The sequence below is a fragment of the Ranitomeya imitator genome, chromosome 3 (genome assembly GCF_032444005.1).
Source record: "Ranitomeya imitator isolate aRanImi1 chromosome 3, aRanImi1.pri, whole genome shotgun sequence".
NCBI lineage: Eukaryota > Metazoa > Chordata > Amphibia > Anura > Dendrobatidae > Ranitomeya > Ranitomeya imitator.
Window position 1 is genome coordinate 325297225 of NC_091284.1, and position 72089 is coordinate 325369313.

At 46.6% G+C, this 72089-nt stretch overlaps 2 protein-coding genes across 2 annotated transcripts; one reads left to right on the forward strand and one right to left on the reverse strand.

Moving 5' to 3' along the window:
- The first annotated feature begins 21168 nt into the window (after positions 1-21168).
- On the forward strand, positions 21169-24199 carry LOC138672070 (uncharacterized). The gene is made up of 3 exons (XM_069760134.1): positions 21169-21599; positions 22381-22800; positions 23273-24199. The coding sequence occupies exons 2-3, from the start codon at positions 22381-22383 to the stop codon at positions 23798-23800; spliced, it is 948 nt and encodes a 315-aa protein (XP_069616235.1). The 5' UTR covers positions 21169-21599; the 3' UTR covers positions 23801-24199.
- Positions 24200-29003: 4804 nt separating this feature from the next.
- Positions 29004-30656, reverse strand: LOC138672071 (uncharacterized). Its single transcript, XM_069760136.1, has 2 exons — positions 30449-30656; positions 29004-29969 (listed from the first exon to the last, which is right to left on the reverse strand). The coding sequence occupies exons 1-2, from the start codon at positions 30620-30622 to the stop codon at positions 29169-29171; spliced, it is 975 nt and encodes a 324-aa protein (XP_069616237.1). The 5' UTR covers positions 30623-30656; the 3' UTR covers positions 29004-29168.
- Positions 30657-72089: the final 41433 nt, after the last annotated feature.

Consider the following 72089-nt stretch of genomic DNA (forward strand, 5'->3'; position numbering starts at 1 on the left):
ATCAATCTCTGGAACGTTGCGGGAGCTCCGTGAAGTCCAAACGGCATATAGACATACTGGAACAGACCTTCCGGTGTAGCAAATGCCGTCTTCTCTCTGGCCGCCTCGGCCAGAGGAATCTGCCAGTACCCCTTTGTTAAATCCAGGGTCGTAATGTATCGGGCTTTACCAAGCCGGTCGATCAACTCATCGACCCGGGGCATAGGGTACGCATCAAATTTAGAAACTGCATTCAGTTTCCTAAAGTCATTACAAAACCGGATGGAGCCATCCGGTTTAGGTATCAACACAATTGGACTGGACCAGGCGCTGTGTGACTCCTCAATGACTCCTAAGTCCAACATTGCCATCACTTCCCGGGAGACGGCTTCACGGCGGGCTTCCGGAATCCGGTAGGGCTTCACATGAACAGTGACGCCAGGCTCTGTGACAATCTCATGTTTCACCAACTTCGTCCGGCCAGGTTTTTCGGAGAAAAACTGTCGGTTCTGTAACAAAAATTGCTTAACCTCAGATTTTTGTCGTTCTGAGAGAGTCTCAGCAACCTGCACCTCTGGTACAGTAGGTGAACAAACCGGACGGGGCAGATCCGCCGTTAGGGCAGAGCGGTCTTTCCAGGATTTTATCAGATTCACATGATAAATCTGTTCCGGTTTTCTCTTACCCGGCTGGTACACTTTATAGTTCACTTCACCAACTCTTTCTCGGACCTCAAATGGGCCCTGCCATTTCGCCAGGAATTTACTATCCACCGTAGGGATTAGGACCAACACCCTATCGCCGGGTGCAAATGTACGGACCTTAGCGCCTCTATCATAACTTTGCCTCTGGGCTCCCTGGGCCTGTAACATATGGTCCCTAACAATGGGCATGACAGCGGCAATACGATCCTGCATTTGTGTTACATGGTCGATCACCGTTTTAAAGGGAGTGACTTGACCTTCCCAGGTTTCTTTTGCGACGTCCAGCAGTCCCCGGGGACGACGGGCGTACAACAGTTCGAAAGGCGAAAATCCTGTGGAAGACTGGGGAACTTCCCTAATGGCAAACAGCAAATAGGGTAACAAGTAATCCCAGTTCTTCCCATCTTTGTCTATCGCCTTCCGGAGCATCTGTTTTAAGGTTTTGTTGAAGCGCTCAACCAGGCCATCTGTTTGAGGGTGATAGACAGACGTACGCAACGGGTCTATTTGTAAGAGCCTGCAGAGCTCCTTCATTACCCTCGACATAAAGGGAGTCCCCTGGTCGGTAAGTATCTGTTTTGGAATTCCCACCCGACTAAACACTTGTACCAATTCCTTGGCGATCGTCTTGGTAGCTGTGTTACGCAAAGGGACGGCTTCCGGGTAACGAGTGGCATAGTCCACGATGACGAGGATATGTTGGTGCCCACGTGCGGATCGGGGAAGGGGCCCAACCAAATCCATCCCAATTCTCTCAAAAGGGACCCCGATGATAGGAAGGGGTACCAAAGGGCTACGGAACTGAGATTTAGGGGCCGCGATTTGGCACTCTGGACAGGACTCACAATAGTTACGCACATCACAATGTATTCCAGGCCACACAAAACAATGCAATATCCTTTCTGTGGTTTTCTGTACCCCCAGATGTCCCCCCATTATATGTACGTGGGCCAAATCCAGTACCTTCCGCCGATAAGGTTTGGGTACCACTAACCATTGCACTGTGTCTTCCCCTTTTTTTTCTACCTGGTAGAGCAAATCATTTTCAAGAACCATATACGGGTACACTAGCCTAGTGTCAGGTTCTACGGGTACCCCATCTATCATTTTTACATTTTTCCTAGCCGGAGTCAGGGTAGGATCTTTCATTTGCTCGCTGTGGAAGTCATCCACCTGGACTCCCAAATCTGGCAGGCAGGGTGCCGGATGGCTGTCTGCCTCCGCCTCTCGCTGAGGTTCCTCAGTTTCCTCTGTTTCCCCCGCCATGACGGAGAAGGGGTACTGAAGGTTAGATTCACTAACCTCCCCAGCAACATCTTCCTGTGGGGTCTCCTCTAGGGACTCGGGACCTCCAGATGGCATGGGAGAAGATTCACGGGTACAGCTACCGTGAAGGAGTAACTGATTCTCCCACAACTGCCAGAAATAGGGAAAATCCCTGCCCAGGATTACATCATGTAACAATGCGGGAACGAGTCCCACTTTGTGCTGCACTGACCCATAGGGAGTAGAAATCCATATGACCGCTGTTAAGTACGAGCGGGTGTCACCATGCACACACGTCACAGAAAACTTGTCAGACGGACCAGACGGAAGTGCCACCAGACTAGCTTTCACCAGAGTCACCACACTTCCAGAGTCTAGTAATGCCACAACATTTTTCCCATCAACAGATAATTCACACAGGTGTTTCACTGTATCATTTTGACCCGCATTCACACTCACTAGCTGTGTAACCAAAGACATGCGTTTTCTAGAGTCTATAACGTCGCACTGCATGGGTTCAGCGGTAACAGGACAGTTCGCAGAAACATGACCCTTCTCATGGCAGCGGAAACACCTAACAGGTCCCCTACTGAGACCACCGTCCAATACTCTTGGTCTCGGAGTGCGAGCAGTCCCGGACTCCTCCCCCACAGTTTTAAGCGATTTTCCTTCACCCGTGGTCCCTGGAACAGTCTTACCGATTCCACGAGGAGGAGGCACAGTCCGGGGTTTGGCGGTGTCGTCGGGAAGTCCTTCTGCCACGGAATAACGCTCGACCAACTCCACAAGTTGATCCGCTGTCGTGGGATTTCCTTGGCTTACCCACCTTTTCAGCGCTGGGGGTAGTACTCTCAGGTACTTGTCCAGGACAACCCGCTGGATTATTTCGGGTATTGTCAGTACCTCGGGTTGCAGCCATTTCTTTGTCAAGTAGATCAGGTCGAACATCTGAGACCGCGCTGGTTTATCTTGCTGGTATGTCCACTGATGTACCCTCTGTGCACGGACAGCCGTCGTCACACCCAGCCGGGCCAGGATCTCAGCTTTCAGCTTCTCAAAGTCCTGAGCGACCTCCGGGTCCAAATCATGGTAAGCTTTTGGGCCTCGCCGGAGAGAAACGGGGCAATCAAATCGGCCCATCGTGCCTTCGGCCACTTCTCTCTCAATGCCGTCCGCTCAAAAGTTGTCAGATATGCCTCGACGTCATCTTCTGCAGTCAGCTTTTGCCAGTATCGACTCACATGGATCCTTCTGGACTCTGCTTCCGGGTCAGCGTCAGGCATGCTCACCAGGCGCTGCGCCACCTGTTGGAGAAGTTGGCGGTCTGCAACCGTCATGTCCAGTAACTCCTTCAGCTGTGCGGCCATCAAGCGATTAGCTTCGTGCTGTGCGGCAGTGGCCTGCTGCTGTACGGCAGTGGACTGTACTAAGGCTTTCACCACGTCTTCCATGCTGTCGCCTGTGCCACGGTATGCCCGCGTTCTCCACCACAATGTGACAAAACACTCTGGGATCGCCTTTGCTGGGGTCAAAGGACACGTGGTTTGTGCATTGAATCTGAGGCATACAGCAGGTTTCTGAGCAGGCTGACCTCAGGTCAGATTTATTAACGTGAAAGCAACACAAAAAACAAAACATAAAAATAAACCCTAGCCTGTCCGGCACTAACTAAACAAATACGTTGCTATCTCAACAACTGGGGGGGCTTCTCCCACCCAGCTAACATCATACAGATCTTGAGCAGAGCTCTTCACTCACGTTTGTCTCACACAGGCAGGCAATCTGTGTGCCCCAGGCAGACACTGGAAACACCCAGCTGGTCATCTTTTATTCCTGCAATCATTAACCCATTAGCACCCTGAAGATACTGAGTGGCCTAATTCACATAGGACAAACACCTGGGCGAGATATACCTGCCTCCATCTACCACATCAGCATGAGTCTTACAATACGGTAATCGTCGCCATGGCAACCTTTATGACATCATCGTCGCTGTGCCCGTTGCTGATTGGTCGAGGCCGCCAGGCCAGGTGTTGCGCTCTATATGTATGAGAGGCTTCTGCTGGGCTGTATATATATGAGAGGCTTCTGCTGGGCTGTATATATAAGGGGCTTCTGCTGGGCTGTATATATATGAGGGGCTTCTGCTGGGCTGTATATATATGAGAGGCTTCTGCTGGGCTGTATATATAAGGGGCTTCTGCTGGGCTGTATATATATGAGGGGCTTCTGCTGGGCTGTATATATATGATAGGCTTCTGCTGGGCTGTATATATATGAGGGGCTTCTGCTGGGCTGTATATATCAGAGGCTGTTTACCTGTATATATCAGAGGCTGTTGCTGTGCTGGCTATATATGTATGAGAGGCTTCTGCTGGGCTGTATATGTATGAGAGGGTTCTGCTGGGCTGTGTATGTATGAGAGGCTTCTGCTGGGCTGTATATATATGAGGGGCTTCTGCTGGGCTATATATGTCATAGGTTTCTGCTGGGCTATATATGTCAGAGGCTTCTGCTTAGCTGTGTATATATATGAGAGGCTTCTGCTGGGCTGTATATGCATGAGAGGCTTCTGCTGGGCTGTATATGTATGAGAGGCTTCTGCTGGGCTGTATATATATGAGCGGCTTCTGCTGGGCTATATATGTCATAGGTTTCTGCTGGGCTCTATATGTCAGAGGCTTCTGCTGGGCTGTATATGTATGAGAGGCTTCTGCTGAGCTGTATATATATATGAGAGGCTTCTGCTGGGCTGTATATGCATGCGAGGCTTCTACTGGGCTGTATATGTATGAGAGGCTTCTGCTGGGCTGTATATATATGAGGGGCTTCTGCTGGGCTGTATATGTATGAGAGGCTTCTGCTTGGCTGTATATGTATGAGAGGCTTCTGCTGGGCTGTATATATATGAGGGGCTTCTGCTGGGCTGTATATGTATGAGAGGCTTCTGCTGGGCTGTATATGTATGAGAGGCTTCTGATGGGCCATATATATGAGAGGCTTCTGCTGTGCTGTATATATATGAGGGGCTTCTGCTGGGCTGTATATATATGAGGGGCTTCTGCTGGGCTGTATATATATGAGGGGCTTCTGCTGGGCTGTATATATCAGAGGCTGTTTACCTGTATATATCAGAGGCTGTTGCTGTGCTGGCTATATATGTATGAGAGGCTTCTGCTGGGCTGTATATGTATGAGAGGGTTCTGCTGGGCTGTGTATGTATGAGAGGCTTCTGTTGGGCTGCATATATATGAGGGGCTTCTGCTGGGCTATATATGTCATAGGTTTCTGCTGGGTTCTATATGTCAGAGGCTTCTGCTGAGCTGTGTACATACTGTATATGAGAGGCTTCTGCTGGGCTGTATAAGCATGAGAGGCTTCTACTGGGCTGTATATGTATGAAAGGCTTGTGTTGGGCTCTATATGTATGAGAGGCTTCTGCTGGGCTGTATATGTATGAGAGGCTTCTGCTGGGCTGTATATATATGAGCGGCTTCTGCTGGGCTATATATGTCATAGGTTTCTGCTGGGCTCTATATGTCAGAGGCTTCTGCTGGGCTGTATATGTATGAGAGGCTTCTGCTGAGCTGTATATATATATATATATATATATATATATATATGAGAGGCTTCTGCTGGGCTGTATATGCATGAGAGGCTTCTGCTGGGCTGTATATGTATGAGATGCTTCTGCTGGGCTGTATATATATGAGGGGCTTCTGCTGGGCTGTATATGTATGAGAGGCTTCTGCTTGGCTGTATATGTATGAGAGGCTTCTGCTGGGCTGTGTATATATGAGGGGCTTCTGCTGGGCTGTATATGTATGAGAGGCTTCTGCTGGGCTGTATATGTATGAGAGGCTTCTGATGGGCCATATATATATGAGAGGCTTCTGCTGGGCTGTATATGTATATGTATGAGAGGCTTCTGCTGGACTGTATATATATGAGGGGCTTCTGCTGGGCTGTATATGTACGAGAGGCTTTTGCTGGGCTGTATATATATGAGGGGCTTCTGCTGGGCTGTATATGTATGAGAGGCTTCTGCTGCACTCTATATGTATGAGAGGCTTCTGCTGGGCTGTATATGTATGAGAGGCTTCTGCTGGGCTGTATATATATGAGGGGCTTCTGCTGAGCTGTATATATATATATATACTAGATTGTGGCCCGATTCTAACGCATCGGGTATTCTAGAATATGCATGTCCCCGTAGTATATGGACAATGATGATTCCAGAATTCGCGGCAGATTGTGCCCGTCGCTGATTGGTCGAGGCAACCTTTATGACATAATCGTCGCCATGGCAACCATTATGACATCATCGTCGCTGTGCCCGTTGCTGATTGGTCGAGGCCGCCAGGCCAGGTGTTGCGCTCTATATGTATGAGAGACGCGGGATTTCTACGTCGATGCTGTGCCGGTCTCGACCAATCAGAGAGCCGGGATTTTCAGGACAGACAGACAGACAGACAGAAAGACAGACAGACAGACAGACGGAAAAACCCTTAGACAATTATATATATAGATATACTGTATGAGGGGCTGTTGCTGGGCTGTATATATCAGAGACTGTTGCTGTGCTGGCTGTATATAGAATAGAGGATGAGGTGCTGTATAAAGTATATGCACAGCAATATACTGTAAACAGGTCCACACTATATACATATAGTCAGGGCTGCCACTAGGAATTTCAGGGCCCCATACTGGCAAAATTTTCAGGGCCCCTTAAGACTCCGCCCAGGCTCCACCCCAGCCCCGCCTCCACCCCTCGAACTGTCAACAGCCCCACCGCTGTCTCTTGCCAAAACTCCACTTCTCACAAATCACACATTAACAGTTCCCATTACCAGATCAAACACATAGCCAGCAGCTTTTGTTTTGGCCAAAAGGTTTTTTTAAATTTGAGACGACAACAAGGTAGACTCTTTTGGCCGAGCCCTACTCTACTCTAATCTATTAAACATTTGTTAAAATATGCAATACAATTTAGGTGTATTTTTATTTATTTTTCAATTGACCAATAATACCACATACAAGGGACAAATACCACAACACCATGACCAGACACCATATTATCACCACATAGTGACCTATAATACTATCTACAAGGAACAAATACCGCCACACCATGTGCAGACCACATATTACCACCACAGTGACTGAACAATATCACATATAAGGGACAAATACCACCGCAGCATGTCCAGACCACATATTACCATCACATGGTGACCAACTACATACAAGGAACAAATACCAACACAACATGAACAGACCACATATTACCACCACACAGTGACCGAATAATAGCACATACAAGGAACAAATACCGCTACACCATGGCCGGACAACATATTACCACCACATTGTGACTGAATAGTACAATACTGATCATTAATAAAAAAAAAAATACTATCACCATAAGTGCCATTATACACAGGAGATCTGTACTTAGTATGCAGTGTGTGTACAGGTAATACAGTGGTCGCCGATGCCATTATACACAGGAGCTCTTCATATAGTGTCAGTGTACATGTAATACAGCGATCACTAGTGACATTATACACAGGAGCTCTGTATATAGTGTATAGTGTACATGTAATACAGCGATCACTAGTGACATTATACACAGGAGCTCTGTATATAGTGTATAGTGTACAGATAATATAGTGATCACTAGTGACATTATACACAGGAGCTCTGTATATAGGGTACAGTGTACATGTAATACAGCAATCACTAGTGACATTATACAAAGGAGCTCTGTATATAGTGTATAGTGTACAGATAGTATAGTGATCACCAGTGACATTATACACAGGAGCACTGTATACAGTATACAGTGTATGGTGTCAGTGTACAGGTAACATACTCACCAGTGACGTCTCTAGCTAAAGTCCTTCATCTTTGCGTTTCTTTTTAATCCAGCGCAGACCGCTATCACTTCTTTCTGCCAGGACTCGTCTCATCTGCATAAAATAACACAGTTATCTAGAGCACCGCTTCCAGAGCACATTCCCCATTTTTTCCCTTTCTTCTACACTACACATCTGACTACAGACGTTCACCCACCATTAATATATAATTGGTTATTATGCAACCCACCATTCCAAATATAAATTATAATCCGCCACTGTGCCCCCACTATCTGTATATAGCCACTTTCCTCATTTAATATATAAATTAATTAGCACCTGTATTCTTCCAATTTATTACCAGTTACTTTATCCTCAACGAACCCACTATGTACCTCCCGCTCTAACCCTTACCCCAATTCATTATAGTTACATGCCCCTTCTGCCTCAATTCATTGCCACGTCTTCTCTCTCTCCCACCCTCTATTCATTATCAATTGATCTTCCCCACCCTCAAAATTCATTATTTGCTCTCCCCACCTTCAATACATCATTTGCTCTTCCCACCCCCAAGTTCAATTCAATTGCTGTCCACGTCCCTCACACTCACTTCATGTGCAGTCCCCATCACCCCCACTTCATCATTTAGTCCCCTATCATCATTTAGTCCCCTATCCCCCCCGTCACTTCATCTGCAGTCCCCCTTACTTCATCATTTGCAGCCCCCTATCATTTCATCATGTGCAGAACCCCCTCAAACACACTTCATCATCTGCAGTCCCTATCACTCCCACATCATTACCTATCCCCATCCCCCCACATCATTTGCAATTCCCATCACCCCCACATCATTTGCAGTCCCCATCTCCCACATCATCATTTGCAGTCCCCATCACCCCCACATCATTTGCAGTCCCCATCACCCCCACATCATCATTTGCAGTCCCCCCACATCATTTGCAGTCCCCATCACCCCCCATCATCATCTGCAGTCCCCATCACCCCCACATCGTTTGCAGTCCCCCAACATCATTTGCAGTCCCCATCACCCCCACATCATCATTTGCAGTCTCCATCACCCCCACATCATTTGCAGTTCCCATCACCCCCACATCATTTGCAGTCCCCATCACCCCCACATCATTTGCAGTCCCCATCACCCCCACATCATCATTTGCAGTCCCCCAACATCATTTGCAGTCCCCATCACCCCCACATCATCATTTGCAGTCTCCATCACCCCCACATCATTTGCAGTCTCCATCACCCCCACATCATTTGCAGTTCCCATCACCCCCACATCATTTGCAGTCCCCATCACCCCCACATCATCATTTGCAGTCCCCCCACATAATTTGCAGTTGCCATCACCCCCACATCATCATTTGCAGTCCCCATCACCCCCACATCATCATTTGCAGTCCCCCAACATCATTTGCAGTCCCCATCACCCCCACATCATCATTTGCAGTCCCCCAACATCATTTGCAGTCCCCATCACCCCCACATCATCATTTGCAGTCTCCATCACCCCCACATCATTTGCAGTCCCCATCACCCCCACATCATTTGCAGTCCCCATCACCCCCACATCATCATTTGCAGTCCCCCAACATCATTTGCAGTCCCCATCACCCCCACATCATCATTTGCAGTCCCCCAACATCATTTGCAGTCCCCATCACCCCCACATCATCATTTGCAGTCTCCATCACCCCACATCATTTGCAGTCTCCATCACCCCCACATCATTTGCAGTTCCCATCACCCCCACATCATTTGCAGTCCCCATCACCCCCACATCATTTGCAGTCCCCCTCACCCCCACATCATCATTTGCAGTCCCCCAACATCATTTGCAGTCCCCATCACCCCCACATCATCATTTGCAGTCTCCATCACCCCCACATCATTTGCAGTCCCCATCACCCCCACATCATTTGCAGTCCCCATCACCCCCACATCATCATTTGCAGTCCCCCAACATCATTTGCAGTCCCCATCACCCCCACATCATCATTTGCAGTCCCCCAACATCATTTGCAGTCCCCATCACCCCCACATCATTTGCAGTTCCCATCACCCCCACATCATTTGCAGTTCCCATCACCCCCACATCATTTGCAGTCCCCATCACCCCACATCATCATTTGCAGTCCCCCAACATCATTTGCAGTCCCCATCCCCCACACATCATCATTTGCAGTCCCCATAACCCCCACATCATTTGCAGTCCCCATCACCCCCACATCATTTGCAGTCCCCCAACATCATTTGCAGTCCCCATCACCCCCACATCATTTGCAGTCCCCCAACATCATTTGCAGTCCCCATCACCCCCACATCATTTGCAGTCCCCATCACCCCCACATCATCATTTGCAGTCCCCATCATCCCCACATCATGTGCAGTTCCCATCACCCCCACATCATCATTTGCAGTCCCCCCACATCATTTGCAGTCCCCCCACATCATTTGCAGTCCCCATCACCCCCACATCATCATTTGCAGTCCCCTATCCCCCCTTCACTTCATCTGCAGTCCCCCTTACTTCATTTGCAGCCCCAATCATTTCATGTGTAGTACCCCCTCAAATACACTTTATCATTTGCAGCCCCCTATTATTTCATCATGTACAGTACTCCCTAAAACACACCCCATCATCTGCAGTATCACTCCCCCCACCTCACCTCACCTATTAAAAAAACAAAAATGTTTTTTATACTTACCTCAGTCGTTCCCGGGGCGTCTAGTGTTTCCAGCAGTGAAGCAGCAGCTAGAATGTATGGGCTGCTGAGAGGACCTGACAGGAGCCCCTACATTCTAGCACATTCACTACTGAGACGGCTAGAATGTATGGGCTGTAGTCAGGACCTGCAGGGAGCCCATACATTCTAGCCACAGCCGAGCAGGAGCTGTGCAGCCGACTAGGTGAGACGGCCGTGCACAGCTCCAAAAAGGCTCCCGGGCCCCAGCGCCGACGTGCACAGTATTTTACTGCATGATGGGGCCCGATCAGTAGAAGCACAACAGTGGGGCCCCGGATCTGCGGGCCCCTCTGTGTACTGCTGCTGACCGGGCCCCATACAGCAGTAATGGCTGTAATGCCCTGATGGCGGCCCTGCATATAGTATACACAAACACACTGTAATGCAGGATATAGTGTGGACCTGTATATACAGTATGGTACTATGTAGGACAGGAGCTGCAAAGAAAGATACACAGACAGACACACATACTGTAGATACACACAGACAGACACACAGACACAGACACGAACAGACAGAGATCATACTCACCCACCGCGACACTGTGAAGACTGACCCACTTCACCTCTGGATCTTCAGTGACTGAAGATCCAGAGTGAAGTCCTGCCGCACTCTGCGGAGGAGAATCCTCTTCTCGCTCCGACATCATGGCTCCACCTTCCTCCTCGAAGACAGCTGAACAAACTCTCATCTGATCTAATCCGAGGGAACGATCATATAGCTGAACAGGTAGCGCCTAGAAGCTTCTGTTGGGATTGGAGAAGGCTGCCGCATGCCATAAGCTAAGCATTAGGGACAGGGAGGGTACTAAGGAAGTCTAGCTAGGCTAGCCAGGTCAGTGGATGTTGACGCAGGTCAGGTGCCATGACTCTGCCGCTCTGCACCAGCCACTGAGATGTAGGACTGTAGCCAGGTCCCTACACTTTCAATAGTTTCTCTTTTGTTAAATATTCCTTATCATTAGAAATGTTTCACAGCAAAGAGACGTGTATTTTACATGTTTTGAGATATTTATCCCTATATTGGTGGGAGGCCCCCGCTTGGTGGGTGGCCCAGAGCCCGGGCCTGGGTCTAGCAAAGAACTCTTGCTCTTTTCTTGAGCATGATAATGCCTGACCTGTCATGCATATGTGTGAAATGCATGGGGTTGAAAATGGGAATAAACTTATATTCACTAGTTACCAAAGGAAGATTTAAACAGGACCTTAAAATTTATGTCTAGAACTAATTTTTCCAGTGAAATTGGCTTGGGTACTCAGCTGATCCAAGGATTTCAATGTAATGTGTTCCTCAAAATCGAAGTAGCAATCATTTGAAGAAGGACAAGAACTTATTTGATGAAAATCTAATATATCATCTAAAGACCTGCCGCCAGAAGGACTAGCCAACCATGTAACTATTGAGAGACATCTTGAAATACATGTCCCAATCTTTTTCTTCTGGGTGAGAATAGTTGACACCAAAGTTGTCTGACAGCAGCTTGCCTTATATTCCCAATTAGAAACACGTCTGCATGGCCATGCTGGGCGAGCAAATGTATGGAGGAGACGGCAGAGATAGCTATCCGGCCAACTGTTAGCTAAGTTTTATTAGCACCTTAAAGCTTGGAAAATTAGCTGTAGTTTGAGCTTATTCAGATGGCTGTTTGCACAAACATGTTCTGTCCATCAGTTTTCACTGATAGAAAACATATCCTTTACAATTTTTATGGCTGCTCAAGTCAATGGATCATTGGGTCCATGAAAAACTTGGACAGCACACAGATGCCGTGTTATTTTGATTGATGAAGGTTTCTCAAACTCTCCTGTTTTTGCTGCATAGGAGAAAAACTGATGAAATGCTCATGGTAAAAGCTAGTAGTAAGTAAAACTGGGAAAAGGAAGAGCGCACAATAGGGTTTTAACCCCTTAGTGACGGAGCCAAATTTTTGAAATGTGGTAATAACTCTGCAACGCTTCAACAAATCCCAGTGATTTTGAGATTGTTTTTTCGTGACACATTATACTTTATGGTAATGGTAAATTTAGGTCAATATGTTTTGTGTTTATTTATAAAAAAATATCAAAAATTTGAGAAAAAATGTAAAAAAATAGCAATTTTCAAAGTTTGAATGATTATCCCTTTAATCCAGATAGTCATACCACAGCAAACCATTAATAAATACCATTTCCCTCATGTCGGCTTTACATCAGCACCATTTGTAAAATGTTCTTTTATTTTGTTAGCATTTTAGGAGGTTTAAAAATGTACCAGCAATTTTTCATTTTTTCAAGGAAATTTACAACATTTATTTTTTTAGGGAACTATCCATGTTTGAATTGACTTTAGGGGTCTCATATATTGGGAAACCCCCAAATGTGATACCATTTTAAAAACAGCACCCCCTGACATATTGAAAACTGCTGTCAGGTAGTTTATTAACCCTTCGGGTGCTTCACAGGAATTAATGCAAAGTGGTATGACAGAAATGAAAATGTGTATTTTTACCACCTAAATGTCGGTAACTTCTGAACAGGTTACAGCAGCCGACAGACTCTAAGGCCACTATTTGGTCGTGAATTGCCATCGCAAACATCAGGACCACACAATCCTGATCTGAGGGCACCAATTTGGATAAAGAGGAAGACCCCACACTCTGTTAACCATTTATAATGATGTAGTCACTGTTGACAGCAGCATCTAAGGGGTTAAACAGATATGTACGATGCCAACACTGATCATGGCTGGTACAGCAAGTTGTCACCTATAGTGTACAGCAGACAGCTGCTGGATTGTCACCTGTATGGGGATACTATTCTCTTATATCTCAGGTCAGTTAAAAGACGTATTGGCTGTCATTAAGGGGTTGGTTAACACAATACAGAAACCAACATGGATCTGCTCACCTGGTGGTGTTGCAACAAAGCAACATGTATCAAATGTATTTATCAGCTGCTGCAGGACATAAGTCCAAAGGACTTAGAGAAAGAAAAACTTTATTTTATCAGGTTTACAAAGTCAATGCGTTTCGAGGTCAACGCAAGACCTCTTCATCAGGACTAAAACCTGTTCTGACTTTGTAAACATGCTAAAATAAAGTTTCCAAGGAAAATATTTGTTGGATATAATGGTCAGCAGCACATCCAGTGACACTTCACCCAGATATGTTCTCACGGTAAAAGCTGATGCGGTGCCCCAGGGTCCTGGTCGTCGCAGTGGTATTGCTTTCCTCTCAGGGAGAGTGATGCTACGTTTGGAGGCAATGAAGGAGAACTCTTTGTCAGGTAACACAATGCATGCAACATGTTCACACTCTAGACCAGAAGGGGGAGCTCTAAGCCTGTTTTAGGTGAACTCCCCTATAAGAACATCCTGATCTGGAGGGAAAGGGTCAGTTCCTGTCAGGAAGACAGAGGAAAAGGAAGCATAGGAGCCGTGTAGCCTAAAGTGCTGCAGCTCCTAGGAAAAAGACGGATAGAAAGCTGAACAGATTGCAGAGAGCGTAAAGGAAGTCGTAGCAAAGGAGAGGATACCAGAAAGGGACCAGCCCTGCACAGGCTGCCTCCTTCTGAGGCGCAGAATCCCGGTAGCTGGCACACCGAGGGACTAAGGACCTTTATGCTTTACTTCAGAGACCGGCAGGACAGCTAATTGCAGGTTACCTGTCCGCACCTACACCCAAGAGGCACGGTGGCACCCCTCAGAGGCCGGGGCGTGCTAGAGTCCCTATAAACAGCCTCAAGCCACCAGTTATATGGGTTTGTCCTATCCTATATGCGGGACAGAGAGAAAGACATTACATCTGTGAGGACCCTGAAGACATAGGCAGTAAGGGACTACACCACTGCAGCGCAAGGGAAGGCTACTGATTTCCACCTGGATAAGGGGACTCTGGACTTGCCTCCAAACCAGCCGGACTCTACCTGCCCTGTGATCTGGTGCCCAGGACTGTGGATGCTGAAGTCTTCAGTAAAGGTAAAGAGACTGCAACCTGTGTCCTCGTTCTTCACTGTGCCTCTCACCATCTTACCATCTACATACCAGGAAGCCCTGGGGATATACTTCACCTGTGGGAAGGTATACCATCTAGCTGCCAGAACATCACCCCAGCGGACCCCTTAAAGCAGCGTCGGTCACCAAGACCGAATACCACAGGTGGCGTCACGAACATTCCCCTTAAAGACCTTTCCCTTTTTACACGGACGTCCCAGGGCCACGGGCCGGGTCTGCCACCATGACATCCCCCTGTGAACCGAAGGACCCGGTACCGAGTATCCAATGGCCCCATGGGGCGCTCCACTGACACACTGACCAAATACTGATAAAAATCCATCAGTTTTATACGTTTGAAGAAAAGACCTTAATTTAAGTCTCCCTTTCTACATTGTGGTTCTGATGAGCTCTAAGACTAAAGGTGCCGTCACACAGTGCAATTTTGATCGCTACGACGGCACGATTTGTGACGTTGCATCGTCGCTTAATTATCATTTCAAACATCGTAGACTGCGGTCACACTACACGATGCACGGCGCTGAAGCGATAAATTCATGACGTATTTGCGATGTAGAAGTCGTATGGGACAGTCGTACGGTCGTGTCACACACGACGATTCAGAGCAAATTTTGCATAATCTGTGCGTGACGTTGTTCACTGGGGGCGTGTTGTGCTACTAGCTAGTGTGCTGATAGGCCAAAGGTTCTGTGCACACAATTGGTTGGAAAATTTGTCACCTGAGCGCTATTGTTCCCAATGCCACCTCACTGCTTTCAAAATTTCCTTTCTTCACTTCGTACTTGGACACTTGGTGGACCTGGACATTGGAATTTTGTACTTCGCTGAATATACCACGCTTTGCACCGCTGCTTCGAGGTATGTAAACCGCTTGGGCGTGGTGGATGGAACGCTGTATGGACGGCATGAGTGCTTCGTTCCACCGCTGAAGCGAAGCGGATGGTACACTGCTGTGACTGGAGGGCTACAATGTGGCAGATGGTACGCTGTTGTGACTGGTCGTGACTGGTGGGCTACAGCGTGGTAGATGGGACGCAGTTTGGTCGGCATGACCGCTTCGTTCCGCCGCTGAAGCGATGCGGATGGTACGCTGTTGTGACTGGTTATGACCGGTTGTGTCTGGTGAGCTAGAGCGTGGCAGATGGTACAATGTATGGTCACCATGAGCGCTTTGTGTGGCTGCTGTGGGGAAGCGGGCGGTAGTGGCCTATGGCGTGGCAGATGGAAGTAGCGATGCGGATGGTACGCTGTTGTGACTGGTTGTGACTGGTCGTGACTGGTGGGCTACAGCGTGGTAGATGGAACGCAGTTTGGTCAGCATGACCGCTTCGTTCCGCCGCTGAAGCGATGCGGATGGTACGCTGTTGTGACTGGTTATGACCGGTTGTGTCTGGTGAGCTAGAGCGTGGCAGATGGTACAATGTATGGTCACCATGAGCGCTTTGTGTGGCTGCTGTAGGGAAGCGGGCGGTACACTGTTTTGGGTTATGGTGGCCTATGGCGTGGCAGATGGAAGAAGCGATGGTAGGCATGAGCGCTTTGTGTGGCTGCTGTTGTTAAGCGTTTGGCACACTGGCAAAAGTATTGTTTAAAGGACTCTTTGTCAACCATGTAATTTTCTTTTATAATTATTTTTCAGATGTCAAATCGTGTGGAGTTCATCAGGGATTTCATCGAAATTTATCAGTCTTTTCCCTGCCTCTGGAAAATCAAATCTCCTGAGTATTGTAACAGGGAAAACCATTTATAATGATGTAGTCACTGTTGACAGCAGCATCTAAGGGGTTAAACAGATATGTACGATGCCAACACTGATCATGGCTGGTACAGCAAGTTGTCACCTATAGTGTACAGCAGACAGCTGCTGGATTGTCACCTGTATGGGGATACTATTCTCTTATATCTCAGGTCAGTTAAAAGACGTATTGGCTGTCATTAAGGGGTTGGTTAACACAATACAGAAACCAACATGGATCTGCTCACCTGGTGGTGTTGCAACAAAGCAACATGTATCAAATGTATTTATCAGCTGCTGCAGGACATAAGTCCAAAGGACTTAGAGAAAGAAAAACTTTATTTTATCAGGTTTACAAAGTCAATGCGTTTCGAGGTCAACGCAAGACCTCTTCATCAGGACTAAAACCTGTTCTGACTTTGTAAACATGCTAAAATAAAGTTTCCAAGGAAAATATTTGTTGGATATAATGGTCAGCAGCACATCCAGTGACACTTCACCCAGATATGTTCTCACGGTAAAAGCTGATGTGGTGCCCCAGGGTCCTGGTCGTCGCAGTGGTATTGCTTTCCTCTCAGGGAGAGTGATGCTACGTTTGGAGGCAATGAAGGAGAACTCTTTGTCAGGTAACACAATGCATGCAACATGTTCACACTCTAGACCAGAAGGGGGAGCTCTAAGCCTGTTTTAGGTGAACTCCCCTATAAGAACATCCTGATCTGGAGGGAAAGGGTCAGTTCCTGTCAGGAAGACAGAGGAAAAGGAAGCATAGGAGCCGTGTAGCCTAAAGTGCTGCAGCTCCTAGGAAAAAGACGGATAGAAAGCTGAACAGATTGCAGAGAGCGTAAAGGAAGTCGTAGCAAAGGAGAGGATACCAGAAAGGGACCAGCCCTGCACAGGCTGCCTCCTTCTGAGGCGCAGAATCCCGGTAGCTGGCACACCGAGGGACTAAGGACCTTTATGCTTTACTTCAGAGACCGGCAGGACAGCTAATTGCAGGTTACCTGTCCGCACCTACACCCAAGAGGCACGGTGGCACCCCTCAGAGGCCGGGGCGTGCTAGAGTCCCTATAAACAGCCTCAAGCCACCAGTTATATGGGTTTGTCCTATCCTATATGCGGGACAGAGAGAAAGACATTACATCTGTGAGGACCCTGAAGACATAGGCAGTAAGGGACTACACCACTGCAGCGCAAGGGAAGGCTACTGATTTCCACCTGGATAAGGGGACTCTGGACTTGCCTCCAAACCAGCCGGACTCTACCTGCCCTGTGATCTGGTGCCCAGGACTGTGGATGCTGAAGTCTTCAGTAAAGGTAAAGAGACTGCAACCTGTGTCCTCGTTCTTCACTGTGCCTCTCACCATCTTACCATCTACATACCAGGAAGCCCTGGGGATATACTTCACCTGTGGGAAGGTATACCATCTAGCTGCCAGAACATCACCCCAGCGGACCCCTTAAAGCAGCGTCGGTCACCAAGACCGAATACCACAGGTGGCGTCACGAACATTCCCCTTAAAGACCTTTCCCTTTTTACACGGACGTCCCAGGGCCACGGGCCGGGTCTGCCACCATGACATCCCCCTGTGAACCGAAGGACCCGGTACCGAGTATCCAATGGCCCCATGGGGCGCTCCACTGACACACTGACCAAATACTGATAAAAATCCATCAGTTTTATACGTTTGAAGAAAAGACCTTAATTTAAGTCTCCCTTTCTACATTGTGGTTCTGATGAGCTCTAAGACTAAAGGTGCCGTCACACAGTGCAATTTTGATCGCTACGACGGCACGATTTGTGACGTTGCATCGTCGCTTAATTATCATTTCAAACATCGTAGACTGCGGTCACACTACACGATGCACGGCGCTGAAGCGATAAATTCATGACGTATTTGCGATGTAGAAGTCGTATGGGACAGTCGTACGGTCGTGTCACACACGACGATTCAGAGCAAATTTTGCATAATCTGTGCGTGACGTTGTTCACTGGGGGCGTGTTGTGCTACTAGCTAGTGTGCTGATAGGCCAAAGGTTCTGTGCACACAATTGGTTGGAAAATTTGTCACCTGAGCGCTATTGTTCCAAATGCCACCTCACTGCTTTCAAAATTTCCTTTCTTCACTTCGTACTTGGACACTTGGTGGACCTGGACATTGGAATTTTGTACTTCGCTGAATATACCACGCTTTGCACCGCTGCTTCGAGGTATGTAAACCGCTTGGGCGTGGTGGATGGAACGCTGTATGGACGGCATGAGTGCTTCGTTCCACCGCTGAAGCGAAGCGGATGGTACACTGCTGTGACTGGAGGGCTACAATGTGGCAGATGGTACGCTGTTGTGACTGGTCGTGACTGGTGGGCTACAGCGTGGTAGATGGGACGCAGTTTGGTCGGCATGACCGCTTCGTTCCGCCGCTGAAGCGATGCGGATGGTACGCTGTTGTGACTGGTTATGACCGGTTGTGTCTGGTGAGCTAGAGCGTGGCAGATGGTACAATGTATGGTCACCATGAGCGCTTTGTGTGGCTGCTGTGGGGAAGCGGGCGGTAGTGGCCTATGGCGTGGCAGATGGAAGTAGCGATGCGGATGGTACGCTGTTGTGACTGGTTGTGACTGGTCGTGACTGGTGGGCTACAGCGTGGTAGATGGAACGCAGTTTGGTCAGCATGACCGCTTCGTTCCGCCGCTGAAGCGATGCGGATGGTACGCTGTTGTGACTGGTTATGACCGGTTGTGTCTGGTGAGCTAGAGCGTGGCAGATGGTACAATGTATGGTCACCATGAGCGCTTTGTGTGGCTGCTGTAGGGAAGCGGGCGGTACACTGTTTTGGGTTATGGTGGCCTATGGCGTGGCAGATGGAAGAAGCGATGGTAGGCATGAGCGCTTTGTGTGGCTGCTGTTGTTAAGCGTTTGGCACACTGGCAAAAGTATTGTTTAAAGGACTCTTTGTCAACCATGTAATTTTTTTTTATAATTATTTTTCAGATGTCAAATCGTGTGGAGTTCATCAGGGATTTCATCGAAATTTATCAGTCTTTTCCCTGCCTCTGGAAAATCAAATCTCCTGAGTATTGTAACAGGGAAAACCATTTATAATGATGTAGTCACTGTTGACAGCAGCATCTAAGGGGTTAAACAGATATGTACGATGCCAACACTGATCATGGCTGGTACAGCAAGTTGTCACCTATAGTGTACAGCAGACAGCTGCTGGATTGTCACCTGTATGGGGATACTATTCTCTTATATCTCAGGTCAGTTAAAAGACGTATTGGCTGTCATTAAGGGGTTGGTTAACACAATACAGAAACCAACATGGATCTGCTCACCTGGTGGTGTTGCAACAAAGCAACATGTATCAAATGTATTTATCAGCTGCTGCAGGACATAAGTCCAAAGGACTTAGAGAAAGAAAAACTTTATTTTATCAGGTTTACAAAGTCAATGCGTTTCGAGGTCAACGCAAGACCTCTTCATCAGGACTAAAACCTGTTCTGACTTTGTAAACATGCTAAAATAAAGTTTCCAAGGAAAATATTTGTTGGATATAATGGTCAGCAGCACATCCAGTGACACTTCACCCAGATATGTTCTCACGGTAAAAGCTGATGCGGTGCCCCAGGGTCCTGGTCGTCGCAGTGGTATTGCTTTCCTCTCAGGGAGAGTGATGCTACGTTTGGAGGCAATGAAGGAGAACTCTTTGTCAGGTAACACAATGCATGCAACATGTTCACACTCTAGACCAGAAGGGGGAGCTCTAAGCCTGTTTTAGGTGAACTCCCCTATAAGAACATCCTGATCTGGAGGGAAAGGGTCAGTTCCTGTCAGGAAGACAGAGGAAAAGGAAGCATAGGAGCCGTGTAGCCTAAAGTGCTGCAGCTCCTAGGAAAAAGACGGATAGAAAGCTGAACAGATTGCAGAGAGCGTAAAGGAAGTCGTAGCAAAGGAGAGGATACCAGAAAGGGACCAGCCCTGCACAGGCTGCCTCCTTCTGAGGCGCAGAATCCCGGTAGCTGGCACACCGAGGGACTAAGGACCTTTATGCTTTACTTCAGAGACCGGCAGGACAGCTAATTGCAGGTTACCTGTCCGCACCTACACCCAAGAGGCACGGTGGCACCCCTCAGAGGCCGGGGCGTGCTAGAGTCCCTATAAACAGCCTCAAGCCACCAGTTATATGGGTTTGTCCTATCCTATATGCGGGACAGAGAGAAAGACATTACATCTGTGAGGACCCTGAAGACATAGGCAGTAAGGGACTACACCACTGCAGCGCAAGGGAAGGCTACTGATTTCCACCTGGATAAGGGGACTCTGGACTTGCCTCCAAACCAGCCGGACTCTACCTGCCCTGTGATCTGGTGCCCAGGACTGTGGATGCTGAAGTCTTCAGTAAAGGTAAAGAGACTGCAACCTGTGTCCTCGTTCTTCACTGTGCCTCTCACCATCTTACCATCTACATACCAGGAAGCCCTGGGGATATACTTCACCTGTGGGAAGGTATACCATCTAGCTGCCAGAACATCACCCCAGCGGACCCCTTAAAGCAGCGTCGGTCACCAAGACCGAATACCACAGGTGGCGTCACGAACATTCCCCTTAAAGACCTTTCCCTTTTTACACGGACGTCCCAGGGCCACGGGCCGGGTCTGCCACCATGACATCCCCCTGTGAACCGAAGGACCCGGTACCGAGTATCCAATGGCCCCATGGGGCGCTCCACTGACACACTGACCAAATACTGATAAAAATCCATCAGTTTTATACGTTTGAAGAAAAGACCTTAATTTAAGTCTCCCTTTCTACATTGTGGTTCTGATGAGCTCTAAGACTAAAGGTGCCGTCACACAGTGCAATTTTGATCGCTACGACGGCACGATTTGTGACGTTGCATCGTCGCTTAATTATCATTTCAAACATCGTAGACTGCGGTCACACTACACGATGCACGGCGCTGAAGCGATAAATTCATGACGTATTTGCGATGTAGAAGTCGTATGGGACAGTCGTACGGTCGTGTCACACACGACGATTCAGAGCAAATTTTGCATAATCTGTGCGTGACGTTGTTCACTGGGGGCGTGTTGTGCTACTAGCTAGTGTGCTGATAGGCCAAAGGTTCTGTGCACACAATTGGTTGGAAAATTTGTCACCTGAGCGCTATTGTTCCCAATGCCACCTCACTGCTTTCAAAATTTCCTTTCTTCACTTCGTACTTGGACACTTGGTGGACCTGGACATTGGAATTTTGTACTTCGCTGAATATACCACGCTTTGCACCGCTGCTTCGAGGTATGTAAACCGCTTGGGCGTGGTGGATGGAACGCTGTATGGACGGCATGAGTGCTTCGTTCCACCGCTGAAGCGAAGCGGATGGTACACTGCTGTGACTGGAGGGCTACAATGTGGCAGATGGTACGCTGTTGTGACTGGTCGTGACTGGTGGGCTACAGCGTGGTAGATGGGACGCAGTTTGGTCGGCATGACCGCTTCGTTCCGCCGCTGAAGCGATGCGGATGGTACGCTGTTGTGACTGGTTATGACCGGTTGTGTCTGGTGAGCTAGAGCGTGGCAGATGGTACAATGTATGGTCACCATGAGCGCTTTGTGTGGCTGCTGTGGGGAAGCGGGCGGTAGTGGCCTATGGCGTGGCAGATGGAAGTAGCGATGCGGATGGTACGCTGTTGTGACTGGTTGTGACTGGTCGTGACTGGTGGGCTACAGCGTGGTAGATGGAACGCAGTTTGGTCAGCATGACCGCTTCGTTCCGCCGCTGAAGCGATGCGGATGGTACGCTGTTGTGACTGGTTATGACCGGTTGTGTCTGGTGAGCTAGAGCGTGGCAGATGGTACAATGTATGGTCACCATGAGCGCTTTGTGTGGCTGCTGTAGGGAAGCGGGCGGTACACTGTTTTGGGTTATGGTGGCCTATGGCGTGGCAGATGGAAGAAGCGATGGTAGGCATGAGCGCTTTGTGTGGCTGCTGTTGTTAAGCGTTTGGCACACTGGCAAAAGTATTGTTTAAAGGACTCTTTGTCAACCATGTAATTTTTTTTTATAATTATTTTTCAGATGTCAAATCGTGTGGAGTTCATCAGGGATTTCATCGAAATTTATCAGTCTTTTCCCTGCCTCTGGAAAATCAAATCTCCTGAGTATTGTAACAGGGAAAAGAGGAGGGAGGGTTACTTAAAGCTCATTGAGCTTTACAATCGTCATGCACCAGAAGAGGCAGCAAACGAAGCAGTTATTAAAAAGAAAATCCAGGCGCTCCGCACGGTGTGGAGGAAGGAGCTGAACAAGGTTCTTCAGACTACAAGGTCCGGAGCTTCCACTGAAGATGTTTATGTGCCAAAACTTTGGTATTTTGAACATCTTAATTTTCTGAGGGACCAAGAGGTGCCACGGACTTCCACGTGTCTTCGCAACTTGGCACCTGTGGAACAAATTGTTTCGGAGAACCACGCCGAGCAGGAGTCACAAGGGCAACAAGTAAGTAGCTCTTTGGACGAAAGTTCACCAATGTGTCCTATAATTACATAATTTTTCTCTGCATTTTATGTTTTATACTTCTGATTATCACATCAGTTTGAAGTTGTTACAAAAACATGTACACATAAGTAACCCTGTCGCAGTCAAGTATTATATGGGGAACTTAATATGTATGAAATGGCGATATATCTAAACCATATCATCTAAGCAATATAGAAAATAGTATCGCTTCAAGCTGCCGATGTACTCTTGTTGAGACTATTTAGACTATAAAATATTCGTCAGGTTCCCCTAGCAGTCAGAACAGTGTAGTTCAAAGTATTAAATAAAAGGGAGGGTTAAAGAATATTACTAAGCTTAAAATATATTATAATCTTTTTTTTACCTACTACGAATATATAGTTTGGATGCGGTTATGGTGGTACAACTTTTTGTTGCCGGGTTCATAACTTGTTTTTTTTTTCCCCCCCAGGATGACAGTGCGCAGGAGAGTACACTGGACTGTTCACAGGACTGCACGACAACAGATTTAGTGGAGGCTGCACCTGCCAGGACTCAATCGAGGCAAGGTCCAAGAAAACGGAAAGCCACCTCAGACGCCTCACATGAACTATTGAGCCTTGCTAAGAAGGTGTTGACAAGAAATGTTAGCCCTGTGTTGCAGGGGTTTGGACACTATGTGGTTGACAAACTGGCCAAAATGGACGACAACCAAAGAATACTAGCAGAGCGTCTGATTATGGAAGCAGTAAACAGGGGTACAGATGGCGATTTGGACAAGAACACTTGTTTGGTCTCTTCCCGGCCAATACAGCGGACAGAGCCATCAAATTACAATGGTTGGTCACAGTGTCAGACATCGATGCGACACAATGCTCACGTTTCCCACTTCGGCCAGCCACCCCCTAATAACTCCTACACGCCAATACCGTCACATATGGCTTCGCCCATCAGGCACCAAAGTTTTCAGCCGGAACAATCGTCGTATCATAATTTGTGATTTCCTAACTTCTTTTACATTCCTTTTTATTTTATTGTCTTGTTAAAATAATGTTTCAAATAAAAGCTTTTATTAGAAATTCTATCACTACTTTTTGATTGGTGTGTCTCGATCACAGCACTGTATGAGGGCACAAATTAACGTAACAAATTCATGTACAGTTAACTAATACAAAAAAAATGGAATGATAGTTAAACTAAATATTTTTATTGTAACAACCAAAAATGTCTTATTGGCCCGCCTACAACTGCTGGCACATGTCCCGCAGCTTCTGCAGCTCCTCCATTGCCACATTGTGCTGCTCCTGAATACGCGCCATAGTGTGGATTAGCTTTTCTATGCCGGCTTCAAGATCCTCCTTGTTCACAGTGACGACAGCTGTGGGTCAAAAAACATAACATTAATAACACAGTAGTCTCCCGATGTGTCTTTGCTTCTGTGAAGGAAAAAAAAAAAAAACAGTCAGCATATAAGGGCAAAACTGACTTGGGGGGGGTGTTTGGGTTGGGGGTGAAAGAGTGGGCCTGCAACAAAATCAAAATAACTTTATTGTGGGAACCTACTAGGATGTTGCGGCACGGAGGGCACTTCGGGATCTGAGTCTGTGTCGAATGCCTTGTGCTGTCGGCGGCGGCGCTGTCTCTTTGCCTCTGTGAAGGGAACAAAAAAAAAAAAGGTCTGTCAGCATATATGGCAACACTGGCTGCCGGGGGAGGGGGTGGGGGGGAAGAGGGGACCTGCAACTGAATCCAAATCACATAATTGTGGGAACCTACTAGGATCTGGAGGAGTAGACCCGGAGGGCACAGATGTAGAAGAGGCTGTGCGGGATGCCTCGTGGCGGCGGTGGTGCTGTGTCTTTGCCTCTGTGAAGGGAAAAAAAAAAAAAAAAGGTCTGTCAGCATATATGGCAACACTGGCTGCCAGGGGGGGGGGAGGAGGGGACCTGCAACCAAATCCAAATCACATTATTGTGGGAACCTACTAGGATCAGTTGTCTTTGACCCGGAGGGCTCTGGGACTTCAGAGGCGGTGTGAGAAGCCTCGTCGCTACGGCGGCGCTGTGTCTTTGCCTCTGTGAAGGAAAAAAAAAAAAAAAAAAAAAAGGTCTTAGCATATATGGCAACACTGGCTGCCGGGGGGGGGGGAGGAGGGGACCTGCAACCAAATCCAAATCACATTATTGTGGGAACCTACTAGGATCAGTTGTCTTTGACCCGGAGGGCTCTGGGACTTCAGAGGCGGTGTGAGAAGCCTCGTCGCTACGGCGGCGCTGTCTCTTTGCCTCTGTGAAGGGAACAAAAAAAAAAAAAGGTCTGTCAGCATATATGGCAACACTGGCTGCCGGGGGAGGGGGTGGGGGGGAAGAGGGGACCTGCAACTGAATCCAAATCACATAATTGTGGGAACCTACTAGGATCTGGAGGAGTAGACACGGAGGGCACAGATGTAGAAGAGGCTGTGCGGGATGCCTCGTGGCGGCGGTGGTGCTGTGTCTTTGCCTCTGTGAAGGAAAAAAAAAAAAAGGTCTGTTAGCATATATGGCAACACTGGCTGCCGGGGGGGGGGGGGGAGGAGGGGACCTGCAACCAAATCCAAATCACATTATTGTGGGAACCTACTAGGATCAGTTGTCTTTGACCCGGAGGGCTCTGGGACTTTAGAGGCGGTGTGAGAAGCCTCGTCGCTACGGCGGCGCTGTGTCTTTGCCTCTGTGAAGGAAAAAAAAAAAAAAGGTCTGTTAGCATATATGGCAACACTGGCTGCCGGGGGAGGGGAGGAGGGGACCTGCAACCAAATCCAAATCACATTATTGTGGGAACCTACTAGGATCAGTTGTCTTTGACCCGGAGGGCTCTTGGACTTCAGAGGCGGTGTGTGATGCCTCGTGTCTACGGCGGCGCTGTCTCTTTGCCTCTGTGAAGGAAAAAAAAAGTTCGGTCAGCAGTTAGCTGTGCCACATAGTACTTTTCACCGTTCATACTGTCCCATAGCTGTTGGACATAGTGGCTCTGCAACGTTCAAACTGTCCCATAGCTGTGGCACTGCAACGTTGAAACTGTCCCATAACTGTGGCACATAGTGGCTCTGCAACGTTGAAACTGTCCCATAGGTGTGGCACATAGTGGCTCTGCAACGTTCATACTGTCCCATAGCTGTGGCACATAGTGGCTCTGCAACGTTCAAACTGTCCCATAGGTGTGGCACATAGTGGCTCTGCAACATTCATACTGTCCCATAGCTGTGGCACATAGTGGCTCTGCAACGTTCATACTGTCCCATAGCTGTGGCACATAGTGGCTCTGCAACATTCAAACTGTCCCATAGCTGTGGCACTGCAACGTTGAAACTGTCCCATAGGTGTGGCACATAGTGGCTCTGCAACGTTCATACTGTCCCATAGCTGTGGCACATAGTGGCTCTGCAACGTTCAAACTGTCCCATAGGTGTGGCACATAGTGGCTCTGCAACATTCATACTGTCCCATAGCTGTGGCACATAGTGGCTCTGCAACGTTCATACTGTCCCATAGCTGTGGCACATAGTGGCTCTGCAACATTCAAACTGTCCCATAGCTGTGGCACTGCAACGTTGAAACTGTCCCATAGGTGTGGCACATAGTGGCTCTGCAACGTTCATACTGTCCCATAGCTGTGGCACATAGTGGCTCTGCAACGTTCAAACTGCCCCATAGCTGTGCCACATACTTTTGGGTACCTGAGTACTAACCTCTGCGAATCTCCAGGCGAAGCTCCTGCAGGCGCTCTGGACTTTTGGACTTGAGATCGCCCCATTTTTTCACTATCTGGGCCTTGCTGCGAGTTATCCCAAACCGCTTCCTGAGGCCCTCAGACACCACACGGACAACTTCCTCCTTGTGCTGGTTGCGGTGCAGCACCATCCCTGTGGTTTCATACTGCATCCTATCCATTGTTCCAATAAGGAACTTGAGCTCTGGGATGCCCATAGGTGGACCACGGCGACTGGCAGCCATTATCACGATGTCAGGGGACAAAAACAAGCTAGGGCAGGCACGCAGGAACGCTGTACGTCATCACGCCGTCATAGACCACGAGCGTACATTACGTGCCGCTCCGGCGTTATATAACGATCCTTCGAACGGCATTTACTATGTGCGTTCCTTTCTTAACGCTCAGTCGTCACAAATGTGACGCTGTTCATAAACGGCAACGCTATTGCGATGCCAATGGCGCGGCAGGATGGCGGAGCGCTGCTCCTCCTCTGGGCGTTGCTGTTCAGGGTCATTCCATCTAAAATGGCGGCGAGAATGCGTTCTGCTCCTCTGGGGCAGCCAGAAATCCTTTTTTTTATTAGTCAGATGGATGCCATGGATTACGAAGGTCTGGAGAGCCGCCCTGCCCACCCACACATCCACAAGCGAGAAGTGCTTGGCCACATAACAAGAATGATGGAGAGGAGGTTTGGTGTCTGCCGCAGTCAGCTTCAGCTGCGTAAAAAATGGGCTGACCTCCGCTATAAAACGCCACAAATGTTTGCTGAGTTGCGTGCGGAGGCAAGGCGAGGCAAGTACTAGTATGGGGGAATTGGGAGATGCATGCTGTCAGGAGGGGGGGGGGGTTTGGGAGGGAGGCTTGCGCTCATGGTTGCCAACGTGACCTCAAATGCATTAAAACACATGCCCCGTTTTGTTAAAATTTAGTTATTTTCCAAGCAGAATATGCGTTGTCCGTGAGAAAACTTGTCGGGTTCCCTAATCTCAACCACCATCTTGAAATTATTAAGATGTCCATAATTTTTACTTTCTCAATTTCCCATAAATATTAACGGAGGAGGTTGGCCTACTGATGAAATAATACGTTTTCCAAAGACAGGAAGACCATTGAACACCAGAGCCCACATACATGTCTGAGTATCGCACCCCTGTAAAGTGTGATCTCTATTTTATGTTTCAGTATATTGTTAGCTTTGATCTGCAGCACTCAACATTTGTGTGTAAACATTGTGATTCTTTACTTTAGGTGTAGAGAGACAGCGGCGGCAAGTCAGACCCACCATTGCCACCAGTACCCCATCTTCAGGCACCAGTGGGAGCCCACAGTCCGGGACATCACGTAAGTTCACAATCATTTATTGCATTTTTTTTTAACATCACACGGGACATAACAGGGTAGCTGAAATATTTGAAGACATTACAGATGCAGTAATGACCCAGCGGCCTACCACGCCTCCACCATCTGTTGCGACCATGCGCCCTCGCACCCCTGTGAAGTGTGATATAAATTTTATGTTTCAGTATATTGTTAGCTTTGATCTGCAGCACTCTACATGTGTTTTTAAAGATTGCGTTTGTTAACTTTCTGTGTAGAGAGACAGCGGCGGCAACAGGTACCTGCCATTGCCAGCAGCACCACAGCATCCACCACCAGCGGGAGCCCACAGTCCGTGACGTCACGTAAGTTAACAATCATAGATTACAGTTTTTCAACTGCATACGGGACATAAGAGGGTAGCGGAAATATTTGAATACATTACAGACGCAGTAATGACCCAGCGGCCTACCACGCCACCACCAGACAGCAGACGGCCTCGCACCCCTACACCACCCTCAACACCTCCCTTTCGACACTCCTCTTCCTCCCCCGGGTCGGCGGCATTCTCCCCAGAAGCTAACATACGTAAGTGACCAAAACAGCGAGCGCTTCCCAACGGCGTGTTCCATAGTTAACCAGATCTGTTATTATTTCCTTATAGCTGCTGCAGCAGAGGCCAGATCGCTGGGATGGGACATTAGCAGCTCTGGTTCTGGCAATGAGGAACCGGCGTCCCTTCTCCGTAAGTATCAAGATAATGCGAGTGGTTTTCTGCTGGATGTCACCATAGACAACTAAAACTGTAAAATTTAATAAAATTTACATCGCCCTGTGGTGCCAGACCAAATAGAAATTTACAACACAGAAAATTTGGTCCTGCCCCAGAGGTCGAGATGTATTTTCAGTGGAATCAACGTTGGTTCTCCAACCTCTTCTATCCACAGAACCGCCCACCGTAAGAGAGCTCCTGGCGAGACAATTGCGACTGGAGCGGACAGCAGCGCTCCTGCAGCAGACAGCAGCGCTCCTCCAGAGTCAAGTGGAGCAGCAGGGCGTGACGCTGCGACACCTCTTGGGCCGGAGATAATTTTTTTTTTTGGGGGGGGGGGGTTATGTTATATTTTGTTGTAAAATAATTTAAAACCAAGAAAGTGTTCCAAAAAAAACCAAAAATCTTCGCATTATTTCTTTAATGTTTACCAAGCTATAAGGGTTAACAGCACCATTTTATAGGCATCACATTTAAAGTTATTTAGAGAGGTTTATATGACAGCAAAGCAAAAAAAAAATTTTTTTTATACGGCGCGATCCTGCCAGGGTACAGCTCCAGAACCATTAAAGTACTGACAGTATTTTTCGCGACAGTCCCTTGCATCGTCTGCCTGTCTGCCAGATCCAAGAGCTTGAAGAGCTGTAAAATTATCAGGTTGTGTACGCCATTCCCCGGGCACAATATCTCCGGTTCTTGCGTCCACTGCATCAATAAACGAAGGAGGAGAATAGGAGCTCGTATCATGACGTCTCAGGAAATTATGGAGCACACAGCATGCCAAAACCACAAAGTCTATAGACGGCAGCTTCAAGTTGATAGCTGTGTGGAACACTCTAAACCGATTTGCCATAATCCCAAAGGCATTTTCAACCACACGACGGGCCCTCGACAACCGGTAATTAAAGATTCTGCGCTCCGGTGTGAGTGTTCTCTGTGCAAATGGCTTCAGCAAATGTGGATGAAGAGGGAAAGCTTCATCAGCGATGAAGACAAAATTTAGGTTTGCTTTTGTGTCTTCATTTAGTGGCAACAGCAGTTCATTGTTCCTCAAGCTTTCCCCAAATGAAGTGTGTTCAAAAACACCACCGTCGGAGACTCGACCATTCATGCCAACATCCACATCGACAAACTCATAGTTTGCATTGACAAGGGCCATGAGGATCACACTGAAATATCCTTTGTAGTTGAAAAAAAAGGATCCAGAGTTGGCTGGTTGCGTGATGCGCACATGCTTTCCATCTAATGCACCACCGCAGTTTGGAAACTGCCACAGCTCATCAAAATCGGAAGCAATCCTCTTCCAGTCATCCGCCGTCTTGGGAAACTGCAAGATGAGAAGGAAACATGTACAAATTAGGTCAAATATATTATGCACATACACTCTCATGTGGACATCCTACAGTGATTGAGGCGCAGTATGGATTAGTATAACAAAGTCAACAACCCAGAGTATGCAGGCAGCCATTTTTTCAGATGGCTTCGGTGACTCAGAGGGGGTGCTAAACAATATATCTAAATAATATAATCAATAAAATTACGTTGGGAGCAGCAAATAAAAAAGGGTGGCGCAGGGTTGGAGCAGCACATATCAGAATGGAGCCGCAAAATGGTAGCAGCACATGTCAGAATGGAGGCGCAGGATCACAGCAGCACATGTCAGAATGGGGGCGCAGGATGGGAGCAGCACATGATAGGATGTAGAACATATACCTATAGAAATGCTCGCCATCAGGGCGTAGAACGGGTTCAATAGCTAGTATAATATATCGACATAACACAGCAGCCAAAAAAATATAGTAGTACCTCCATATAATGCCTTAAGCTCTGCACAATGGCCTCGCATGTCTCCGGAATCACAACGCTCAGGAAAGGTCTGGAAACAGCTGCGGAAAACTGCAAATCCTGAAGAGACCTTCCTGTTGCCAGGAAGCGCAGTGTCACCGCCAACCTTTCCTCCACGGGCACGGCTGCACGCATCGGCGTATCACACCTTTGTATGAGTGGCGTAACAGCAGACAGTATTATTTTGAAGGATTCCTCGGACATCCGAAGGTAGTTTCGGAAATCTTGAGGGTTATTGTCACGTAACTCTCTTATGAGACCCATGTGTGACAATGTGGATCTTTTCTGCAGCCAGCTCCGGGTCCACATGCGACGTTTTCGTTTAGGACGTCTCTCCTCTTGGAGACGTGCTGCCTCAAACACCAGGGCAGCAGCAACAACAGAACTCTCATCGGAAGTGAGCATAGTTCCTAAAAAGAAAACAAACGTACAATAAATACACGTGCTTACAAAACAATGTTCTGACCATTGATCTAATAACTATATATGTTACTACTGGTATTAAATGGGGCAGTCAACCATCTCGATCTGTAAAAGGATTAATTAATTGGGCCACGCAACAGCTGTGTACCTGAGGTTCTCAGGCCTACCCTACTCAAAGGAACAATCAACCACACTCCAGCGTTTATCCCCGTTGAAGCGCAACATATGCTACGCTGTAGCGTTATACATACCTTTTGCGGTAAAAGTCTAGTAGTTAAAAGTCCAGGGAATCCAGCGAATTTAGGAGTTCTGTTCACAGCACGTGCTACAGAGAGAAATGAATAGCGCGCTCGAGAGCTCCGGTTTTATCCGCTGGGAACAATAGTCCTTTGTCGAATGAGCGCACAGTATTGTACCGCCCAATCAGCACACGGGAGGTGGAGAATTCAGCGCTCCTACGTAGCCAGCTCCTCCGCCCTTTACATCGTATACAATATCGTGCACACCTTTGTCACACCATGCGATCATGCCGCCACAGCGGGACACTGGACGACGAAAGAAAGTTTCAAACGATGTGCTACGACGTACGATTCACAGCGGGGTCCCTGATCGCAGGAGCGTGTCACACGCTGCGATATCGTACCTATATCGCTCGAACGTCACAAATCGTGCCGTCGTAGCGATCAAAATTGCACTGTGTGACGGTACCATAAGGGCTCATTCAGATGAGTGTTTGGTTTCCGGACATGCTGTCTGTGTAAAAATCAAACACTCAATGACTAATGTAAATTAGGGCTGTTCAGATTAGTTTTTCACATGGACCGAGTGTGTGTAAAAAATAGCAGCATGCAAAAAAAACAAAATATCAGATACCATACACAACATTTTTAGGGATACGTTGATTTTGTGAAACTGGAAAACTGTATTTAATCATGTACATGTCCAAAAAGTTACAAAAACAGATGTAAAACGTGGATGTAAAATACGGACACAAAGATGACAATGTGGATGAAAATTATCCATGTTTTCTTGATGAAATTGGGACGATTTTTTTGTACTCTCGTCTGACTTTGAACTAAAGGGCCGACCTAACTTCCCTTGTGTCTAACAATCTGTCAGAAAACACACATGGATTGTAATATGTAGTTGTGCAGACATAAGTCTGTATAGGAGCTGTATACAGAAAATAGTAGGATGATTTTATTTGCTTTCTCAATCTAGGAGCATTATATGATTTAAAAAAATGCATGTGCCCTTTAAAGGGAACCTGTCAGCAGGATTGTGCACAGTAACCTACTGACATTGTCAGGTCAGCATTTTTATACTGATTACAATGACACCTTGGTTGATGAAATCCTTGTTGTTGTTGTTGTTGTTGTTGTTGTTGTTGTTGTTGTTGTTGAATCTTTATTTTCAGTTTTGAGTTAATGATATGCTTGTGCTCCGGGGTGTTCTGTGGCCGGGGCGGCCTTCATGCAGTTTACTGATTAGGCATTCATAATGCAGACTGCTGACAGGTCTGATCCCTCATTGACCTGCCCCCTAGTCTACATAATGAATATATGTATAATATCATTAACACAAAACTGAAAATAAAAGATTAAAGAACAACCATAAGGGTATGTGCACACGTCCAGAATTGACGCAGAAATTTCTGCGGCAATTCTGGAACTCCTTGGCCTGGGAAAAATGCATGCGGAATTGGCATGCGTTTTCCCGCTAAATACTAGCGTTTTACAAGCGTAATTAGCTTGCAGAATGCTAGTGTTTTCCAAGCGATCTGTAGCATCGCTTGGAAAACTGATTGACAGGTTGGTCACACTTGTCAAACATAGTGTTTGACAAGTGTGACCAACTTTTTACTATTGATGCTGCATAGGCATCATCAATAGTAAAAAGATCTAATGTTAAAAATAATAAAAAAAATAAAAAATCATGATATCCTCACCTTCTGGCGTCCTCGGCAGCCTTCCCGCTCCTCGTGATGCTCCGGTCCCAATACTCCTTTGCGGCATGACCCCAGATGACGTAGCGGTCTTACGAGACCTACGTCATCACAGGTGATTGCCGCAAGGCATTACTGGGACCGGAGCATCGCGAGGAGCGGGAAGACTGCCGGGGACGCCGGAAGGTGAGGATATCATGACTTTTTATTTTAATTCTTTTTTTTAACAATTATATGGTTCCCAGGGCCTAGAGGAGAGTCTCCTCTCCTCCACCCTGGGTACCAACTGCACATGATCCGCTTACTTCCCACATGGTGGGCATAGCCCCATGCGGGAAGTAAGCGGATCAATGCATTCCTAGGTGTGCGGAATCCCCGCGATTCCGCACAAGGAATGAACATACTGCCATTTTTCCTGGAATGCGATTCCACCGCGGAAAAAAACGCAGCATGTGCACAAAAAATGCGGAATGCATTCTAATAATAGGATGCTTAATGTATTCTTTTTTTTTTACATGGTTTTATAGCGAAAAAACATGAAAACAACGCAAAAATTCCTGAACGTGTACACATAGCCTTAGATGGATTTCATCAACCAGTATAACGGCGCCGACCTGACACTGTCTGTAGGTTACTGTGCACAATCCTGCTGACAGGTTCCATTTAAATATAAATATCATGCAATATAGCTTTCATATGTATATGAAGTTTATCTATCGGTACTTTGCCTAATAAATCTGTCATAGCCTTTATTTAATTAACCCATTCCCGACCTGACACAGCGTATACATCATGAAAGTTGGTGCCAATCCGACCTGTGACGCATATGCTGTGCCACAGAATGATCACGTTCCTGCAGGTCAGGTGAAAGGGTTAACTGAAATTTCACCTGACCTGCAGGAACAGTGGGACTTGTACTTGAGCCCTGTGGGGTGGCTTTGCCCCTTCCCCCCCCCCCCGTGGCTACGATTGCTCTGATTGGCTGTTGAAAGTGGAACAGTCAATCAGAGCAATCGTAATATTTCACCAATGAAACGTGATAAAATATTACAATCCATCCAGCCATGGCTGATGCTGCAATATCATCGGCCACGGCTAGAGACTGCGATTTGCCCCCACCACCGACTGACGGTGGTTATCTGCCGCCACCATCAGTCTTTCCTGCCCTCCGTCCTGTCCTCCGCTGCCCTCCTCTCCCCTCCATCCTGTCCTCCGCTCCCCCAGTGCTCCGATACTCCTCCCGTACCTCCCGAGTCCTGGTGTCCATCTGTCTTCTCCGATGTGTGCCGCCATCTTAAATGGTGGGCACATGCGCAGTGCGCCCGCAAAATCTGCCGGCCGGCAGATTCATTCATTCATTCGAGGTACATTTTGATCACTGTAATAGACCCTATCAAAAATAGACCCTAAAAAAAATAGTAAATAACCCCCCCTTTATCAACCCCATAGGTAGGGAAAAAAATGGAATAAAGAAAATATTTTTATTTTTCCACTAGGGTTAGGGTTTGAATTAGGGTTAGGGTTAGAATTAGGGTTAGGGTTGGAATTAGGGTTAGGCTTGGAATTAGAGTTAGAATTAGGCTACGTGCACACGGTGCGGATTTGGCTGCAGATCCACAGTGGATTGGCCACTGCAGATTCGCAGCAGTTTTCCATCCGGTTTACAGTACCATACAAACCTATTGAAAACCAAATCTGCTGTGCCCATGGTGCAAAAAATACCGCACAGAAACGCTGCATTGTATTTTCCGCAGCATGTCAATTCTTTACACCTGCGTTTTACACCTGCTCCTTAATAGGAATCTGCATGTGTAAAATCGCAGGTAAAATTTGCACAAAAAAACGCAGGAAATCCGCAGTAAAAATCCTGCTTTTTACCTCCGGATTTTTCAAAAACGGTGCGGAATAATCCACACACGAATCCGCAACGTGGGCACATAGCCTTAGGGTTAGGGTTGGAATTAGAGTTAGGGTTGGTATTAGATTTGGGGTTAGAATTAGGGTTAGGGTTGGAGTTAGGGTTAGGGTTGGAAATAGGGTTAAGATTAAGGTTAGGGGTGTGTTGGGTTAGGGTTAGGCTTGTGGTTAGGGTTATGTTTAGGGTTGGAATTAGGGTTAGGGGTGTGTTGGGGTTATTGTTGTGGTTAGGGTTATGGCTAGGGTTGGGATTAGGGTTAGGGGTGTGTTGGGGTTAGGGTTGTGATTAGGGTTATGGTTAGGGTTGGGATTAGGGTTAGGGGTGTGCTGGGATTACTGTTGAAGTTATAATTGAGGGGCTTCCACTGTTTAGGCACATCAGGTGGTCTCCAAACCCGACATGGCACCACCGTTGATTCCAGCCAATCTTGCGTTCAAAAAGTCAAATGGTGCTCCCTCCCTTCCGAGCCCCGACGTGCGCCCAAACAGTGGTTTATCCAAACATATGGGGCATAATCGTACTCAGGAAAAATTGCACAGCAACTTTGGGGGTCTAATTTCTCCTGTTACCCTTGGGAAAATAAAAAATTGTGGACTTAAAAATCATTTTTGAGGAAAAAAAAAAGATTTTTTATTTTCACGGCTCTGCGTTATAAACTTCTGTGAAGCACTTGTGGGTTCAAAGTGCTCACCACACATCTACAAAAGTTCCTTGGGGGGTCTAGTTTCCAAAATGGGGTCACTTGTGGGGTCCTTCTACTGTTTAGGCACATTGGGGGCTCTGCAAATGTAACAGGATGCCCGCAGACCATTCCATCAAAGTCTGCATTCCAGGATGTCACTACTTCCCTTCCGAGCCCCGACTTGTGCCCAAATAGTGGTTTTCCCCCACATATGGGGTATCAGCATACTCAGAACAAACTTTTGGGTCCAATTTCTCCTGTTACATTTGTGAAAATAAAAAAATTGCGGGCCAAAATATAATTTTTGAGGAAAGAAAAATGATGTTTCTTATTTTCACGGCTCTTCGTTATAAACTTCTGTGAAGCACTTTGGGTTAAAAGTGCCAACCACAAATCTAAATTAATTCCTTGGGAGGTCTCGTTTCCAAAATGGGGTCATTTGTGGGGGAGTTCCAATGTTTAGGCACACAGGGGCTCTCCAAATGCGACATGGTGTCCGCTAACGATTAGAGCTAATTTTCCATTCAAAAAGTCAAATGGCGCTCCTTCCCTTCCCAGCCCTGCCGTGCGCCCAAACAATGGTTTACCGCCATATATGAGGTATCGGTGTACTCAGGAGAAATTGCCCAACAAATTTTAGGATCTATTTTATCCTGTTGCCCATGTGAAAATGGAAAAATTGAGGCTAAAAAAAAATGTTTGTGAAAAAAAGTACTTTTTCATTTTTACGGATCAATTTGTGAAGCACCTGGGGGTTCAAAGTGCTCACTATGCATCTAGATAAGTTCCTCGGGGGGGGGGGGGGTCTAGTTACCAAAACGGTGTCACTTGTGGGGGAGCTCCAATGTTTAGGCACACAGGGGCTCCTCAAAAGCGACATGGTGTCCGCTAACGATTGGAGCTAACTTTTCATTCAAGAAGTCAAATGGTGCTCCTTCCCTTCCAAGCCCTGCCGTGCGCCCAAACAGTGGTTTACCCAATATATGGTGTTCCATCGTATTCAGGACAAATTGGACAACAATTTTCGGGGTCCAGTTTCTCCTTTCACCCTTGGGAAAATAAAAAATTGTTGCTAAAATATCATTTTTGTGACTAAAAAGTTAAATGTTCATTTTTATTTTCCATGTTGCTTCTGCTGCTGTGAAACACCTGAAGTGTTAATAAACTTCTTGAATGTGGTTTTCAGCACCTTGAAGGGTGGCAGTTTTTAGAATGGTGTCACTTTTGGATATTTTCAGCCATATAGACCCCTCAAACTAACTTCAAATGTGAGGTGGACCCTAAAAAAAATGATTTTGTAAATTTTGCTGTAAAAATGAAAAATCGCTAGTCAAATTTTAATATGTGGGAAATGTTATTTATTAACTTTTTTGTGTCACATACCTCTCTGCTTTGACAGAATAAAAATTCAAAATTTGAAAATTGCGAAATTTTCACAATTTTCACCAAATTTCCGATTTTTTCCCATATAAACGCAAAAATTATTGACCTAAATTTACCACTAACATGAAGCCCAATATGTCATGGAAAAACAATCTCAGAATCGCTACGATCTGTTGAAGCGTTCCTGAGTTCCTGAGTTATTACGACATAAAGGGACACTAGTCAGAATTGTAAAAAATGGCCAGGTCATTAAGGTGAAAATAGGCTGGGTAATGAAGGGTGGCCCGAAATACAACTTAATTTTCATCCTAAATCCCCATCTGTTTGATGTTATAATCTATCCTATTTTCTAATCTGCTTGAATTTAAAAATTCCCTATCTTTCCCTAACTGTTAGTGTGTGTTGTAAGATGAATACTCGGAATTAAACAAAAGAAGACAAAGAACATGATATAACGGAGATCACCAAAAATGTAAACAATTGTATACTTTATTCAACTTTGCTTAAAGACCAAAAAACATTAAAAACAATTAAAAGCCAAAAATCATCCCCAATAGATGGAAATAGCCCCATGAGACCACAAAATTATTTAAATATCACAACATCATAGTAACAGAGAAGTAAAGCAACAAATGATCTGATGAAGCAATTAGATGGTTTGGCACCTTGTATGAAAAGTTATACACCACTCAGAATAATGAGATAAACCCGTTCTTATCAATTATATAATACTTAAATAGCATTATCCGATATATAAACTTCCGGGCTGCTGCATCATAATAAATGCTTAGATGCAAAAAGGTGGATAGAAATGCATTTTAAAAAACCTCCAAAATTGTGATCACTCCAATGTCAAATCATAAATGCCGTGATGCCAAAATATAGCCATATACCCATATATCAGGTGAAGTTAGAAATTACAGCCTATACTTACAAAGAACTTAGTAGACACTACCTATTGAGCACGACTGTTGTGAATTCTGTGGCCAAGCTCCCTCCTGTGGTCGTGAGTGGTACTTCGGCTGGTTCTGTCTATGAGCTTCCTTTGGTGGATGAGAGTGGTACTGCGGCTTCTGAGTTTCCTTCCTCAGGTGACGAGGTTAAGTCGTTAGGTGCTGCTCTATTTAACTCCACCTAGTGCTTTGATCCTGGCCTCCAGTCAATGTTCTAGTATTGGTCTTGCTTTCTCCTGGATCGTTCCTGTGGCCTGTCTATCCTGCATAAGCTAAGTTTTGCTTGTGTTATTTTTGTTTGCTATTTTTTCTGTCCAGCTTGCTATATTGGTTTTTCTTGCTTGCTGGAAGCTCTGGGACGCAGAGGGAGCACCTCCGTACCGTTAGTCGGTGCGGAGGGTCTTTTTGCCCCCTCTGCGTGGTTGTTTGTAGGGTTTTGTGTTGACCGCAAAGCAATCTTTCCTATCTTCGGTCTGTTCAGTAAGTTGGGCCTCACTTTGCTAAATCTATTTCATCTCTGCGTTTGTATTTTCATCTCAACTCACAGTCATTATATGTGAAGGGCTGCCTTTTCCTTTGGGGTATTTCTCTGAGGCAAGCTAGGCTTATTTTTCTTTCTTAGGGCTAGCTAGTTTCTCAGGCTGTGCTCGAGGCGCATAGGACTGGTCAGGAGCGCTCCACGGCTACCTCTAGTGTGGTTGGATAGGATTAGGGATTGCGGTCAGCAGAGTTCCCACGTCTCAAAGCTCGTCCTATGTTTTTGGTAATTGTCAGGTCACTTTGTGTGCTCTGAACTTCAAGGTTCATTGTGTTTCTGAATTACCTGTTCATAACACACGACCAACAATGATGATGATGGAGGAGAACAGGATTTCAAGACAGTGGAGAGGGTGCCGTAATTTAAAGTGCAGATGCGGTAAGATGCACCAAGTTAGAGCAATTAATCTGAGATGCAGATAGAGTCCATGGGGCTATAGAGCCCAATGGGTGTCGCCACACATGGTGGCTTCGTCAGGGGCAGGAGTGTCAGGTCTGAAGCGCTGCTGAGGTTAAATATATGTACCGAGACTATAGGATGCAAAGCAGCTGTGCGAGACACTGGATTAACCGGAAATGAGGTAGGAGAGTAGCGACACAGTCCGAGAGCATCAGTGCGCAGGCGCCATGCCTGCAGTAAAGGCTTGCACAGTCAGCGAAGTGTGCACGCGCCGGGTCTGCACTATTGCACATGCGTTGAGTAAAAAGAAAATGTCCGCACATAAGATTCACCCAAGGTGGAGTCCACAGCAAGAGTTAGTGCTCATAATACAAATAAATGATTGCAAAATAAAGACAATCTTACAATCATGCAAGGCAAAGATCCACGGACATGAGGTACCAATGTGCAGGCGCCAAACCTGCAATGCAGGCTTACTCAATGGATGCAATTGCGCACGCGCTGGAACTACAATGCAAGCTTATCTATAAGGATATTGCACATACCCCTGATAAAGAGTCTCCTCGGCCCACAGTATTAGATAAGAGTAGAAGCGGCCAAGAATATTGGTACCGCCTAAAAAGATACCAGAAGGGTAAACATAAGAGATGCGAAAAACAACAAACAAAAAACTAAAAGAAAAACCACACTATCCCATGTAGGTGTAAGGCAAAAACCCGATGACCAATAAATGGTAAATTACCAGAATAAACAGACAATAAATCCAGAAATTCATGTGGTGATCCTAGACACAGGCCTTGTCAAGATGTGACCTTCCTGCTCACGGAACAACCTTCTATTTTTTGCTGTTTTGTTCGTTAATCTACATCCTGTCTATTCATTATCAGACTTGACAATGACCAAGGTTCATGAAAGGGTGCTTGACCCATGTAACAAACCATTAATGGAGCACCAATAAGGTGTTCCAAGGTACACTTGCGGATTTGTCGCGTTTTTTGTGCGTTTCAACAGCTTTTTTGTGCGTTTCCGCAGCGTTTTTTGTGCGTTTTTGCTGCGTTTTTCTTGCGGATTTGCTGCGGTTTTTACCCCTGCGGATTTCTATAATGGAATGGGTACAAAAACGCTGCAGATTCACAAAAAAGAAGTGACATGCTACTTCTCTTAAACCGCAGCGTTTCCGCAGCGGATTTTCCGCAAAGTGTGCACAGCATTTTTTTTTTCTCATTGATTTATATTGTACTGTAAATCAATTGCGGATCTGCAGCATTTCTGCACTGCAAAAAACATAGCGGATCCGCAGAGAATCCGCAACGTGTGCACATAGCCTAAAACCAGATATCCGTCCACTGTCCATCCAGAAAATGAGAAGCTACTGACGATAATGTTTTATTCTTTTCCCGGTCTTTATATGCTGTTGAAATATTAGATAAATGCTGCTGCATCCTCCTCCTTATTTCCTGAGTTGTTTGTCCCACGTAAATTTTCGGGCAGCCACAAAAAAAAAATCGCATATACCACATTTCGTGATTTACAAGTGAAAAAATTCCCTTGGACGGATCTGAAAAGATAAAGATGGAATTGAGTAGCTGTCTTGTGCTATCATAAATTGACAAATATTACACCCCCCGCAGGGATACGAGCCATATGTTTTTATAAATACTCGGCTTGCAGAGACCAGCACTGCTACCGCAAGTGATGTCACTTGCGGGGGCTTCACTGGTCTCTGCATGCTGGGTAGTCTTACCCCTTGGATTGTGATCAGACTCCTCTTCCCCAGCCAAACCAGATCTCATACTTAGCACTGATGAGGGTTAGTACCCTGAAACAGAGTCTGCAAATTTTGATTTTGGTTTTGGCTTTTATGCTAAGTCATGTGACAAGACTCGTTATAGAGCAGATATTGACTTTCAGGATTCCTATTTCCTATAGGTGGCACTAGAATTCTAATCTTCTTCCTCTCTGAAGAGACAATTTGGGTAGTCTTACAAGACACCCTAACATTGTGCTTTAGTGCAGGCTCATTACTTCTGCTACCACCTTTTCAGCCGACGAGACTAGCCAAGCCCCTGAAACGAGCATCACTGATTACAATTCGTTTCAGGGAAGGGGCAGGAGCTGCGCCAGTGATTACAGCCTCTGCCCCCTGATGTCGCCTTGTTTATGTATCCCAGTATGCACTGGGATTCTCAAACGAAGCGTCAAATAGGAGGTAGTAAAAAGAAAAAAGAAAAGCAGATAGAATAACTTGGGAAGGATAGTAAATTTGTATTCAAGTATATTAGAAATTTGTATTGATTATGGTATTAAATAAATAGGGATTTACCATGAAAATTTTATTGTATTTTGGACTACCCCTATAAGATATGCTTTGAGGTTTATTTTTTTTATCTGCAGATGTAGCCTGTAAATGAATGGGAAAATATGACTTCTCTTTCACACACAGAGCAATTACATGATAAATTTATATTTCTATATTGCAGCACTGTTGTCACTCTTTTTCACCCAATTGTTAACCTTTGCTGTGTTGCCTAAGGGAATTGAAACGGTCGTTACAGCTTGGCTATATGAAGTTTTCTGCTTTAGATGTCTTAATTGTAGTGTAGTCAGAAGAGCCTGCCCTATAAATGCCACCCTGTGATTAGATCAGTGCAACCATTACTTGTCTAAAGCTTTGTATTATTCTTCAGGGACTTTTCCAATATAATTAGGCTTTGAAATAATGGCTTTAGAGAAAGATCCTATAACAACTCACTGTGGGGTTTGTCTGTCTTGGGTCACGCCTTAAAATTAGACTTTTTTTACCGTGGACCGTTAATTAAACATATTACCTAATGATAAGTATCTCAGCTTCTCTAAATGTTCTAGCTATTGCCATCTGTCAAAACATTTACTCCTTTTTCCCAACCACACACCATATATCACCAACTATCAGTCTATTTATTTGTCCATCTATCCAATTAATTATCTTGATTAGTTCCTTTTCTATGCTTTCATCCATTCATTCATATATAATACTCAAACTGCAGTGTGCCAGTCCATAATGACCTAAAAGCATGACTGCACAACATGCGACTGGCGGGCCACATCCGGAGGATGTTGTACAGCACACAGAGAACTGGGAGACTTCGGCTCTAACCTCCCTATATTCAACTGTACTCGCTTCTTTCAGATGTGAATACAGTTAACCACTGCCCTGCCGGGACTGGAGCAGATCAGTGCTCCTCACCCCACAACCACCCCCAAGCATGCAACAACGTGATGAGGTAATCACACCATGCTGTGACCTCAAGACACTGCTGCTCTTGCAGGCGCCACAGCGCAGATGAGGCAAGGATGCGCCAGAAAAAGTAAGCGCTTCAGGAGGAGCTGAAGATGAAATATGCTAGTAGGAGGAGGGGTTGCTGTTACTTTGAGGCTATGTTATGTGGCATTGGGACAGAGGATTGTGAAAGACGCACAGTATGAACAGGGTAAGGGTGTGGAGGGGTAATATTATCGAGAGGCGCTGTGTATGTGGGGGGTGTTAATTATGGAAAGGAGCTGTATGTGGGAGAGGGAAATTATGGAGAGGAGCTGTGTGTGGGGTGAATATTAAGAAGAGGGGCTGTATGGGGTGAAATTACAGTGAGGAGCTCTTTGGGGAGAATATGATGAAAAGGAGCTGTGTGGTGGGGAAATTATGGAGAGGAGTTGTGTGGGGGGGAATATTACAGAGAGGAGCAATGTGAGGAGGATATCATGGAGCGAGGCAGTGTGTCAGGGATATTTTGGGCAGGAAGCACAGTAAGGCCATGTTCACACGTTCCTGATTTCCCTGCTGTTTTTTCTGCACTAAAAACCGCAGCTCTTGGCAGAAAACGCAGGTGCGTTTTTTGGTGCTTTTTTGGTGCGTTTTTTGATGCATTTTTTGATGCGGTTTTTAGTGCGTTTTCTTATGCAGTTTTCTCTGCAGAGTCTGTGTGTTTTCTAGGAAGTTTTTTTAGGGTTAAAATGGCTGAAAATACCTTAACCCTACCCCTAACCCTACCCCTAACCCTAACCCTACCCCTAACCCTACCCCTAACCCTACCCCTAACCCTAACCCTACCCCTAACCCTACCCCTAACCCTAACCCTACCCCTACCCCTACCCCTAACCCTAACTGTAGTGGGGGGGGGGAAAAAATTCTTTATTTTTTTATTGTTCCTACCTATGGGGGTGACAAAGGGGGGGGTCATTTACTATTTTTTTTATTTTGATCACTGAGATAGATTATATCTCAGTGACCAAAATGCACTTTGGAACGAATCTGCCGGCCAGCAGATTCGGCGGGCGCACTGCGCATGCGCCCGCCATTTTGGAAGATGGCGGCGCCCAGGGAGAAGACGGACGGACGGACACTGGGAGGCCCGGTAAGTATAAAGGGGGGAGATGAGGGCACGGGGGGGCGTCGGAGCACGGGGGGTGGCATCGGAGCATGGGGGGGTGGGATTGGAGCACGGGGGGACAGCCACACACCGCCCACGCACTTCCTGCTGCAGCGGTTCTGCACCACAAACCGCAGAAAACCCGCAGATATATTTTTGATCTGCGGGTTTTACTGCGGGTTTGACCTCACAATGGAGGTCATTGGGTGCAGAACCGCTGCAGTTCCGCACAAAGAAGTGACATGGTCCTTCTTTTTTACCACAGCTATTCAGCGCGGCATTTTTTAGTGCATTTCCACATCATGTGCATAGTGGTTCCTGTTTTCCATAGGGTACATTGTACTGTACCCTCCATGGAAAACAGCTGCGGACCCGCAGCGGCAAAATCGCGGCAGTTCCGCAGTAAAAACCGCACTGTGTGAACATGGCCTAAGGGGCAATTATTTATTCAGAGGTGCAGCATGGGAAATATTTTTATTTATGGGGCAGTATGATACTTTTATTTTTAAGGGCGCCATGTCGGGATAATGCTGCTGAAGACGGAGAAGAGGGAAGTTTGCAGATACGAACTTGTTATGATAAGGTAATTCAGTACCACAATGGACATAGAGGTCAGAGCACATACAGTGACCTGACAATAACCCAAAAACATAGAACGAGCTCTGAGACGTGGGAACTCTGCTGACCGCAATCCCTAATCCTCTCCAACCACACTAGAGGCAGCCGTGGATTGCGCCTAACGCTCCCTATGCAACTCGGCACAGCCTGAGAAACTAGCTAGCCTGAAGATAGAAAATAAGCCTACCTTGCCTCAGAGAAATACCCCAAAGGAAAAGGCAGCCCCCACATATAATGACTGTGAGTTAAGATGAAAAGACAAACGTAGAGATGAAATAGATTAAGCAAAGTGAGGCCCGACTTTCTGAACAGAGCGAGGATAGGAAAGGTAACTTTGCGGTCAACACAAAACCCTACAAAAACCACGCAAAGGGGGCAAAAAGACCCTCCGTACCGAACTAACGGCACGGAGGTACACCCTCTGCGTCTCAGAGCTTCCAGCAAGCAGGGAAAAACAAATAGACAAGCTGGACAGAAAAAAACAGCAAACAAAATAGCAAAGCAGAACTTAGCTATGCAGAGCAGCAGGCCACAGGAACGATACAGGAGGAAACAGGTCCAATACTAGAACATTGACTGGAGGCCAGGATCAAAGCACTAGGTGGAGTTAAATAGAGCAGCACCTAACGACTTCACCACATCACCTGAGGAAGGAAACTCAGAAGCCGCAGTACCACTTTCCTCCACCAATGGAAGCTCACAGAGAGAATCAGCCGAAGTACCACTTGTGACCACAGGAGGGAGCTCTGCCGCAGAATTCACAACACGAACTCTGGGCATGAAATCTCATCATGGCATCTGTACTACATGGAGACAAAAGGGATGGGAACAATCAGAGAAGATGTATCCTATAAGGTAACATGTTTATTTGAGATCCGTCCATCAGTACTGTGGTTCCTCTATGGTCCACAGTTTGATGACTGTAAACAAATTCCAACAAAAAATCTGCTTACCATTATTAAGGACAATACTGGGAGTTACAGGTTTATGTGATGCAACTTTATATAGGTCTGACCTGAAACTTCAATTGATAACTGTACTAAGCTTGGTGATGTATTCATGTACTTAAGGCAGTTATGATCATGTAGTAATCCATAACGTGCATCATGTTAAAACTGAACAATCCTAAAAATGTAGTTTTATTATTAGGATTTAATCGAGTTTCTGCTCCAAAAACTCAAATTAAGTTTGGGTGTGTTCACATTGATTTTTTGGAGCAGAAATACTTAAAACTTAGTTCTGCTAATATATTCTTGTAAATACCCCTGTAAATTTGTTTGCAGCCCATTGGGTTGGTTCAGCATGAAAATGTAGCCCTTGGACCAAAAATTGATGTGCACCTCTGACCTAAAGGGTTTGAGTCACTATAACAACTTATTACCTATCCTATGCATAGATGATAAGTTGCTCCTTGCTCAGGGTCTAGCTGCTGGAACAACTTTTGTTAATGAGAACAGTGCTTTGGAGTCCCCCTTTTTAAGGTAACAATGGTTACTAGAGTTGAGCGACTTTTACTTTTTTCGGATTGAGTCGGGTTTCGTGAAATCAGCCGATTATTGCGAAAAGTCAGGGGCCGACTCAAACACGAAACCCAATGCAAGTCAATGGAGAATCAAAGTCGGCAGTGAGTGGAGGACAGGAAAACACCTACAGTGCCTATTTTAATGCCAAAAACATCAATTCTTATTACTTAAACTTGTCAATCTTAATTTACTTTACAATAATATTTAGGCATTGAAAACTGGGGGTCATTTGGCTAAAGTTGTGGGGGGGTAGGGCTGGCTCAAGATTTTCGTGGGCCCAGGAAACGCGGAACATGTCACGGTGTCATGGTGGAGCAGGGAGAGGTAAGTATTTCAACTTTGCAAGTGCTGTGATCCTGAGCAAGCAGGGGGGGGCCCACTCGTTGGCACTGGCACAGGGCCCCTCATAGTACGGCGGTGTGTTTGACAGCAGGTGGCGCCTCCCACTGCCAGAGACACTTTTGCGTACTATGAGGTGCCAATGAGTATGCCCCCCCACCTGATGAAGGAACCTGCACTTTCATCTGCACCTTCCTCTTTGTCCCCGTGTAAGGTGGTATAGTATGCGGGAAGGGGAAACTGGCTTTCAGCAGGGTCAGATTCAGGCTGTGTAAAGTGCAAGGGGAATGTAGTGGTCTGGGTCAATGTACCAGCAGACTCATCTAGCAATGGCTGGGCAATGGGCAGGATGAGGAGGAAACACAGTTAGTAGGCCCAAATAATAAAGTAGGCTAAATGCAGTTCAAAATTGGTAACAGGACTAAACAGGCGGCATTGCTTTGTTCAGTGGAGGACAACTGTAATGAGTGGCAGACACAGTTAGTAGGCCCAAATAATAAGTGGTCTAAATGCAGTTCAAAACTGGTAACAGGACTAAACAGGCGGCATTGCTTTGTTCAATGGAGGACAACTGTAATGGGTGGCAGACACAGTTAGTAGGCCCAAATAATAAAGTGGGCTAAATGCAGTTCAAAACTGATAACAGGACTAAAGAGAGGGCATTGCTTTGTTCAGTGGAGTACAACTGTAATGAGTGGCAGACACAGTTAGTAGGCCCAAATAATAAAGTAGGCTAAATGCAGTTCAAAATTGGTAACAGGACTAAACAGGCGGCATTGCTTTGTTCAGTGGAGGACAACTGTAATGAGTGGCAGACACAGTTAGTAAGCCCAAATGATAAGGTAGGCTAAATGCAGTTAAAAATTGGTAACAGGACTAAACAGGTGGCATTTCTTTGTTCAGTGGAGGACAACTGTAATGAGTGGCAGACTGTTATGACCAGGTAATTCAGAACCACAATGGACCTTGAAGTTCAGAGCACACAAGGTGACCTGACATTTACCAAAAACATAGGACAAGCTCTGAGACGTGGAAACTCTGCTGACCGCAATCCCTAATCCTAACACACCACACTAGAGGTAGCCGTGGATTGCGCCTAACGCTCCCTATGCAACTCGGCACAGCCTGAGAAACTAACTAGCCCTGAAGATAGAAAAAATAGCCTACCTTGCCTCAGAGAAATTCCCCAAAGGAAAAGGCAGCCCCCCACATATAATGACTGTGAGTAAAGATGAAATACAAACACAGAGATGAAATAGATTTAGCAAAGTGAACCCCGACTTACTGAATAGACCGAGGATAGGAAAGATAGCTTTGCGGTCAACACAAAAACCTACAAACAACAACGCAGAGGGGCAAAAAGACCCTCCGCACCGACTAACGGTATGGAGGTGCTCCCTCTGCGTCTCAGATCTTCCAGCAAGCAAGAAAAAACCAATATAGCAAGCTGGACAGAAAATATAGCAAACAAAAATAACACAAGCAGAACTTAGCTTATGCAGGATAGAGAGGCCACAGGAACGATCCAGGAGGAAGCAAGACCAATACTAGAACATTGACTGGAGGCCAGGATCAAAGCACCAGGTGGAGTTAAATAGAGCAGCACCTAACGACTTAACCTCATCACCTGAGGAAGGAAACTCAGAAGCCGCAGTACCACTCTCATCCACCAAAGGAAGCTTATAGACAGAACCAGCCGCAGTACCACTCACGCCCACAGGAGGGAGCTTGGCCACAGAATTCACAACAGCAGACACAGTTAGTAGGCCCAAATGATAAAGTTGGCTAAATGCAGTTAAAAATTGGTAACAGGACTAAACAGGCGCCATTTCTTTGTTCAGTGGAGGACAACTATAATGAGTGGCAGACACAGTTAGTAGGCCAAATAATAAAGTGGGCTAAATGTCTGCCAAAAAATAGTTCATAAATAAACAGGTGGCATAGCTAGGTACAGGGGTGGGCTCCTCTGCTGAGTAGCAGACAGTGGTATGTTGTGAATTCTGTTGTCGGGCTCCCTCCTGTGGTCATGAATGGTACTTCGGCTGGTTCTGTCCAAGGACTTCCTCTGGTGGGTGTTTCTGAGTTTCCTTCCACAGGTGACTAGATTAATTCGTTAGCTGCTGCTCTATTTAACTCCACTTAGATCTTTGCTCCATGCCACCTGTCAATGTTCCAGTATTGGTTTAGTTCACTCCTGGATCGTTCTTGTGTCCTGTCTTCCCAGCAGAAGCTAAGTTCCAGCTTGTATTTCTTTGGTTTGCTATTTTTCTGTCCAGCTTGCAATTTTTATTGTTGTCTTGCTTGCTGGAAGCTCTTTTCCTTTGGGGAATTTCTCTGAGGCAAGGTAGGCTTTATTTTTCTATCTTCAGGGCTAGCTAGTTTCTTAGGCTGTGCCGAGTTGCATAGGGAGCGTTAGGCGCAATCCACGGCTATTTCTAGTGTGTTTGATAGGATTAGGGATTGCGGTCAACAGAGTTCCCACGTCCCAGAGCTCGTCCTTATTATCAGTAACTATCAGGTCATTCCGTGTGCTCTTAACCACCAGGTCCATTATTGTCCTGACCACCAGGTCATAACAGTGGTAGGCGCAAAATATTAACTGGTCTAAATGGAGGCCAGGGCCCCTGTATATTTTAACTATCATCTATCATTTCAACAAATTTGTATTGGCAGTGCCATTGAAGGATTTAACAGCACAGACTACACAGTGGTGGAGCAGGGAGAGGTAAGTATTGCAAGTGGTAGAGCACTGATCGAGCTGGGGGGGAACACTCTCTCGTGGGCGGCGGTACTGGCACAGGGCCCCTCATATTACGACGGTGTGTCTGACGTTGGTTGTGCACCACCACCGTCAGAGACACTTCATTGTACTATGAGGGACCCTGTGCCAGTGCCGTCGCCCAAGAGTGAGCACACACACCTGTCCAGGCAAATGGCACTCGCACGGGTGCTTCCGCCAGGTGGTGACCACAGCCCTGTGGGGGGAGTCAGCCCATTTAGGGAGGTATAAAAATGGTCTATGGTGGACATTCAGCAGCTACAAATGGAGGAATTGGAGAAGTCAGTAAGAGGAGGCCAAAAGCAAGACATTTTTCAGGCAAGCTACATGTCAGCAGGGGAAGGTGGGGCAAAATAATTTGAAATCCATGATTGGTTAATTTTAATGAAGGTTAGATCATCAACATTTTGGGTAGCCAGACGTGTCCTTTTTGTCGGTCAGTATTGAACCAGCAGCACTGAAGTCTCTTTCTAATAGCACACTAGAAGCAGGGCAAGCGAGCTTCTGTAATGCATATTCTGCCATTTCAGGCCAGGTGTCTATTTTAGATGCCCAGTAATCAAAGGGGAATGACCTGTGAGGGAGAACATCGATAAGGGATGAAAAGTAGTTCGTAAAAATACTGAACAAATGCTGTCTCCTGTCACTTTGAATGGATGCAGCAGTACCTGTCGTGTCAGCGGTCATTGCGAAATCACTCCACAACCTGGTCATAAAACCCCTCTGTCCAACGCCACTTTGGATTTGTGCACCTCTAACACCTCTGCTATGTTGCCCCCTATGAATCGTGTGAGAACCATCACCGCCGCTGTGTGCTGGGAATGCCTGAATCAAACGGTCAACAAGAGTTGCTTGTTTGGTAGCCACTAGCCAATATTTGCTCAAGGTTCTCATGTGGCATGATATTTTGTAATTTTTCTTTATATCGTGGATCCAGGAGGCAGGCCAACCAGTAATCGTCATCGGTCATCATTTTGATAATGCGGGGTCCCTTTTTAGGATACCCAAGGCATACTCAGCCATGTGGGCCAATGTTCCAGGTGTCAATTTACTGCTTGTGCTGGGTTGAGGAGCTCCTTCTTGCAAATCAACATCACTTGTGTCCCGCAAAAACCCTGTACCTGACCTTGCTATGCCACCAGTTTCTATTGCCGCCTGAGAAGCATCCTCCTCCCATAAATATTCATCCCCATCATCCTCCTCCTCCCCCTCTTCATCCGCCACCTCGTCCAGGAGAGTTCCCTGAGCAGACAATGGCTGACAGTCATCAAGGCTTCCCTCCTCCTCGGCTGCAGACACCAGCTCCTTAATGTGCATCAAACTTTGCATCAGCACACGCATTAGTGGGATGCTCATGCTTATCATGGCGTTGTCTGCACTTACCAGCCATGTGCAGTCCTCAAAACACTGAAGGACTTGACAGAGGTTTTGGAGCTTCGACCACTGCACACCAGACAACTCCATGTCTGCCATCCAAGTGCCAGCGGTGGACACCGCGTTGATGTACCCCTTCAGCCTACGCCTTCTTGGAGCTGCTTGATATCTGCACCCATATATGGATTGCTCCTGTATACCTTCTACCATAGATATTTCTGAAAATATTCTCGCTCCCATTTTCTTATATTTGTCTCCATTGAGACCCACCTACTTTTGGGATTACCTGGACACATTGGCTCCTATCAGTACGGTATCCTTGTACTGATATTCTTAGTTTTCCACCACATAAATCTCCTGTGGATAGGTACAGATATTCTTCTATTCGGCTATTTACCGTCATTATCCAGGTCCTATTGGATCTAATTAAGGACCATTCAGTTATACACATAAAAGTGCCGTTTATACACATTCATCCTAGCAGTCGGTTTTACTGAAGAAGGTCTCAATGTTCGACCGAAACGTCTAATCTACTGGACTGCTATTCTAAAGTAATAAAATTTTCTGTTTTTTGATTACCACAATTCATCAAGTTGAGTGCCAAGTTATTTACTTACTATATCTACTGGTGTGGGAAACCTCACTTGAGCACCGACACAGCTGTGCCACGCTATACTCTACTACTGCCATTCAAGTGCCTGCCCGCGTATGTGTATCCTCCCACAAATTAATTACAGCATGCCTCTGTTTGCACAGCCTCTGAACCATGTGCAGTGTGGAGTTCCACCTTGTTGCAACGTCGATTATTAGGCGGTGTTGGGGAAGATTCAGCGATCGCTGATGGTTCAGCATACGGCTGGAGTGTAGGGGCGACTGTGCGAGCAAAGTCTTCGCACCTTCAGGAGCAGGGCTGGTAACTCCGGATAATTTTTGAGGAAGCACTGCACCACCAGGTTCAAGGTGTGAGCCAGGCAAGGTATGTGTTTCAGTTCTGAAAGGGCTATGGCAGCCATAAAATTCCTTCCGTTATCACTGACTACCTTGCCTGCCTCAAGATGTACACTGCCCAGCCATGACTGAGTTTCTTGCTGCAAGTACTCAGCCAGTACTTCCACAGTGTGTCTGTTGTCACCCAAACACTTCATTTGTAACACAGCCTGCTGACGCTTACCACTAGCTGTTCGATAATGGGACACCTCGTGTGCAACACTGGCAGCTGCAGTAGGGGTGGCGAACACCTACAGCCAACTGTTTCCTAGACCGTGGGCTAGGCAGAAATGCATATGGTGGAACTAGCGGTGCATATGGTGGAACTAGCGGTGGTGGTAGTGGTGGACATGGCAGATTGAGAGAGGGTTGGTGATGGTATTCTTGATGTTGGCCTAAATACAGTGTTTCCTACCAATAACCTTGTGATTCCCTGACTGCTTTGGCCTTGCGACGATACCTCCACATTTTCTGCTGGTGGTGTCCTAACCGGTGGGCTTACAGTGAGGGAAGCACTGTAGCGTTGCTGACTACCTTCATTCTGAGCAGGTGCACCAATGGTACGGGACTTTCGGTAGTTAGTCCAGGCTTGCAATTGCATGCTGGTTAAATGTCTAAGCATGCACGTTGTATTTAAATTTTGAAGATTCTTCCCTCTGCTAAAGGTCTTTGAGCATTTCTTACAGATAACTTTTGACTAATCATTCGGATCTTGGTTAAAAAATTGCCACACTAAACTCTTCCTACTATGGAATACCTTTTCAGGCATTGCACGCTGTGCTACTTTCACCGGATGGCCACGCTGTCCTACAACTGTTTTTGTTTTTGACAAACGTTTTTGGCCTGATACGGGCCTGCCAGATGACAGCTTTTGCGCTGTAGATGGCTGCTGCGGATCATCCTCCTCCGCTTCTGAGCTCCAGGCTGCGGCACCCTCTTCCCCCAATGGCTGCCAATCTGGGTCAACAACTGGGTCATCTATCACCTCCTCTTCAATGTCATGTGCACCTTCCTCTGTGTCACCGTGTAAAGTGCTATAGCGTTCGGGACGGGGCACCATATTCTCATCAGGGTCAGATTCTGGCTCAGTACACTGCGAGGGCAATGTAGTGATTTGAGTCAATGGAACAGCATAATAATCTAGCTGTGGCTGTGCATCAGTGCACTCCATGTCCGATTCATCTTGTAATGGGCAGTTAACAATTTCCCTTTCTAACCCAGGCACAGTATGTGTAAAGAGCTCCCTGGAGTAACCTGTAGTGTCGCCTGACGCATCCTTCACTTTTGGTTTGGGTGAAGGACACAAGGGAACGTCTTGTTCCTGACCGGGAGCATCCACTGACGACTCGCTGCTTTTGTATTTGGAACTTTCTGAAGAGGAGGCGAAAGAGCTAGAGGCTGAGTCAGCAAGGAAAGCCAAAACTTTTTCCTGCTGCTCCGGCTTTAAAAGCTGTTTTCCTACTCCCAAATAAGGGAGACTTCGAGGACTTGTGTAGCCAGACGATGACGCTGGCTCAACAAGTCCAGCATACCTCCCAACTTTTGAAGCTGGGAAAGAGGGACAAGGTTTTGCAACGCGCGCCGCGGCAAATTTTAGGCCACACCTCTGGCCACACCCATTCACTAGCCATACCCATATTCACGTCCCAACCACACCCATTTAGCACTGCTGATCACACTGTTCATAAAGAATAATTATAAACAAAAAAATATGGCCACACAGTGCTCCATACTGTATAATGGCCACACATGATGCTCCATACTGTATAATAGCTGCACATGATGCTCCATACTGTATAATGGCTGCACATGATGCTCCATACTGTATAATGGCCCCACATGATGCTCCATACTGTATAATGGCCCCACATGATGCTCCATACGGTATAATGACCGCACATGATGCTCCATACTGTATAATGACCGCACATGATGCTCCATACGGTATAATGGCCACACATGATGCTCCATACTGTATAATGGCCACACATGATGCTCCATACTGTATATTGGCTGCACATGATGCTCCATACTGTATAATGACCACACATGATGCTCAATACTGTATAATTGCCACACATGAAGCTCCATACTGTATAATGGCCACATATGATGCTCCATACGGTATAATGACCGCACATGATGCTCCATACTGTATAATGGCCGAACATGATGCTCAATACTGTATAATGGCCGCACATGATGCTCCATACTGTATAATGACCGCACATGATGCTCCATACTGTATATTGGCCGCACATGATGCTCCATACTGTATAATGGCCGCACATGATGCTCCATACTGTATATTGGCCGCACATGATGCTCCATACTGTATAATGACCGCACATGATGCTCCATACTGTATAATGACCGCACATGATGCTCCATACTGTATAATGACCGCACATGATGCTCCATATTGTATATTGGCCGCACATGACGCTTCATACTGTATAATGACCACACATGATGTTCAATACTGTATAATGACTGCACATGATGCTCCATACTGTATATTGGCCGCACATGATGCTCCATACTGTATAATGACCGCATATGATGCTCCATACTGTATAATGGCCGCACATGATGCTCCATACTGTATAATAGCCGCACATGATGCTCCATACTGTATAATGACCGCACATGATGCTCCATACTGTATAATGACCGCACATGATGCTCCATACTGTATGACCGCACATGATGCTCCATACTGTATAATGACCACACATGATGCTCCATAATATATAATAGCCACACATGATGCTCCATACTGTATAATGACTGCACATGATGCTCCATACTGTATAATGACTGCACATGATGCTCCATATTGTATATTGGCAGCACATGATACTTCGTACCGTATAATGGCCACACATAGCTACTTCCTAACACACGCGGCTGCGCTCTGTAAACTTTGCACACACGGCTCCGCTCCGTACACACGGTTCCACTCCATACATCTCATACACACATGGCTCCGCTCTGTACACCTCGTACACATTCAGCTCCGCTCCATACACCTCGAACACATTCAGCTCCGCTCCATACACCTCATACACACACGGCTCCTCTCCATACATCTCATACACACGGCACTACTCCGTACACCTCGTACACACACCGCTCCGCTCCATACACATTGCACACGCTGCTCCGCTCTGTATACCTTGCACACACATGGCTCCGCTGCGTACACCTCATACACATAAGGCTCCTCTCCATACATCTCGTACACACACGGCACTACTCCGTACACCTCGTACACACACGGCTCCGCTCTATACACATTGCACACGCTGCTCCGCTCCGTATACCTTGTACACGCATGGATCTGCTCCGCACACGTGGCTCTGCTCTGTACACCTCGTACACATGTGGCTCCGCTCCGTACACCTCGTACACACATGGCTCCGCTCCATACACCTTTCACACTCTGCTCTGATCCGCACACCTCTTACACACACGACTCCGCTCCGTACACCTGTCACATGCTGCTCCGCTCCATACACCTCGTACACACGCGGCTGTGCTCTGTACACCTCGTACACACGGCTCCGTACACCTTTCACATGCTGCTCCGCTCCATACACCTCGTACACACGCGGCTGTGCTCCGTACACCTCGTACACACGACTCCGCTCCGTACACCTTTCACATGCTGCTCCGCTCCGTACACCTTGTACACACGCGGCTGTGCTCCGTACACCTCATACACACGGCTCCATACACCTCTTATACACGACTCCGCTCCGTACACCTTTCACATGCTGCTCCGCTCCGTACACCTCATACACACGCGGCTGCGCTCCGTACACCTCGTACACACGCGGCTGCGCTCCGTACACCTCGTACACACGCGGCTGCGCTCCATACACCTCGTACACACGCGGCTGCACTCCGTACACCTCGTACACACGTGGCTGCGCTCCGTACACCTCGTACACACGCGGCTGCGCTCCGTACACCTCGTACACACGCGGCTGCGCTCCGTACACCTCGTACACACGCGGCTGCGCTCCGTACACCTCGTACACACGCGGCTGCGCTCCGTACACCTCGTACACACGCGGCTGCGCTCCGTACACACGCGGCTGCGCTCCGTACACCTCGTACACATGCGGCTGCGCTCCGAACACCTCGTACACACGTGGCTGCGCTCCGAACACCTCGTACACACGCGACTGCGCTCCGTACACCTTTCACATGCTGCTCCGCTCCGTACACGCGGCTGCGCTCCATACACCTCTTTCACACAACTCCGCTCCGTACACCTTTCACATGCTGCTCCGCTCCGTACACACGCGGCTGCGCTCCGTACACCTCATGCACACGGCTCCGTACACCTCTTACACACACGGCTCCGCTCCATACACATCGTACACACACAATTCCACTCCATACACCTTTCACACGCTGCTCTGATCCATACACCTCGTACACACACAATTCTGCTACATCCACACTGTAAACACCTCCTGACCTCACACATACACTTTAACTTACCCTCCTCCGGCGCCCATGGCAACCAGCAGAGTCCTGTACAAGGATGTCCTCCCGATCATGTGACCCCTGACTCCTCTCATCCTGTGACCTCATCACAGGTCCTGTGCACACAGAGCAGCCATCATGTGGTTTGCTGCTGTGCGGCCGGCTGCAGAAACTCAGGGAGCTCTCAGCTGACCGGGTAATATCACACACCTCCCAACCAGTGCGGGACAATTAATGTCCCTCCCGGGATCGCGGGGCTGACTGTCAAAATCAGGACAGTCCCGCTGAATCCGGGACGGTTGGGAGGTATGAGTCCAGCCCTAGGTGCTATTGTGCTTTTGCCACTACCACCAGATGCACCACCACCACCACCATCAGTACCAGCTGGCAACCCTCGCCCACGGGCTCTTCCACGAGACTTCCTCATTTTTTGGAAAATCTAACCAAAATAACAACCGTTATATGGTACTGTAAAACTAGGTAGAAGGTGTATATAAACGTGTTGAAAATTTAAATCTCCCTTTTTTGGGGGGGAGACTGAACCAAAACAACACAATGTAAGTGGCTGAAAGTGGCTGGCTGATATACGACAAACTAACAGGACAGAAGTATATCCACTTTGTGAGAATTTGAATCTCACTTTTTTTTGGGGGGGAGACTAAACCAAACCTCAGGCCCAGTGTATAAAACAACACAATGTCAGTGGCAGGAAGTGGCTGGAAGATATATGAAAAAATACGAGGACTGTAGTACTATTTCAATCTCCCTACAATGATCTCAGAAAAAGTATGGCAGCAATAAAAAGGACTGCTGCACACAAAAGTGTGGACAAATAAACAAGAGAACTGTGCAGTTGGTTTGCACAGCGGCGTGCAAACAGCAATTCAGCTCTCAGGGAGCCTTATAAGGCAGCCTAATAAGCTACAGAGCTGATGCACAAAAATATAGCCTCCACTGTCCCTGCAAACAAATGGTGGTGTTGGACAGTGGAAATCGCTACAGCACAAGCGGTTTGGGGGTTAATCTTCCTTCCCTAACTATATCCCTTGTTCTGCTGAAGCTGCAGCAACCTCTCCCTATGCTAAGATCGGCAGAAGTAAGATGGCGGTCGGCGTGCACGCCCCTTTATAGCCCCTGTGACCCGCAGAAAGCAAGCCAATCACTGTCATGCCCTTCTCTAAGATGGTGGGGACCGAGACCTATGTCATCACGCTGTCCACACTCTGCGTCCTCCTTCATTGGCTGAAAAATGGCGCTGAAAGCTTCATACGAAACGCGACTTTTGCGCGCAGATCAGTGACCTCATGGCCAATCCCACACTAGGAACGGGTCGGGTTTCATGAAACCCGACTTTGCCGAAAGTCGGCGATTTTTGAATTTGTCCGATCCGTTTCGCTCAACCCTAATGGTTACAGAGTCCCAATGTATCTCTGCCAGTCCCACAGAAAATGAATGGAGCTGTGGACATGTGTGACACTTCCTTTCCTTTCCTATTCCACAGCGCAGGAAAAGCAAGGGAAGCATGGTTTAGGCTACTTTCACATATCACGTTTTTTGTTTCAGGCACAATCCGGCAATTTGTGAAAAAAACGTATCCTTTTTTTTACGCTGGATCTGTTTTTTTCTCATAGAGTTGTATTAGCGCCGGACTGTGCCTGATGGCCAGACGTTTCATCCGTTTTTTCCGGATCCGTCCAAATAGTCGTTTCCGGCAGACAGGGAAAACGTCCACTGCAACGTTTTTTTGTCCGGCGGAAAAAAACGCACATTGCCGGAATCGGACAAAAACACATGAAACGGACGTGTGAAACCATGAATACAGCGCCTGGATCCGGTTTCCAATGCATTTTCCATACAAATCATGCAGATTGTCCGTTTTGGTCTCTCTATCTCTCTCGTCTTATTGACGCCTCTCCGTTACTAACCCGACTTAATGTCACCTTACAATAGCAAGGTGACATTAACCCCTTATTACCCCATATCCCACCGCTACATGGGAGTGGGAAGAGAGGGGCTAAGTGCTGGAATTGGCGCATCTTACAGCCATTTCTGGGGCGGCTGCGGACTGGTATTTGTAGCCGGGGGGGGGGGGGGGGCAATATCCATGGACCCTGTCTAGGCTATGAATATCAGCCCGCAGCTGTCTGCGTAGCCTTTCTGGCTAAAAAAATATAGGGGGATAGAACGTCATTTTTTGTGGGGTTCCCCTATTTTAATAGCTAGTAAAGGCTACGCAGACAGCTGCGGGCTGATATTCATAGCCTGAGAAAGGCCATGGGTATTACCCCCTTCCCAGGCTACAAATATTGGCCCCCGGCCGTCGGCTTTCCCTCTCTGGCGCAGAAAATTGCGCGGCAGCCCATGCCATTTTTTTCCTTTTTTTTTTTTTTTTTTAAATTCAACGCTCATTAAGGCCTCTTTGACACTTGCGTCAGTAAGGGTCCATCGCTATGCATCGGGCCGACGTACCGACGCATGTTGTGAAATTTGTGCATGACGTGGGCAATGGATGCAGTTTTTCAACGCATCCACTGCCCATTCTGAAGTCTGGGGAGGAGGGGGCGGAGTTTCTGCCACGCATGCACGGTAGAAAATAGCGGACGCGACGGACAAAAAAAGGTCCAAACTTGAAAGTTTTTCCGTGCTGACGGTCCGCCAAAACACGACGGATCCATTGCATGATGGACGCGACGTGTGGCCATCCATTGCGATCCGTCGCTAACACAAGTCTATGGGTAAAAAACGCATCCTGCTAGCACATTTGCAGGATCCATTTTTTTCCCAAAACGAGGGATTGCGACGGATTGCTAAAAAGTAGTGTGAAAGTAGCCTTAGAAACATCGGCATTTCTATTATATATCTATGGATATATCTATATATATATATTTATAGATAGATATATCTATAGATACATAGATGTATCTATCCATATATCTGTCTGCTTTCACACATCAGGTTTTTGCCATCAGGCGCAATCTGGCAAGTTTTGAAAAAAACAGATCTGGTGGAAAAAAACGGATCCGGCAGAAAAAAATGGATCCGTTTTTTTTCAAAACTCGCCGTATAGACTTGTATTAGTGACGGATCACGATGGATGGCCACACGTCTCGTCCGTCGTGCAACGGATCCGTCGTGTTTTGGCGGACCGTCGGCATGAAAAAACTTTCAAGTTTGAACTTTTTTCATCTGTCGCGTCCGCCATTTTCTACCACGCATGCGTGGCAGAAACTCCGCCCCTCCTCCTCGAACCTAGAACTTCAGAATGGGCAGCGGATGTGTTGAAAAACTGCATCCGCTGCCCACGTCGTGCACAAATTTCACAACGTGCGTCGGTACGTCGGCGCATAGCGACCCGTACCGACGCAAGTGAGAAAGAGGCCTTAATGAGCGTTGAATTTTTTTTTTAAAATGAAATAAAGCGGCATGGGCTCCCGCGCAATTTTCTGCTCCAGAGGGGGAAAGACGACCGCCGGGGGCCAATATTTGTAGCCTGCTATGAATATCAGCCTGCAGCTGTCTGCGTAGCTTTTACTGGCTATTAAAATAGGTGGAACCCCCAAAAATGACGTGCTGTCCCCCTATATTTTATAGCCAGAAAGGCTGCGCAGACAGCGGCGGGCTGATATTCATAGCCTAGAGAGGGTCCATGGATATTGCCCCCCCCCCTCCCCAGGCTACAAATACCAGTCCGCAGCCGCTGCAGAAATGGGGCATCTGTAAGATGCGCCAATTCCGGCACTTAGCCCCTCTCTTCCCACTCCCGTGTAGCGGTGGGATATGGGGTAATAAGGGGTTAATGACACCTTGCTATTGTAAGGTGAAATTAAGCCGGGTTAATAACGGAGAGGCGTCAATAAGACGCCTATCCATTATTTATCCAATAGTAATAAAGGGTTAATAAAACACACACACATTAGGAAAAAAGTATTTTAATATTCTTCATTTAACCATACTTACCATACTTCAGCGCCTGCAAAAAATGTAAAATAATAAAACGTATACTACCTGTCCGCCGTAGTCCAATTAGTAGCGAGTATCCCATGACGATCTCCCCTATAGAACAGTGACATCGGGTGATGTCACTGCTCTATAGCACCCTCAGTGACACACTGACAGGAGACAATGACTCCTGCAGTGCATCACTGAGAGGTTACTATAGTTCACGTTCTGGCAAAGCTGCCTGGGATTTTTCCAAAACAGCAGTGCCAGAAGTGAGACTAGAGACTATTTTCTCACAGGGGCGTAGGAATACATTGTGGGGAATACATTGGGGATGCATACCTTCCATCATTGTAGTCCTGTAGCCCCTGGAGAGCAGTCACATCAGCTGATGCTGCTGCTCTCCACCGGAGATCATCGAGGGACACTTGTTTACATTGGATTTCTGCGGACATGGAGTATATAGGTTGTTTGTTTTTTTAATATTCTTTACAGATGACACTTGCTTCGGGGATCAAAGTGACAAGTGATGGAGAGTATGTACTCTATGTTTAATGTACTGTATGTCTATATATATGTATATATATTGTATGTTGCATGTTGTATGGTGCATGTCTCATGTTGCATGTCACCGCATGGCGCACGCTATGTTGTTGCATGTTGCATGTTGTTGCATGTTGCATGTTGCATGTTGTTGCATGTTGCTTGTCGCATGTTGCATGTTGGTGCATGTCGCATGTTGTCGCATGTCCCATATTGTCGCATGTCCCATATTGTCGCATGTCCCATATTGTTGCATGTCACATATTGCATGGCGCATGTTGCTGCATGTCGTCGCATGTTGTTGCATGTCACATGTTGTCGCATGTCGCCACCTGTTGCTTGCTCTTGCATGTCGCAAGCTGTCGCATGTCATCGCATGTTGCATGTTGTTGCATGTCGCATGTTGTAGCATGTCGTTGTATGTAGCATGTTCTTGCATGTCGCATGTTGTCGTATGTCACATGTTGTTGCATGTCGCATGTTGCATGTCGTCGCATGATGCTTATTGTCTCATGTAGTTGCATGTTGTCGCATGTCGCATGTTCTTGCATGTTGCATGCCATCGCATATCATCACATGTTGCATGTCGCATGTCATCGCATGTTGCATGTCGCATGTTGTTGCATGTCGCATATTGTCGCATGTAGTTGCATGTTGCATGTCACATGTCATCGCATGTTGCATGTCGTCGCATGCCGCATGTCGTTGCATCTTGTTGCATGTTGCTTGTTGTTGCATGACGCATATTGTCGCATGTAGTTGCATGTAGTCGCATGCTATCGCATGTTGCTGCATGTCGTTGCATGTCGCATGTTGCCGCATGCTGCATATTGTCGCATGTAACATATTGTTGCATGTCACATGTAGTCGCATGTTGTCGCATGTCATAGCATGTTGTGTGTCGCATGTTGCATGTCGCATGTTGTCGCATGTCGCATGTTGTCACATGTTGCATGTTGTCGCATGTCGCATGTAACATAGTAACATAGTTATTAAGGTTGAAGGAAGACTTTAAGTCCCTCTAGTTCAACCCATAGCCTAACCTAACATGCCCTAACATGTTGATCCAAAGGAAGGCAAAAAAACCCATGTGGCAAATAGTAAGCTCCACTTTGGGGAAAAAAATTCCTTCCCGACTCCACATACGGCAATCAGACTAGTTCTCTGGATCAACTCCCTATCAAGGAATCTAGTATATATACCCTGTAATATTATACTTTTCCAGAAAGGCATCCAGTCCCCTCTTAAATTTAAGTAATGAATCACTCAATACAACATCATATGGCAGAGAGTTCCATAGTCTCACTGCTCTTACAGTAAAGAATCCGCGTCTGTTATTATGGTTAAACCTTCTTTCCTCCAGACGTAGAGGATGCCCCCTTGTCCCGGTCTCAGGTCTATGATTAAAAAGATCATCAGAAAGGTCTTTGTACTGTCCCCTCATCTATTTATACATTAAAATAAAATCACCCCTTAGTCTTCGTTTTTCCAAACTAAATAGCCCCAAGTGTAATAACCTATCTTGGTATTGCAGACCCCCCAGTCCTCTAATAACCTTGGTCGCTCTCCTCTGCACCCGCTCCAGTTCAGCTATGTCTTTTTTATACACCGGAGACCAGAACTGTGCACAGTATTCTAAGTGTGGTCGAACTAGTGACTTGTATAGAGGTAAAATTATGTTCTCCTCATGAGCATCTATGCCTTTTTTAATGAATCCCATTATTTTATTTGCCTTTGCAGCAGCTGCCTGACACTGGCCACTGAACATGAGTTTGTCATCCACCCATACACCCAGGTCTTTTTCATTGACGGTTTTGCCCAGAGTTTTAGAATTAAGCACATAGTTATACATCTTATTACTTCTACCCAAGTGCATGACCTTACATTTATCCCCATTAAAGCTCATTTGCCATTTATCAGCCCAAGCTTCTAGTTTACATAAATCATCCTGTAATATAAAATTGTCCTCCTCTGTATTGATTACCCTGCAGAGTTTAGTGTCATCTGCAAATATTGAAATTCTCTGAATGCCCCCTACAAGGTCATTAATAAATATGTTAAGAAGAAGAGGGCCCAATACTGACCCCTGTGGTACCTCACTGCTAACCGCGACCCAGTCCGAGTGTGCTCCATTAATAACCACCCTTTGTTTCCTATCCCTGAGCCAGCTCTCAACCCACTTGCACATATTTTCCCCTATCCCCATTATTCTCATTTTATGTATCAACCTTTTGTGTGGCACCGTATCAAAAGCTTTTGAAAAGTCCATATACACTACATCCACTGGGTTCCCTTGGTCCAGTCCGGAACTTTCCTCTTCATAGAAGCTGATCAAATTAGTCTGACATGAACGGTCCCTAGTAAACCCGTGCTGATACTGGGTCATGAGGTTATTCCTCTTCAGATACTCCAGTATAGCATCCCTTAGAATGCCCTCCAGGATTTTACCCACAGTAGAGGTTAAGCTTACTGGCCTATAATTTCCGAGTTCAGTTTTTGTCCCCTTTTTGAATATTGGCACCACATTTGCTATACGCCAGTCCTGTGGTACAGACCCTGTTATTATGGAGTCTTTAAAGATTAAAAATAATGGTCTATCAATGACTGTACTTAATTCCTGCAGTACTCGGGGGTGGATCCCATACGGGCCCGGAGATTTGTCAATTTTAGTGATTTTTAGACGCCGCCGCACTTCCTGCTGGGTTAGGCAGGTGACATTTATTTGGGAATTATTATCACTAGACATTTTGTCTGCCATGGGATTTTCTTGTGTAAATGCTGATGAAAAAAAGTCATTTAGCATATTGGCTTTTTCCTCATCCTCATCCACCATTTCACCCAGACTATTTTTAAGGGGGCCAACACTATCATTTTTTAGTTTCTTACTATTTACGTAGTCGCATGTTGCATGTCGTATGTAGTATGTTGCATGTTGCATGTAGTGTATCGCATGTAGTATGTTGCATGTCGTATGTTGCATGTCAAATGTGATATGTTGCATGTGATATATTGCATGTCGCATGTAGTATATCGCTGGGTGTATGTTGTAGGGTGTATATTGCGGGGTGTATGTTGTAGATAATCTGCTGTTAGATAGATGAGATAGATAAATAGATAGAAAGAAGGAATAAGAAAGTTAGAAGGAATACCATAGATAGAATGAGATAGATAGCTGTCAAGAGATAGAGAGATAGATAGATAGCTAGATAGATAGATAGATAGATAGATAGATAGATAGATAGATAGATAGATAGATAAGCGATTTTGTTACAAAACTTACGCTAGCAGTTCTGGATGGGAAAAGTTTACCGGCATCCAGGACAACACAATTTGCATATCCAGACTTCCGGAGCACACAGGTTACAGTGAAGAGCCACGCATGCGCAATGATGTGCTGTATGCTATGCCCACAGTTGGGCAAAGCATAATGCGCAGGCATGAGAGGAGACTTCAATGCGCAGGTGCAAAATACTACACCAACGCCGGGAAGTTTCTTAGGGAAAAGCAAGAGGTGGGGGAGAAACAGCGATTTCACAACGCCCATTTGACCGGACCAGCGTGATTGACAGCCAAAAACAGTGGGTTTACTAAGGTATTTTGGCAGCAAAGGTGGGGAATCAGGGGATAATAAAGGCACTATTATAAAGCACAGCTCAGGCCCTATTGAATGCTATTTTTAGCTCATATTGAAAAAACGGGGCGACAAGTTCCCTTTAAAAGTAAAGTAGGATGCTAGAACGATAGCACTGAAAAAGAGGCACCAAATTTTGGCATAGACTATGAAAAAATCCATAAAATGCAGCATCCCAAAAAATCAATATTGGCTCTGTCCATAAAGGCCCAAAGTATCCCCTTCTATTTAAGGGTTGTATTTTTCCTTCCATTATCCATCCATCAAATAGAAGATAATTATCTTTGTTAGATTTTTATATGGATAGCAATTTCAAATATGAAGCTTAAGGAGGTTGTGCCAAGTTTAGAAGTCATCTCCTATCCATGGAAAAGAGAATAACCTTCTGATTGCTGGGGGTTCGGCTGCAGGGCCGCTGATTTTGAATGGCAGAGGTCAAGCATGCACACTTCTGCTACACTCATTCTCAATGTGAGTGGTCGAGACCAGCGGAGCACTGCTCCACCTCCGCTGCATTCAGGTGGGGCTCTAAGGGCCCCATTCTATGGATAGGTGGGAGTCCCAGTGGTCAGAACTAGGGCCGGACTGGCCATCGGGCACTTCTGGCAAATGCCAGAAGGGCCGGTGCCAGGAGTGGGCCGCTGCCACTATCAGTGGCGCCAGGGCCGACGCCTCTCGCCAGCGCAGACTCACCCCCCCCCGATCGCCTGCCCCGCATTCAACTATATCGGCGTCTATGATGCCGGTACAGTTGAATGCAATGATGGAGGACAGTGCGTCCGCTGACGCTCCCTCTCCCATCATTCCCCACTTTGCCTCGCGCTGACACTGCAGGTGCGCGATGACGTCATATCATCGCATACCTGCGGTCTGGCCTGGCAGACTGCAGCTGCTGAGACCGCAGCCGGGAGCAGCGCGAGGCATGAGGAGAGGTGAGTGTTTTTTGTTTTTTTTAATATATCAGTGAGTGATAACTGGATTGTGGGGCAATTGGGGGGAGCTGTATTACATTCTATGGGGGCTGTGAGGTATTACATTCTATGGGGGCTGGCTGGATTACATTCTATGGGGGCTGGCTGCATTACATTGCTGTATTACATTCTATGGGGGGCTTTATTACATTCTATGGGGGCTGGCTGCATTACATTCTATGGGGCTGGCTGCACTACATTCTATGGGGCTGGCTGCATTACATTGTTGTATTAAATTCTATTGAGGGGGCTTTATTACATTCTATGGGGGCTGGCTGCATTACATTCTATTGGGGGGCTTTATTACATTCTATGGGGGCTGGCTGCATTACATTCTATGGGGGCTGTGCTGTATTACATTCTATGGGGGCTGGGCTGTATTACATTCTATGGGGGCTGGGCTGTATTACATTCTATATGGGGCTGTATTACATTCTATGGGGGCTGCATTATATTCCATGGGGGTTGTATTATATTCTGTGGGGAGGTGGGCTGTATTACATTCTATGAGGTGCTGTATTATATTCTGTGGGGGGCTGTATTATATTCTATGGGGGGGCTGTATTACATTCTATGGGGGGCTGTATTACATTCTCTGGGGGGTACATTATATTCTATGGGGGCTGTATTACAATATATTCTATGAGGGGTGATTGCATCATACTCTGAGGGGGCTACATTATATTCTATGGGGAGCTGCATTATACTATATGAGGAGGGCTGCAATGTATTCTATGGAGGGGCTACATTATATTCTATGGGGACTGCATTATGCTCTATGAGGGGGCTACCATATATATGCAGGGGCTGCATTATACTATATGAGGGGGCTGCATTATATTCTCTTGGGATTACATTATACTCAGGGGGCAGCAATATATTCTGTGGGGTGGCTGCATTATACTCTCGAGTGGCATAATTATACTATATGTGGGCTGCATTATACTGTATCGAGGGCTATGGGGAATACATTATACTATATGAAGAACTATGAAGTGCATTATACTATGGGAAGTGAATTGTACTACATAGATGACAATGGCGGTGTATTATACTATATGGAGGACTGAGGAGTGTATTATACTATATGGAGGACTGAGGAGTGTATTATGCTATATGGCGAACTGAGGAGTGTATTATACTATATGGAGGACTGAGGTGCACATTATAATATATGGAGGACTATGGGGTGTATTATACTAAACAAGCAAAATGCTGCCTATTCATCGAGTGATTGGTTATGTGGGAACAGAAATCCTTGTTCTCAGCAGCTCATCACCGGTGTAAACTGTAGATGTGCTGCTGATAACATGATACTGTATGGGGACAGATTGATCTAATTGTGATTGTTCTGTCCCCATCATTCTTTCTCAGTTGGTGTAAAGAGGCCGGGAAACAAGCATACGACTTCAGTATTGTCAATCACACTCATTTAGCGGCCTGAGATCAGTGCATGTAAATACAGCAGAAATGCTTCGCAGGGAGACCGGGCAAGGATGTTGACAGTTGTAGGTAGCACCCGGCGCCTGGGAATAGTGCTAACTCTACTGCTTTTCCAAGCCGTCAAAGCATTTAATTCTGGTATGTGTAATGATTTTTAGGGTTAATGTCAGCTGCGTAATGTCAGCTGCTATCAATCCCTGGTGTAAGTAATGGAGAGGTGTCTATCAGACACCCCACTACTAGCCCAGACCTGGCGAGACCCAGCAACTCTGAAGAGCGGTGACGGTAGTAGCAATACCGCTCTTCAGTCGCCGAGACCTGGAATATCTGAAGAGCGGTGACATTACTGATGTCACCACTCTTCAGAGTCTCCGGGTCTGGTGCTGCTCAGCGGAACCAAAAGTGGCTGTAGGCAAAGTATATGGAGCATCAGAATGAGGTTCCATAGCCTTTGGTCGTCTCATTATCTACGAGATCCAGTTATGTAGGTAAAGTAGTGACTTTTCTTGGTACTGCAACTAAAAGCAATAAATAAGACTAAGCTGTAATGCTGGATACAGCTGTAATTATATGTTATATAGTCGTGTTACACTCCCCTCACTTCTTGTAACCTACAAGTGTACAAAGATATTATACAGTCACCATGTGACAAGTGGGCCTGTGTAACTTCAAATGCCAGGGCTGAATTTTAGTCCCAGTCCGGCCCTGGTCAGAACACAAGCTATCAGGACGTTATCACCTATCCTAACACCTTCCACACGTGGCACAACCCCTTAACCTTACAATAGAATGCTATCAACAACTGTATCAATTCTAAAATCATTTGCAATATGTGTATTACTAAAACTGTACAGTACAAATGTTATATGTAATGTGTGTGTATGTTTTTTTATCCTTAAAATGTGGCTTATTGAAGCCGGCAAAAAAATTATTTTTTAGAATATAATATCCAAATTCATTATCAATGAAATCTGAAAAAATGCTAAATGCCGATCTTGTTATTGTAATTAATTTTGTCATTCACATCTTTTGGTAAAGGGTGATTTCTAAAAGCGCCTGTCCCTAATTGATAGGATGTGATGGGAATTCGCTTTCTTTAAGACAACAAAATTTGAACTTACAGCCACCCACTCAAGCCTCAGATAGCTGAAAAGGGATTGGTTTGGGATTGTAATAAGGCACATAGTGGGATAATCCACCCCCCTCTTCCTTTAGGAATATTTGACATCACCACCTGTTCTATAATTTCTCCTCCTGCTTAATTAGCTCCTGGCTCAGATTCCATTTGGAATCTGAGAACAAATCACAGAAATCCTCAGTGAGCCGTCCAAGAAAACTGTAGAGCTGTTTCTTTTTTCTGTCATTTGAAAAATTAAAAAAAAGCAAAGTTAAAGAAAAAAATAAGTTATCTCTCTATTTATCTGTCTGTTCTATTAGCTATCTATCTGTCTATCTATTCGATTAGCTATCATGTCTGTCTATTATATTATCTATTCTACTATCTATCTATCTATCTATCTATCTATCTATCTATCTATCTATCTATCTATCTATCTATCTATCTATCTATCATATCTGTCTATCTCTCTGTCTGTTATATAGAGAAAAACCTGACCAGCACCTCCTAAGTGTGAACAGGTGCAAGATGCGATAGCATTATATAGAAAAAGAAAACACAGCAGCACTCTATATGAGCCAAGGTATATGCAAACATTGAAAAACATTGAATCTAGACTGTGTTGCTACTCAAAAAGATGTACTTACAAAATGAAAGTTCTCCATGCATAAATTGGCCAATTCATGTGTGTCCATCAACACTTAGGGGTGCTGGTCAGGTTTTTCTCTATATTTTACTATTGGAGGTGTGACTGCCTCCAGCCTGATTCTGCACTGCTCCCATTAACCTACAGGCGATTTTATTCAGTTCTACTTGCCCATTTGAATTGTAGGCTCATGGCCCGGGAGAGCCCAAAAGAGGTTTGTACAGTAGGATAGGACCTATAAGAGGGAGGTCACATTGCCGTGGTTGATGGGCATACATGAATTGGCCAATTTAGGCACTAAGAACCTTCATTATTGTAAGTACATCTTTTTGAATAGCAACACAGTCTAGATCAGGGGTCTCAAACACGCGGCCCGCGGGCTGCATGCGGCCCCCTCCGGCTGCTTCATGCGGCCCGCCGGCACATAGACCCCCTGATGATCGCGCTCGCTCCAGCAGCCGCCGACATCGGCGCTGTAGAGCAGTGTATTGCCATGCAGAGACCGGCTCTCGGCACAGCAATACTAGTGTCAGCCGCCAGCCTATCATCAAGCAGCTGACATCTGCGTCCTGGCGCAGTGGCGTATGATGTCACTGCCATGCGCAGAGGTCAGCTGCTGGCTTCTGATAGGCTGGTGGCTGACACTAGTATTGCTGTGCCAAGAGCCGGTGTCTGCGCGGCAATACGCTGTACTACAGCGCGGATGTCTGCGGCTGCTGGAGCGAGCGCGATCATCAAAGGGTCTATGTGCCTGCGGGCCACCGGAGCAGAAAGGACGCCAAGAGAACGGAGGACAGGTGAGAAGAATCTTTTTTTTTCTTCCCTCTTATGTCTATGTGAAAATGGGGGGTGGGGGACCTGGATGGGGGACCTGTCTAATATATGGGGGGGACCTGGATGGGGGACCTGCCTGCAATATATGGGGGGGACCTGGATGGGGTACCTGTCTGCAATATATGGGGGGGACCTGGATGGGGGACCTGTCTGCAATATATGGGGGGACATGTCTGCAATATATGGGGGAACCTGGATGGGGCATAGGTCTGCAATATATGAGGGAACCTGGATAGGGCACATGTCTGCAATATGGGGACATGGATGGGGGACATAACAACAAGAATGGGACCAGGATGGGGCCATATCTACAAGATAGGGACCTCGATGGGGCACATTACTACAAGATAGGGACCAGCCTGGGGCATTGCTACAAGATAGGGACCAGCATGGGGCACATTACTATAAGATGGGGACCAGCATGGGGCATTACTACAAGATAGGGACCAGCATGGGGCATTACTACAAGATAGGGACCAGCATGGGGCACATTACTATAAGATGGGGACCAGCATGGGGCATTACTACAAGTTAGGGAACAGCATGGGGCATTACTACAAGATAGGGACCAGCACGGGGCACATTACTACAAGATAGGGACCAGCATGGGGCACATTAATACAAGATAGGGACCAGCATGGGGCACATTACTACAAGATAGGGACCAGCATGGGGCACATTACTACAAGATAGTGACCAGCATGGGACGCATTACTACAATATAGGGACCAGCATGGGGGCACATTACTACAATATAGGGACAAACATGGGGCACATTACTACAAGATAGGGACCAGCATGGGACATTACTACAAGATAGGGACCAGCATGGGACACATTGCTACAAGATAGGGACCAGCATGGGGCACATTACTATAAGATGGAAACCAGCATGGGGCACATTACTAAAAGATGGGGACGAGCATGGGGCATTACTACAAGATGGGGACCAGCATGGGGCACTACTACAAGATAGGGACCAGCATGGGGCACATTACTACAAGATAGGGACCAGCATGGGGCACATTACTACAAGATAGGGACCAGCATGGGGCACATTACTATAAGATGGAGACCAGCATGGGGCATTACTGCAAGATAGGGACCAGCATGGGGCACATTACTATAAGATGGAGACCAGCATAGGGCATTACTGCAAGATAGGGACAAGCAACGGGCACATAACTATAAGATGGGGAGCAGCATGTGGCATTACTACAAGATGGGGACCAGCCTGGGGCACATTAATACAAGATAGGGACCAGCATGGGGCAAATTACTATAAGATGGAGACCAGCATGGGGCACATTACTACAAGATGGGGACCAGCATGGGGCATTACTACAAGATAGGGACCAGTTCAAAAGGTGTATAGAGAAAAAAATGGTATCACTTAAAATGTAATTTTGTCATGCAAATAATGCAGCCCCCGAAATTAAATGTTTTTCTGTGTGCGGCCCATTAAGCGCCCCCATGGGGTCATGGGGTACTTGGTACCGAGTCCTGCGGTTCACAGGGGGATGTCACGGTGGCTGACCCGATCCGTAGCCCTGGGACGTCCGTGTAAAAGGGAAAGGTCTTTAAAGGGATAAAGTTTGTGTTCGTGATGCCACCTGTGGTATTCAGTCAGGGTGACTGACGCTGCTTTAAGGGGTCCGCTGGGGTGATGCTATGGCAGCTAGATGGTATACCTTCCCACAGGTGAAGTATATCCCAAGGGTTTCCCGGTGTGTAGATGGTGATATGGTGAATGGTGCAGTTAATAATGAGGACAAAAAGTTGCAGTCTCTTTAACTTTACTGAAGACTTCAGCATCCAGAGTCCAGGGCACCAGATCACAGGGCAGGCAGAGTCTAGCCGGTTTGGAGGCAAGTCCAGAGTCCCCTTGTCCAGGTGGAAATAAAAGCCTTCCTCTAGCGCCGTTGTGTTGTAGTCCCTTACTGCTAAGCTTCTTATAAGGTCCTCACAACTCTTGTAGGTGTTCTGTCTTTCTCTGTCCCCCGGATAGGATAGGATAAATCCATATGACTGGTAGCTTGAGGTGGTTTATAGGGACTCTATCATGCCCCAGCCTCTAAGGGGTGCCACTGTGCCTCCTGGGTGTAGGGCAGGTAACCTGCAATTAGCTGTCCTGCCGGTCTCTGAAGTAAAGCATAAAGGTCCTTACTCCCTCGGTGTACCAGCTACCAGGATTCTGCACCTCAGAAGGAGTCAGCCTGTGCAGAGCTGGTCCCCTTCTGATATACTCTCCTTTGCTACGACTTCCTTTATGCGCTCTGCAATCTGTTCGGCTTTCTATCCGTCTGTTTCCTAGGAGCTGCAGCACTTTAGGCTACACGGCTCCTATGCTTCCTTTTCCTCTGTCTTCCTGACAGGAGCTGAACCCTTTCCCTCCAGATCAGGATGTTCTTATAGGGGAGTTCACCTTAAACAGGCTTACAGCTCCCCCTTTTGGTCTGGAGTGTGAACATGTTGCATGTGGATCGCCCCCACGTCAGGGCAATTGGGTACTCGGATCCAGACCCTTCTGTAGTCGATGGGGATGTCACGGTGGCTAGACCTGGTCCGTGGCCCTTTGAGGGGCGTCCAATAAAAGGTGTACAGTTTATAGAGATAGTGTTCGTGACGCCACCTGTGGTATTTGGTCAGGGTGACCGAAGCTGCTTAGGGGTCCGTTGGGGTGATGTTATGTGTTGTGAATTCTGTGGCAGAGCTCCCTCCTGTGGTCAGAAGTGGTACTTCGGCTGATTCTCTCTGTGAGCTTCCGTTGGTGGAGGAAAGTGGTACTGCGGCTTCTGAGTTTCCTTCCTCAGGTGATGTGGTGAAGTCGTTAGGTGCTGCTCTATTTAACTCCACCTAGTGCTTTGATCCTGGCCTCCAGTCAATGTTCTAGTATTGGACCTGTTTCCTCCTGGATCGTTCCTGTGGCCTGCTGCTCTGCATAGCTAAGTTCTGCTTTGCTATTTTGTTTGCTGTTTTTTCTGTCCAGCTTGTATATTTGTTTTTTCCTGCTTGCTGGTAGCTCTGGGACGCAGAGGGTGTACCTCCGTGCCGTTAGTTCGGTACGGAGGGTCTTTTTGCCCCCTTTGCGTGGTTTTTGTAGGGTTTTGTGTTGACCGCAAAGTTACCTTTCTTATCCTCGCTCTGTTCAGAAAGTCGGGCCTCACTTTGCTAAATCTATTTCATCTCTACGTTTGTCTTTTCATCTTAACTCACAGTCATTATATGTGGGGGCTGCCTTTTCCTTTGGGGTATTTCTCTGAGGCAAGGTAGGCTTATTTTCTATCTTCAGGCTAGCTAGTTTCTCAGGCTGTGCCGAGTTGCATAGGGAGCGTTAGGCGCAATCCACGGCTGCCTCTAGTGTGGTTGGAGAGGATTAGGGATTGCGGTCAGCAGAGTTCCCACGTCTCAGAGCTCGTTCTATGTTTTTGGGTTATTGTCAGGTCACTGTATGTGCTCTGACCTCTATGTCCATTGTGGTACTGAATTACCTTAGCATAACAGTACTGGAGGACCAAAGTACTAATGATTCTCAATAGAGGGAAAAAAGAAGTTCTGAGACCATTTTTTTTTCTCTGCACTGTGTTTTGCCTTTTTTTTCCCCTAGACATTTGGGTGGTTCAGGACACAGGTGTAGCGATGGACATTAAAGGTCTGTCTTCATGTGTGGATCAGCTCACGGCAAGAGTACAAAATATTCAAGACTTTGTG

What these genes read in the sequence shown, in the direction of transcription:
- LOC138672070 (XM_069760134.1), top strand. Translation starts at nt 22,381, where the DNA reads ATGTCAAATCGTGTGGAGTTCATCAGGGATTTCATCGAAATTTATCAG. An exon ending in AGGAGTCACAAGGGCAACAA is followed by an intron (nt 22,801 to 23,272) that starts GTAAGTAGCTCT and finishes TTTCCCCCCCAG; the next exon opens with GATGACAGTGCGCAGGAGAG.
- LOC138672071 (XM_069760136.1), bottom strand. Translation starts at nt 30,622, where the DNA reads ATGCGTGCAGCCGTGCCCGTGGAGGAAAGGTTGGCGGTGACACTGCGC. An exon ending in GCTTAAGGCATTATATGGAG is followed by an intron (nt 29,970 to 30,448) that starts GTACTACTATAT and finishes CTCATCTTGCAG; the next exon opens with TTTCCCAAGACGGCGGATGA.